General features: G+C 39.3%; 2 pseudogenes; one reads left to right on the plus strand and one right to left on the minus strand.

Moving 5' to 3' along the window:
* Positions 1–26,003: 26,003 nt before the first annotated feature.
* Positions 26,004–27,618, minus strand: LOC147579288 (integral membrane protein GPR137 pseudogene; annotated as a pseudogene).
* A 4,417-nt stretch (positions 27,619–32,035) lies between these two features.
* LOC112867333 (Golgi apparatus membrane protein TVP23 homolog B pseudogene) lies at positions 32,036–32,667 on the plus strand (annotated as a pseudogene).
* The last annotated feature ends 39,422 nt before the right edge of the window (positions 32,668–72,089 follow it).

Genomic DNA, 72,089 nt, shown 5'->3' on the forward strand with positions numbered 1-72,089 from the left:
AGAGTCTGGAATTGGCTTCAGATCCTCTGTCTCCCTCTTTCTCTCTGTCCCTCCCTGGCTCATGCACTGGATCTTTCTTTCTCTCTCAAAAATAAACACATTAAAAAAAATTTTTTTAAGTAAAAGTATCACAGCCAAGTATCACTGCCTCCTCCCTGATGAGGACAGAGAATAGAATTCAGAAAGCCTCAGCCAGATTTTCTTACAAAATTCTTTTGTTTCAAAAACCATAGTTGTATTTTTGTCTGTGTTAACTAATAGACTTATTATTGTTATTTATAAATAAATATAAATATTCAAAAAATATCTGTTTTAATGTCTAATATTTAATATATCATATTGGTAGATATCATCCCCCCAAATCAAGAGACTTCGAAGAATTTTGATAATGTTTAAAACTGTAAAAACAACAACAAAACCCAAACCAAAAAAAAAAAAAAAATGTAAAAGCTTTCTGAGACAAAAACTTTGAGAAGTGCTTTTGCAGGTGTTATTGTACCTCTTGTGGATAAACGAAATCTTGGCTCTACCTAGCCATAGTAGTACCATTGGTAATTGAAGTCAGGTATGAACGTGTGTGTGTGTGTGTGTGTGTGTGTGTGTGTGTGTGTGTGTCTTGTGCATGCCTGATATGCATGCATGTGAAGCAAATGTGGAAATTACTCACAGTATTAGTGTACAGTGCTTCATGTATTTTATGTTATGTCTTATCAAAGCCTTTGAGGTAAGCACTATTATTATCTGCATTTCGCAGATGGGAGATTAAGACATAAATAGGAAATGGGCACTCAATAATGAAAGTATAAACAATGAGACAATGCAACAGACATAACAGGCAGAGAGTCTATCTTCATATAGAAGCAAAATATATTGACTAGAAAAATTAAGGAAGGTGGAATGATTGAGACTGAGTAAATCTCAGGGTAAACAAAGCATCAAACACAATTACTCCCCTTATTTGGTTTTGAGAAATTGTTTCTCCCCATCCATTAGTAGAGATATTAATAGTTAATCTACCTCTCCCTATGTGTGTGAGGATCAAAACAAATGCAAACATTTATAGAAATTCTCTTCAAGCTGTGAAGTCCAGATGTAACAATTAAGTCATACTGTGTATGTTCAGAAAGCACCCTAATCGTGCATAAATAACAATGATTATTTGTTACTCAACTTAGAAGGCCTCTCTATTAGTTTGATAATTTCTTAAAGCCAAGTACACTGTTTTTTTAGTGTTTTGTTTTGTTTTGTTTTGTTTGTCTTTCCACCTTGGATTCTTGGTTCAGTTAGTTTGAAATTGTGATCTGTGTTAAGCTAATTGTTGGCATTGTGTTTGAATAGCATTGTTAATTATTGGCATTTTCATGAATACTACAACTATATTAGATGCTTTGTAATGAATAGAGAAAATCTAAATCATGGAATTTTACAGAAAACCAGGATACCTCTTGTGGAGTATCATGACAGGAAGACTCAAAAAAAAAACAAAAAAAAACCCTACTTTCTCTTGTAGTTTGTTGACTTGAGGATTATTTTATGAAATAGAATTGGCCAAAGTTTACTTTTCTTTTGTGTGTGGTGTGTTTATCAAGTCAAGCACCAAAAATCTGTGTACAAATTGAATGTCACCAAACCATCCTCAGGCTTAGACCAGGAGACATTCATCTTACCATGTCTGGCAGTAACCACAGTGGAGGTGACTCTGTTTATCGGTCTTGGCATTGAGCTGGCACCAGAGCTAGTCTGAAACCTGCTCAAGAGAACTCATGTAACTCTCAAAGCTGTTGCTAGGTGGGTTTAGCTTAGAAAATCAAGAAAATTGAAGCTTCTTGCATTTCTAACACTAGCTGTATGATCAAAGGCAAATAGCTTCAATCTCTGTTACTCTGTCAAATATGGTTAATAATAAAGTTTATTAAAGAAATACAATCTTTATTTCTGTAAAAAAAGGAGCATTTTGAAATTCTGGACGTGAACATTACAGAAATACTATGCATTAAAGTCATTAAGTAATTTGTCTCATTCCCATGAATGGATGTATTTAAGAAAAGAGGTCCACTGTGAAACCAGCCTTATTTTGTCTCTAACATTCAAAACTATCAAGAAGACAAAATTTGAAACAACCAGAAAATAAGAGAAAGCAATCCATGAAAAGTACTAAAGGTATGATATAAATCTGGAACTATAGGAATTTACAGGAAGAAAATCAATTAGGCTGGAAAAAACTGAACTCTAGCATTAAAAGAAGATAAAGAAAAGTTCTGAAACCTGACATAGTTACAATGCAAAAATGTAAAACATTTTGCTTAATTCTTTGTTTCCAGGTATCATGTCCTGCTGCTTATGTGTGCAAAAAGAAAGAGAACTTCTTTGCCCCCCACATTCTCTTCTGAAGTCAAGTTTATGCTCAGTGAGAGAGACAGAAATATTACTCAAATATTACCATTCACAGCACATGAACACTGAATATAACACATTATACCAAAACTTTATTCCTGAGAAAATATCTCAAAGTCCATGTGAGCCATATGCATCCAATGCCACCAGAAACTCGAGACTCTGAAATACAGAATTCTCTTCCATTAAAACAAATCCTTGTAGTTTCCTTCCTCTAAATACTGCCTGCCTGCCTGCCTTTCTTCCTTCCTTCCTTCGTTCCTTCCTTCCTTCCAAACATGGCCTCCTACAGTAAAATTGGAAACCGTGAACTCATTATTATTACAATCTTACTTGAATTTATGTATCTCTTACATAAATGAAAATGTAAATGAAAACACAGATGTGACTTCTTGATGTGGTATATATACACAATGGAGCATTACACAGCAATCAAAAAGAGTGAAACCTTGTCATTTGCAACAACATGTATGGAACTAGAGTGTATTGTGCTAAATGAAATTAGTCAGAGAAAGACAAATATCATATGACTTCACTCATTTGTAGAATTTAAGATACAAAACAGATGACCATAAGGGAAGGAAAGCAAAAATAATATAAAAACAGGGAGGGGGACAAAACATAAGGAGACTCTTTTTTAAAATTTTTTAATATTTATTTTTGAGAGAGATGGAGCATGAGAAGGGGAGGGGCAGAGGGAAAGGGAGACACAGAATCTGAAGTATGTTCCAGGCTCCGAGCTGTCAGCACAGAGCCCAATGCAAGGCTTGGACTCACAAACTGTGAGATCATGACCTGAGCCAAAGTCAGACACTCAACTGACTGAGCCACCCAGGCACCCCATAAGAGATTCTTAATACAGAAAACAAATTGAGGATTGCTGGAGGGGTTGTGGGTGGAGGGATGGGCTAAATGGGCAAGGGGCAGTAAGGAGGACACTTGCTGGGATGAGCACTGGATGTTATATGTAGGGGATGAATCACTGGATTCTATTCCTGAAATCATTACTGCACTATATGCTACCTAACTTGGATGTAAATTTTTTAAAAATTAAAAAAAACCTGTAAGGATTAAAAAGGTAATAGGATAATGTGAATACATTTATGGCATAAATTTGAAAGAAAAAAAAAAGAAGTAACTTTGAACTAAACACAAATGTACACAGTGATAAATAGTTTTAGATGATATTTTAGATATGAACATAAAAAGACACCTCATATGAGGCTGTTCTCCAGAATGGTGGAGGTAAAAATATTTCAAAGCAATATCTGACATGGAGGACTTTAATAATTCTGGGCACACACTTCCTTAAAACATAATTCACAATAATACCTAAGGGGTACATAAATAATAGCTACCTACTGAAAACCTAATGAACATTTGACTTTCTCTAAGTAGAGTAGTCAATTGTGGAATTTCTACTCAATCTCTGCTGCTTCATTTCAGAACTCCTGCAAGAAAAGCAAATACTTTTGCAATCCTCGGGCCTAGGAATGTGTGAACCTGGGATTTCTGCAGGCATTCCTAATGTCAGCCTTAGGTTGCATTCTCCATGTTCTACATAACCACTGTAGGTTCTAAGTATTATGTCTTACATCTTTAAACATGTGCTATACAAAACATTAAAGAATAGGTCTTGAAAGCATTATATGGTATTTATACAAGATGTCTTCCTCATAGAAAAAAATTTATAGTACGGTATATAATCACAATTACATGGAAATGAAGAGCATTTATGTAGATTTACTCTGGTCTTACTATTAAGGTAAAAGCTTTTCAATGGAGGCAGAGATCCTTAAAACAGTGATGTGCACTGCTGATCAGTTGATTCATTCGACCATCCAAGAAGCACTTATTGAGGGCTTACCTGATGCATTAATCATATGAATAAGACATGAGTTAATAAGATACGATCCCTTTTTCAACTCACAGTATAGTGGGAGTGGCAAACAACTTTAAAAGAGTGAGAGAAAGCGTAACAGATTCATGTTCAAAGCAATGTAGGATGACAGAGGAAGCAGGAGCCAACTAGGCCCACATGTCAGGAGGGACAGTGGTGCAGAGCCTTGCAAAAACAACAACAACAACAAAACCCAGTATTTAATTAACAGTAGACACTCATGAGGGACAGATAATGCAAGCAAATGAAGCAACACATGTAAATACATGGGGACATGAAAGAACAGTACATGTGGTTTAGGAGGCCTGGTACACAGAGCACGTACAGGCAAGTAACAGGGCAAGTAGCTGGGAAGAGAAGCAGAGTCAGATCATGCAAGCTGTGTTAAAGAAATCCAGATTGCTTCCCAAAGGCAACGGGAGTGACCTCATCAGATCTGTGGTTTAGAACTTGTGGAAGCATCAAGAATGATTTGGTTGGGCTAAGAGATTATTATAATTTGGAATATTATATATGCCACTTCCTTGATGGAAAAACAAGCAAAGGAGTTCTGAAGCTGACTTTAGTTAACAACTGTGGCAGATGGTGCTACTTGCCTATGTAGCATCTATTTTCCCTTTCATCACTACCTATAGAATTACAATATTCTTTGGGATGGCATGTGCTAAACTAAAAATGTTCATCCTTCAAAGACAGACTTGAAGCTAAAGCCATATGACCACAGTTCTGTCCAATAAGATGTAAGAGGAAGTCTAGTGGGAAGGGTAAAATCTGTTGTTTCCCTAATTCAAAAGGAAAATACACAGTGAACACAGGCTTTTCTGCTCAACCTCATCCCTTGCTTCTGCCTGAAACAGGAATATGATACCTAGAGATGGAGCAAGTATTTGTGAGCATCAGGATAAAGCCATACACAAAGGACGATAGCATGGAAATAAAAAGGAATCTGGGCCCTTGATGGTTCCTTCAAGCTACTGTACCATCCTGAGCTGCCTAACTCTTGATTTCTTTCAACATGTAAAAAAAAAAGTTCTATTTGGTAAAGCACTATAATCAGATTTCTATTATATATAGTTAAACATAATATTAACTGAGTCAGCAACAAAGGAAAATTTATGGGTAAGAGATAAAATAATCTGAAAACAACAAAACAAAAACAAACAAAAAACAAAACAAAACAAATAAAAAACACTAAACAGTAACAAAGCAAAGAGAATCTTTCTGAAGACAAAGAATGAATCAGAAAGACCCTCTAAGCTTTTTATTGAGGCTTATATCTCCAAAAGCCTCAATCTTTATCAATCTCATATATTGACTTTTTAAAAGTTTAAACCCATGTCCTAATTCCTCCTGTTACCTCACCTTTTTTTTTTCTTTAATTTCCTCGGATCAATGCAGGATTAAGAGTAAACCAGGCCTCGCAGTTATGGATGACCTCTGCTGCAACCTGAGAGCACAAGCAAACAGATATCCAGATTGTTTAGCAGGTCCCCATGGCATCCTAAGCAATCATTTTCCTCTTAAACTGCTAGCTAGAAAAATACCTATTAAAACAAGTATCATTAAAATATTTTGTGACAAATTACTTTTGGTAAAAAAAAAAAAAACACAGAAACCCATAGAACCATATTCGCTAGTTTGTTTTTCATAAAAGAACTGATTGAAACATCAGCATTATCCTGGTTTTAAAGAAAAACATCTCATCAATACATAAATTATATTTTAAAGTGTGCCAGACCTACCAAGTGAGGCTTTGGAACTCAAATATAATGGATAGGTCACATCTTTTCGGTCAACATCTACAGTTCCCATTGGCATTTCTGGGATTCCAGCCACAAAATGGAGGCTAACGTGTGGTTCTCAGTCATCCAGTTTCCCTGCACATAACAGGAACTGTTCTGATTCTATGTGGGTTCATGCTGACACACTGTGCTGTTCCAGCAAAGTAATTCTAAGCATTCACATCTGAAGCCGAGCTACATTACCACTCTGGCTGCCAGATGTTCTTGTGAGGAACTGTCTCCTCTGCAGCCCCATGAACCTTGATTAAAGTAGATGAAGAGCATTATATTTACTTTCTCATTCTAATATGGAACCGTGTTCTGGCCATTGATTACAACTAGCTTCTAGTTGGAAAAAATAACTGTCACTATATGGAAAGTTCTAAAAGCTCAATTGTGCAAACATGCAATACAATTTAGCTAATTGATGTTAACTAGTGATTGGTCAGCCTGACCTAAATGGACAAATACTTAGTGACATTACCTACATTTATTATGGTCCAAGAGTCAGTAGTATTACTTCTGAGAAGTTGGTTTTCTCTTGGATTAGGATGATAAATAATAAAAGAATCATTTCTATACAATATTGCCAAGTGGGAGACTGCATAGCACATTTTACCTCTACACAGCTGCATGCTGGTTTGATTGATCCCAGATGCTACCAAAAGACAAGGCAAAAAGCAAAACCACATAGCATGTTTAAACATATTTTTTGTTTATACCTGCATAATCAACTCAATGGTCAGAATACACATTTAAAAATAAGATTTACCATGAATACCATTAGTCAAGATCTATTAGAACTCAACATTTAGAATGATTAAATATGAAAAGCCTTATATTGAATCATGATGTTAGAGTTTTTGCAGATGGTATTAAAGGAGAGAATGGAGAGAGACAAAAAAGAATATATAACTATATGTGTGTGTATTTTTAATTTTATTTTTAATTTTTTAAATTTACATGCAAATTAGTTAGCATATAGTGAAACAATGATTTCAGGAGTAGATTCCTTAATGCCCCTTACCCATTTAGCCCATCCCCCCTCCAACAACCCCTCCAGTAACCCTCAGTTTGTTCTCCATATTTATGAGTCTCTTCTGTTTTGTCCCCTTCCCTCTTTTTATATTATTTTTGTTTCCCTTCCCTTATGTTCATCTGTTTTGTCTCTTAAAGTCCTTTTATGAGTGAAGTCATATGATTTTTATCTTTCTCTGATTAATTTCACTTAGCGTAATACCCTCCAGTTCCATCCATGTAGTTGCAAATGGCAAGATTTCATTCTTTTTGGTTGCCGAGTAATACTCCAGTGTGTGTATGTATGTATGTGTGTGTATGTATATATATATACATATATATATATATATATATATATATATACATACACACACACACACACACACACACACACACACCACATCTTTTTTATCCATTCATCCATCGATGGACATTTGGGCTCTTTCCATACTTTGGCTATTGCTGATAGTGCTGCTATAAACATGGGGGTGCATGTGTCCCTTCGAAACAGCACACCTGTATCTCCTGGGTAAATGCCTAGTAGTGCAATTGCTGGGTCGTAGGGTAGTTCTATTTTTAGTTTTTTGAGGAACCTCCATACTGTTTTCCAGAGTGGCTGCACCAGGTTGCATTCCCAATATTTTTTTTTAACACCAAAAGCTGTGCTATCTATCAAGCCTGGAAACTTCAGCAATTAGAAAGTTGTCGTTAGTATGGACTTAAAACTATATAATGAAATTGAGATGTTCTGTGGTAGACACAGGGTTTTTAGTGATATTTATTCTAGATCTGATGGGGAAGAAATATAAGTTTAGTGGGGGCAGAAACATCTTTTCACTCGATAATTTTATGGCAGGCAAAGCAAAAAGTTTCAATTCAAGTACCAGTTCCAACTTATTGCTAGTATTTATCTGGAACATTATATTAAGAAAACTTTGGAGATAGAGTTCAAGATCAAAAAGGAAGAATGCTATAATTGATTAGTAATATCTGCCATGGATAGGAATGGGTAGAACACAAAAAATGTACCATCCTACTTATAGTATGAGTTCTTGAAATCAACTCTAATTTAAATATAAAACTACAGTTCTTTTTCATTTACTAAAGCCAAATAAATGAAGTTTTTCTTTTTTTTCTCAACACCCCTTTGTTTTTTAATATAACTTATTGACAAAATTGGTTTCCATACAACACCCAGTGCTCATCCCAACAACATAAATACTCTAGATTTTTTTAATGTTTATCTTTTATTTTTGAGAGAGGGAGAGAGAGAGAGAGAGAGGCAGAGAGAGAGGGTGACATAGGATCTGAAGGGGTCTCTGCGCTGATAGCAGAGAGCTGGATGCAGGGCTTGAACTCACAAACTGTGAGATCACAACCTGAGCCAAATTTGGATGCTCAACTGACTGAGCCACCCAGGTACCCCTAGATTTTTTTTTACTATCTACTTTACCGCAGGTGCTGGAGCTTTTTTTCCCCCATACTATCACTTTCCAAACTATCTGATTTATTTATTACTCTGACAATTATCCATAGTATCTTCCCCCAATGTATTGCTCTACTTGAAGTAAGAAACAAACAAACAGAAGTTCATTTATCAATTAACTAGGACAGAAATACCTAAAATTTTTAAGAATAGAGAATGTATCCTATTAGTAGGAATAACACAAATTAGATAATCAGCCATTTTATCAAATGTAAACTTCACTATTCTAAGTATTAGGCAAAAGTAAAGCAGTTATTGTGTTGTATTTTTAAATGAGCATAATTTGGGGGCATTGGATGGCTCAGCGAGTTAAGCATGCAATTCTTGATTTCCGCTCAGGTCAGGACCTCACAGTTTGTGAGATAGAGCCCTGTGTTGGGCTCTGCACTGTCAGTGCAGAGCCTGCTTGGGATTCAATCTCTCCCTCTGTCCCTCCCCTGCTTGCTCTGTCTCTCTCTCAAAATAAATAAATAAACATTTAAAAAATAAAAATAAAAATAAATAAAATGAACATAATTTGGTCTCTGTCTTCAAAAAATTATGATTTAATAGAAAAGATCAAATATTCCACAGGAATACAGGACAATTTAACATGATTACACAGGACAATTTAACATGCACAAAAGTGATTACACAGGACAATTTAACATGCACAAAACAATGATGTACACAATTTGTGGCTATATCAGAAATTATTTAATTTGAGAAAAATCACTTTTTAAATTAAGGACCTGGCAGAAATACTCCAAAATCCTTCAGTGAAATAAACTAAATCAATGAATCAGGAATGGGATTATCCTAAAGCTGGACATTTACGTCTCATTGGAGGAAACCCAGAGGACTCTGAAAGTACTTCTCATCAAAGAAAACACGAAAGGAGCCTGGAGTTCATATAAACGATTCATCCTGCCATTCTGCTGTAATGGTTCTTCCTGTTCTTCCAGGCATCTGGACCCAAGGTATGCTCATCAACCAACATTCAAAAGAAAATAGTCATCAGCAAGATCTTCTAGATGACTATTACAAGTGGGAATAATGGAAATGTCCACAGTGAGCCAAGACTATGAATTTCAAGGAATTCACCAACAATTTACTGATGTCTACTGCATGCAAGGCAGATTATAAAGGAGAGGGAATACAAAGTTGATATAATTCCAACTTCTGTCCTCAATTTCCAGAATCTCAGGTCTCAAAGGGGAGGAAACAACTTGCCAAAAAATGATTGAAATAAATGTGAGCCTTTTCCTTCCCACTTTCCTTTTCTTCCTCTTCCCCAAAGCAGGCCAACTGCATAACATCATGGAAGGTAGAGGGGAGCTCATGAGAACTTTTAGCAGTGTGCTCACAGACACTTGAGGAAGTGAGAAATGGAAAAGGAGGGACCCAAGCAGAAGACAGATCCATCTCTATCAGAGGCAGTGTGCCTGCTGACATCTCAGGAGGCAGGGCACATGGAGTGGATGCCTACAGGTGAAGAGGGCAGGAGTATTTGGTAAACTGATTACATTGAAAAAATAAATTATTAAGAACAACAAGAGCCAGGTTTCTCATAGACAAAGGTACTTCATACCTAGAAGGAAGGAAGTCTAGAAGGAACCCTGAAGTGCTGCCTGGAAATAAAATATCCATATGAGCTCACATTTATATAGAGAGAAAGAGTATACATAGACTTCTATTCTATAGTTTTACGTACTAAGAGGGCTGAGAAGCAATGGTATCCCACTAGCAATGAACACACTGCAAGCCCAGATCTTAGAATCAGTACTTGCTGGAAATATAATGATTCCAGAATCCAAGCAGGAATATCTTTTTGGGACAGAAAGTGAAAAAGTTTCTCAAGAATAATGAGGACATGACAAAAAGTCATAAGAACCATCTTGAATAGGAGTCATGGTTGGAATATATTTGAATGACAACATGAAAAAGACAATAACAGATCACGAACCAGTGTTTGAGAGTCTATTAAATTTAAAAATAAATAGGTGTACCTAGGTGGCTCAGTTTGTTAAGCATCTTGATTTTGGCCCAAGTCATGATCTCATGGTTTGTAGGATCAAGCCCTGCATCAGGTTCTGTGCTGACAGCATGGAGTCTGCTTGGGATACTCTCTCTCCTTCTTTTTCTGCTCCTGTCCTGCTTGTGTGTACACTGTCTCTCTCAAAATAAATAAACATTTAAAAATTTTTTTAATTAAATGAGAAGAGAAATTTCTTCTTTATTGTGGAATGCCAACAAATAAATGTGGACAGTAGAGAAAAACGACATTTAGCAAGCATGATAATGGTTTGTGGTGTGGACAGTTGTCAATAGAGGCTTAAAGGTAATAGGAAAGGTTGCTGTGAAGAAAGGGCTAGAGAAATATGAATGTGACTTGTGGGTTAGACAATAGTGCTGTACCAATGACTTCTTTATTTGAAGGGTTTCATGGAGGTTATATAGGAAAGTGTCCATGTTTGGAGAAATAACACTGTCATATTTAGGGGTAATGTCTCCAACTTGCTTTCAAATACTTCAGAAAAAGACTAATGGTAATGGTGGTATTCTTTGAAAAGGGGGCAATGAAAAAAATATATTAAATGTTAACAGCTGGGGAATCTTATGAAGGGACACCTAAGAGGTCTTTCTGCTGTACTTTCAACTTTTCTGTAAGTTTGAAATTATTTCAAAATAAATTATTGAACTGATATTTAAAAAGTTAGTGTGATATGGGGCACCTGGGTAGCTCCACTGACTCTTGGTTTTGGCTCAGGTCATGATCTTGTGGTTCATGAGTTTGAGTCACACGGACTCTTTGCTGACAGTGCAGAGCCTGCTTGGGATTCTCTCTCTCCCTGCTTCTCTCTCTGCTCCTCCCCCCGTCTCAAAATAAATAAGTAAACTTGAAAAAAAGTTAGTGTGATAAAAACCATTGCAGAGAGGTATAGCAGGAACAAACAGCAGCCCACAAATCTGGGTAATGTAATTTTCTCCACCTTTCTCTTACTTACCTGAATTTCTATTTCAAGCTCTAGAGTGGCAAGAGTCACAGAAGCTTAATATATTTCAATTCAGTGACTCTTCCCACACTGTTTTCCAGGGGGTTGCACCTTAGGTACTGGGACACTAATAAAATCCAAGATATTGGAGAGAAAATTGAGAACATATAGCCTTTAATTTCACCAGCCTTGCAGGTATCTACCAAAACATTATGTCTCTATCCTGTTCCATGTAAGCATGTCATACAGATCCCTCAGGAAATATTCCTCATTCTCCTTCCACACAGCTCCTTCAGGTTTCCCACTTTCTTCACCCTAGCAACAACTTGGCATTACATAAGTTTCCCTCACTTCCCCTCTCCCTTCTGGAAAAGCCTATATACAACCCAGGGTAAAGTTTTGGGGATTCCTAAACTGACTGCCTGAAATTAACTAAATTACCACCTTAAGGAATGGAAACATAAATTATATATTTAACTGAAACATAAAAATTAAAAAACCTAATTTTCCTGCACACTTGAGTTTCTGAAAGCAGAAAATGGACGGATGGCAGAGGAGACAGTTCCTGCCTAGTTTTTGAATGTCAAAATCCTAGGTCCTTGAGAGAACACCAAGGAAGGACTCATGGCTTATATTAAACCATTTTGGGGGAGCCTGGGTGGCTCAGTCGGTTAAGTGTCCAACTTCGGCTCAGGTCATGATCTCATGGGGTGTGAGTTCAAGCTCCACATCAGGCTCTGTGCTGACAGCTCAGAGCCTGAAGCCTACTTCAATTCTGTGTCTCCCTCTCTCTGCCCCTCCTCTGTGCTCTCTCTCTCTCTCTCTCTCTCTCAAAAATAAATAAATATTAAAAAAATACAAAAAAAAAAAAAAAAACACTTCAAGGAAAGCATCATGAGTAATGGTGATAGTTATTCTCCTCAGCCTCATTCTCCAAGAGAAGAAAAGGATTATCTGGGCTGAGGAGAAGGAAAAGTGTCAGAAAAAAAAAAATGGTAGGAAATTGGTAGGATATAGAGAGAAGTCCTGTACCCTGTTTGCTGAGCTAATGCAGACAGGTAGCAATATCCCAGATATGCTTGTGGGTTCTAAATCCGGTAGAATGTAATGTCCCATTCTTCCAGCAAAATCTTGAGGTGGCAAAATGCAAAAAAGTAGTGGCTGCCTGGTATTTCTAGGCCGAAGGTTATCAACCTTGGTCAAACACTGAAATTGCCTGGGAACTATACTAATAACTCAGGTTCTAAGCCAGGGCAGGGTTATCAAATTCCAGGGCAAGAATTGGAATCACCTCGAAGGTGTTAAAAATATATATATATTCTCCAGATATTGGCAGCACTGAAGCTTCTCATGCGATCCTTACATTTCAGCCAAGGCCAAGAATGGCGGGTCTATACAGATGGAGCCCCGAGAAATCCCCCCAACATGCCTGTTGGCTGCCTGAGAAACAAAAAGTGTGCCCAACGTGGGCCCAATTTGTACAGCAGTAGTGGAGTGATCCCCTGACTCCAAAAAAAAACAAATGTCTGTATGAAAGCCCGTGTCAATGACTGATCAAGAACAAGATGGAGGGTAGACAGCTCAGAAGATGCCTCCGTGGCCAGATGACATCAAAGACAGAAAGCCCTTTCTTTCTTTCATACACACCCCTCTCCCTACAATACAGTCACAACACAAGGAGAAAGTAAGGAAGGCAGTGGGCCTTGCTGTTTGGCTGAGATTTGTTTTTACCACCTTCGTAGAACATGAACACAAAATAGAAAATTATATTTAAATACATAAAAATGTAAAAACCAAGTTTGTAGACTAATTGTTTTTTTCTTTTAAGGTGGTTAGGCAAGGTCATTTTTCATGGTGGAGGGGATCTGAAAAAGCACGAGAAGAGGGGTTAAAGTTTGGAATGCCAGCTGAGGTAATGAGCCTGGGAACTGACCAGCGATTATGAAAAGGATTATCGACCTGTGTTGCAGGGCCAACTGAGATTGGAAACTATAAGTTTGTAGTGGCATCAATTTACATAGTTGAGTGACTTTTCTCCACTGGTGCTGCCAGAGCCACATCACAGAAGCAGATGGGATTGCTCATATTGATCTAAAGGTGGGGGAGGGGGGGGGTTGTGAATAGGTATGGCTCCAGGGCAAATCAATGAAAGAAACTGAAAATCTCAAATGCTAGTTGAGAAGTTTAACTATTAACTCTCATTGAAAGACTAGCAGCCAAGCAGGTTTGAAGGTGGTGGAAAAGTGGTAGCAGAAGGATGTAAGCCAATGTGTTACTAAAATGGGAAATATACTCAAACCCCGTATTGCTATGGGGCAAGTATGGAAGTAGAGGATGGAGACAGGAAGAGAGAACACCAAAAAACCACAGTGTGAGAAGCTCATCAATCATCTGGAGAACAAATTATTCTACCAAACTAAAGGCAAAAATACTAATTGAAGGGCAAATAATGAATGAGGTTTCTGTGAAAAAGATAATCCTTTCTGAGAAAATAGAAGAGCAGCTATTGCCGTACATAAGTCATTTTTGGCCAACTTTTTAAGGGGACCGGAAGACTAATGATTCCTGTGATGTGAAAAGGAAAGATTTTTAAATCAACTAAAAGAGATTTTTTTTTAAGTCATAACCTAAGAATTCCAACACTAATTGAACTACTTAACATGTTCTACTTGGTAACAGTTAAGATATTGTCAGGACTGTTATCTGCTGTATTATTTTAGATGTGTCACAATGATAACTAATTTTAGTGTGAGAGCCAAAGGGGCAATTGCTTGCGTATTTATCAGCAAGCTCCATTTTAAACATCCTTTTCTTACCATGAAAAATCCACAGAATTGCCATTAAACCAACAGTTATATGTGTTGAGTCTGAGAACACAGCATACGTTTGCCAAAATAGTTACATGATAATGTTAAATTCAATGGGGCATTTATCATACGAGCTTTAAAAAAGAAGAAATGGCACAATGGTTTCCCCTAGTTTGCCCTGAGAAAATTCCTTTAAAAGGATCTGCTCATCAGATTCTGCAATTTATTTCAAATTGGAATTGCAGAAATGAGTAAGTAACCCACTGAAATGCCTGGAAGCACTAAATGAAATTCCAGGGAGTGATTGAAAGTGTTGATCCAGATGGTGGTCAGACAATGTTTGGGAACTCTGCTGTCAGCCTAATTGTGAGTGATGACTGAACTCAGAGAGTTTGCACATTTGAATCAGATAAGCATCCATAATGTTGGATCCTTTCAAAATTTGTTTCAATGTGCCTTCGTCATTATTCATCTCTTTTTTCACTTGTTTTAATTTCTGATTATTTCCATTGCTAAGAAGATATTCAAAGAATATATATGCAATGGTTTTTTAAGCTACTTTTAAATCTGTGATTTATTCCATCAGCAAGCTCTTAAAACTCAGTGTTGGACATATCACATACAAAAAATGCAGCCCGTAATTTTGTGTGTTTGTCTTTCCTGTCCCTCTTCTCTACCACTTTATTTTCTCTCTCTTCTCTCTCTCTCTCGTTCTCTTTTTTCTCAATACTCAATATCAAGACAGTACAAGGCCCTCTAAGATCATATAGTTTAGTGGGAAGGAAAAAACAAACACCTATAAATATAATTATTTCAAAATTGTAATAAGAGCTACAAAATCTTTCTTGGTACCAAATAATGACAGTGGGAGGATGGGAAAGATAAGGAGGCATGAATTTGCTTCAGAAATGGTGGTCACCAGGGGCACCTGGGTAGCTCAGTCCATTGAGTGTCTGACTTTGGCTCAGGTCATGACCTCATGGTTGGTGAGTTCAAGCCCCACATCAGGGTCTCTGCTGTCAGCACAGAGCGCGCTTGGGATTCTCTGTCCCCCTCTCTCTCTACTGTTCCCCTACTCATGCTCTCTGTCTCTCAAAAATAAATAAATGTTTAAAAACAAAAAGAAAGAAAAGGTTTTTGGAGAAGGTGACTTTGACAAGGCTGATTTCCAGAATAACAGTGTAAGCAAAGGAACCAACACTTGTGTGAGGCCCTAAGGAGAAAAGAACCCAGGGTGTTCCCAAAAGTGAGAGATTAGTGTACTAGAGCCCAGTGAGAGGAGAGAGACCAGAGATAAACCTGCAAAAGGGGGCTGCAGGAAATGAAAACTTTGAATTGTATCCTAAGTGCAGTGAGTAGTCACTGAAGGGTGAGAAGTGGGGAAAAACACAATCAGATCTGATTTGCAGTTCAAAAAAAAAAAAAAAAATCATCAGCTTGAGGTAGAGAGTGGATGGAAGAAAGAAGACTAGAAGCAGAGAGAACAATTAAGAATCAATTATACTCCAGGTAAGTGATACAAATGGCCTGAATGAGGCAGGTGACAATGGACACTTCCCGCTCCATTTCAACCTTGAGTATATCTCATTGTGTTTTTATATTAGCAAAACAGCCTTATATTTTGTCCCTCTTTTTTGCTCACAATTCTTTATCCATATAAAAAGACCTAAAGTAGGTAATATGATAATTATACATTGTTTTCATTTGTTTCCAAGTGGACTTTTTTCTGCCTGTCCTGAAAATGCCATCTTTATAGGCAGTATATATGAGAGATTGAAAAGAATGGTAAAAAGATAGGCACCATTTATCTTCAATGAACTAAAAGAGTCAAGTTATTTTGTATAGTGAGAGAATCATGATTTTAGTTCATGAGAAAATGTAGTGTATTTACACCCTTTCTTGTCTTGTGAACTAAATATCATTTTATACGAATAAGCAACATGGCTCCAAGTCCACAATATTATAAACTTGATCAAAATTTAAAAGTTAAACTAAGGGGCGCCTGGGTGGCGCAGTCGGTTAAGCGTCCGACTTCAGCCAGGTCACGATCTCGCGGTCCGTGAGTTCAAGCCCCGCGTCAGGCTCTGGGCTGATGGCTCTGAGCCTGGAGCCTGTTTCCGATTCTGTGTCTCCGTCTCTCTCTGCCCCTCCCCCATTCATGCTCTGTCTCTCTCTGTCCCCCAAAAAATAAATAAAAAAAGTTGAAAAAAAAAAATTAAAAAAAAAAAATAAATAAAAGTTAAACTAAGACTCGAAGTTGTTTCCCAAACTTTACTAAGCACTATTCCTCCACTATATCAGTGAAAATATCAATGCTGATATGCCCAAGTAGTTTTGAGCATTATGATAAAGTTTACTCTATCTCCCAATCAATTTGTTAAAGGAAGAAAATGAGCATACTTAGACATTTATAATTCTTTGTTGAATGGATGATTCTTTGGTAACATTAAGCATAAATGAAATTAATGCATGCAATATGACACAAACTAAAATTTTTCATTTCAAAGAAAAATCCCTTATTAATTTATTTGTTGGTTATGAAGGGCTTAGTCACATAGCTAGAATATTTCCTCATTGTAAAATGAGTAAAACAGATTCTTTATCCTAAATCATCTCTGCAGACAGGCCCAAACCATTCAATAATTCTCTCATACCCACAGTTGGCATTTGCTGTCTACCCTGATTCTGATCATTGCTAAAACCTTCCTGGAGAGTTAGTAATTTACAATATGAATGAGTGGGAATGTGAATAAGAAAGAAAAATATAGGTGAAGTGACAATAACTAGCTAATTTTTTTTTTTAATTTTTTTTTCAACGTTTTTATTTATTTATGGGACAGACAGAGACAGAGCATGAACGGGGGAGGGGCAGAGAGAGAGGGAGACACAGAATCGGAAACAGGCTCCAGGCTCCGAGCCATCAGCCCAGAGCCTGACGCGGGGCTCGAACTCACGGACCGTGAGATCGTGACCTGGCTGAAGTCGGACGCTTAACCGACTGCGCCACCCAGGCGCCCCTAGCTAATTTTTTATAAGGAGAAGAAACTATTATTTTTTCTAAGATGAAACAAAAGTAATTGTCTTTGGTTTTATTGAGTAGCAGGGGAAAGGGGCTGAAATCAATTTGGGCTAAAGGCCAATCAATAACACTCCAGCACTAAACACATGGCTCAAATCCATTTTATTAATCACCTCAGGGAGTAAATCCCTAATTCCAAATTCGGTCTCCAATCCCTTTCAATTCTTTGGTTTCTCCTAGCTGATCTGGGTAGCTATTCACCTCAGACTCCTACTTCCATTTTTGTTTTCTTTTTCTTTTCATGTGGCCATTCTTGTGATGAATATTTGAACATCAGCGCACTGCTTACATAACCTTAAGTGCCAAGCTTCTCTGAGGCTGTTGAGTCAGCCAAGCAGAACATGGAGGGGGAGAAGGAAGTGCTACCATGGTGATTTACGGAGAGGACTCACCCCTACATCAATGTTGCATAAATTAAATTCCATTCATCATCCTGGTGGTCTTTGTCAAAGCTATCTCTCCCTTTTGTAAACAGCAGCAGGGTCATGTAGTACTAGAATACTAGGGAAAGCAGAAGAGGAGGGGCAACATATGTATTTCCACAGGCACACAGAAAATCCTTCCCAGCGGCATTATTGAAGAAATGATAATTGCGCCAGAGACTTGCTCCAGAGTATGAGGAAATGTTTCACAGGAGAGTGAATGAGAGATGTGATGAACATACATGGCATTATTAAGCCATATAACATACATGGCTCCTGAAGTCAACATACTCATTACAGCCTTTCCTCAGATATAACCATATGACAATTTTACCCTCATCACTGTTCTCTTACCCAGCACTTCATCTGTCTTACTTAGTTCTCCCAATCTGTTCTGTCCAAGTTCTGGATCCTGTGGCTCCCTAACACATGGTCAATTACAATAATGCACTCCTACCATTACGTCACTAGGCAGCCACCCATAAAAGGAGTCAGGTGACTAATTGTTGGCAACAAAATATTAGAATGTCCTTGCTCTGTGCCAACCAGGAGATACCTCTGTGCCATTGATTTCCTTGGGTTTAGTATGGATTTATTTGTGTATCTTCAAACTGCGTCACTGGAAGCTGTGGGCTCTGGATCTGTAAGAGATTAGCGTTCCAGCCAGAGAGACAATCAATAATACGAGAAACTTCTGTTGCCTTAGTTTAGAGGGACAATATCTTGTTGTTTACTCAACATTATTTATGTTTCTCAGTTATTGAATTTGTGTTATGAATAGAGAAAGAGATTGAAACTGGTAAAAATAGCTCTAGATTAAATACCTAATTAGTGTACCCCAACTTCTAAAATGTTCTCTTTTCCTCACTAATTGGGCTTCACTAAATCATGATCTTGGATTAAACTTAATTAATTACAGGTTTTCGTAATTAATTTTCTTATTTTTACCACTCAAAATAAATGGAAAACAAGGGCTAAATCAAAGGGAAAATTCCCTTTCAAGTACCAATGTTTTATAATGAAACTAAGATATTTTAAATAATAGAAGAAATATTTAAGTCCCAGTGTTGAGTAACCATAATTCAGCACCAGGGCTAAGAAGTATTCTCTCGGTGCAAACAAAAAATGGCATTGACAGAGGAACTCTTGTATGTGGGCACCTACTATATGCTACTTTTTGAGCATAAAACACTACCATCAAGAATTTGATAACTCTACACTTCTGAGGATACAAAGAACAAACAAACACCTCAAAACCAACATGCCTAATACAAAACTTAAGATCTTCTCTTCAAACCAATTCCTTCTCCTATATGCTTCATCTCAGGGGTTGTACCATTATCTATCCAGGCCCATCCATAAACATAAAGAGCCATCTTTGACATCTCCCTTGCCCTCAGCCCACACATCCAATCCAACAGCGGCCTTGTTGATTTTGTCTCCTAAATACATTTGCAATGGTTTCACCTCAGGCTATGCTACATACATCTCTCCCATAAATAAATAGTTCACAATGGTCTCCTGTTTTTCCAGAATCCCTTTCCCTTTCCAGCCTACGATCTAGTCACCACAATATAGTCAGTATTTCAAAATACAAATCTCACACCATCCTTAAACCCTTTACTCACTAGCATCTGGGGCTCTAGGGTGAGAGGACAGACATAACTGCTCAGGTGAAAGAATCCATAAGCAATAGCAATGTCAACCAAGAATTCACCTTCAGCGAATCTTCACACACATTCTCCCCATGATCCAGCCGTGCCAAGTTTTTAACCTTTTCCAAAATATACTACGGTATTTGTGATTCTTTGGTTTTAAATGAACTTTACCTGAGAAACTCATACTTTTTCTTTAGAACTCTGTTCATCCCTTCCTGCCTCTTTTGGCCTTTTCTGGCTGTACCAAGGCTGGGTTATTTAATCCTTATCGCTAGCACTTTTAGGTTCTTAGGTTAAGACTTTTGCAATCATGCTATAATTAGCCTCATTTTTTTCCCCACAAAATATTGTTTAAATATATGGCTGAAGTCACCACTGGACTGTTAGCTGTTGATGGCTAAGTATTATTTATTCATTTTCTCAATTTTTCAACAGTTATTTTTGATGCATACTACTACATGCCAATACATGAAAGGCATACAGTTGACACTCAATGTGTTTGTCCTGAGGCATAGGAAAACATTTTTTTGGTGTTGATGTTCTTTGTCTTCTTTAGGAAAAAAAAGAAGGGGCCAAGAGTGTTTTTTTTTTTTTTTATCATCATTAGACTTTTGTTCTTGTTGTTTGTTTTATGTTATACAGCACCATTCCCAACACATATGAGGTGTCATGTAAATGTTTTCTGACTAAATGAATGAATCCCTGGAAAACCTTTCCCACATTTCTGCTAAGTAAATTCTGATTCATGTTTCCTGCTTGCAAGAAGCATTTCCAGCTTCCCAAGACAATTCTGTCAGCCCCTCCTTTATGCTCCAAGAGCAAATGTGAATACTCTTAGGAGAGTACTTGACTGCATTTTAAAATCTTTTTTGAGCATCTGTTTCTTTCTTCCTTTTTTTTTTTTTACCAAGGTGTGAGTTCTTGGCATTATGTGTCTTATTGACCCAGCATAACGAATAAATGAACGCATGAAGAGCTACAATGAAATACAACATCCGAAAGTGTACAAGAAAGGGCCATTAATTTTGAATTGAAGGATGGAAGGTTAGGTTTCGGGGAAAATGGTAGTGGGGTTGAAAGAGGAATAAGATGAATAAAATAAAATTTCAGGGTCCTATGAGAGATAGGGATAAGAAAAGGCAGTACAAATGAAGGCCAGCGTAACAAAGCAAGGCATAACTGTGCATGTGCAAGGAAGTGCCTGGAGTGGCTGGAGCACAGGAGAGTGGAGGATTTGCAGATGGTGCAGGGATAGTGCAAGAAAGGAGCTTGAAGGTAGGTTATGAAAGGCTAACGTGGTGCAAGGATGTGCCACGAACAGGATTTGAATGTCATTTGGAAATACAGGCTGCTGCAGGACATCAGAATATGATAAGGGCAGAGAGTGGTCATTGGATTTGGTGAATAGAAAAATGGGAGCTTTTAGAAGACTGTTTTCATTGGCTAATGGAGGAGAGAATTAAGAATGTATGTATTTTGCACCAAGTGGAAACAAAACAAGTGCAAAAACAGAGCATTCTGAGAATTTTCATAACAAAAGAGAATAAGGGGCAAGAATTCAAAGTTGATGAGAGAAGACTGAACATGTGTGTTGGTCTAGAAAAAGAAGTTAATTGGGGCGCCTGGGTGGCGCAGTCGGTTAAGCGTCCGACTTCAGCCAGGTCACGATCTCGCGGTCCGTGAGTTCGAGCCCCGCGTCAGGCTCTGGGCTGATGGCTCGGAGCCTGGAGCCTGTTTCCGATTCTGTGTCTCCCTCTCTCTCTGCCCCTCCCCCGTTCATGCTGTCTCTCTCTGTCCCAAAAATAAATAAAAACGTTGAAAAAAAAAAAAAGAAAAGAAAAAGAAGTTAATTAATGGGGGCAATATCAAACACCAGATGAAAAAAAAAATAGTACAGTTGAAAGTAAAACTTTGAAAGGAGGAAGGATCTTTCTCCTTAGGGATCAAGTTTATAAAAAGTGAGCGTGATATGCTTCTTTAAGGTATCTTTGTTAGAACGCATGTGGTAAGGGTAAATTGTAGCATCTAGAAGTATTTAATTGTATTTTATTTATCACTTAAATGGATAAAGACTATAGTATTTTAGAAGGGAAAAGAGCTAAGAGGTACTGGCTGATAGATGATCTCTAAGTGTTCACATAATTCTAAACTTCTTTGTCTATAGGTGTCTTCTAAATTATTTCTCTTGACCATTTTCAGTGTCAGGGGAGATGGGACGGCTGTTCTTTCTCATATGCTCTCATGGACGATGCTACTGGATGTCCTGGCTGTCACATCTCTAGGAATTTCTTCCATAGACAGAAAAATATCACAGTTAAATAACAGTAAACTAGTATTGATTTCTTGCTACTGTGTATTTTTCATTCTCCAAAATTCAATGGCCAGGCATACTATGTTGGAAAACTGTTAAATGAACTTGCCATACTTTAATTAAAACTTGATTTCAAGTCAATGGGCATTTCTTACTCCTTTAAGGAATCAGCAGACTGATAGCTCCCCCCCACAGATCACTTTGGTCCTCTTCAAATATTGTGACATACAAAAACAAAAAATAAAACCCTCATAAAATGTATTTGCAAAGCATTAAGCTAATTGAATTTCTCTTAATGCAGTAACAGAATTAAATTTTAAAAAAATCTTAGAAAACTTAATCAGGTACTTTACATTGTCTGCTGAATAACCACTGGCTATACTAATATCTTAAAAGAAAATTTCAGTAACTCTTTATAAATGCATGATGACCATTGAGTAATTTTTCTTTCCTTTTACTTTCCAAAATAAATTTATCACTGTTATGGTCTATAATAAAAATTGTCTAAAATAATATGCAGTGAGTTTTAACAACATACCAAGCTTAATTTGAATTATCTTTGGCTGTAGCTTTTCTTCATCTTAAATCATCCAAACTCTAATCATAATTCCTTTCTTGTTTATGGCTGTAGATACACAGTGTGTTAATGATCCATCCCATATGCTCGTTAAGGTGAGTTCAATTGTTCTTTGCCAGGAGTCTTTTTTTTTTTAATTTTTTAAAGTTTATTTATTATTTTTGAGAGAGACAGACAAACAGACAGACAGACAGAGCACAAGCCGTGGGAGAGGAGGCAGAGAGAGAGGGAGACACAGAATCCAAAGCAGGCTTCGAGTTCTGAGCTGTCAGCACAGAGTCCAACACAGGGCTCAAACTCACAAACCGTGAGATCATGACCTTAGCTGAAGCTGGATGCTTAACTGACTGAACCACCCAGGCACCCCAGTCTTTTTTTTTTTAACCTACATCATGCAAGAAAAATTAGGTTGACCTAATGTTTTTTGGAGCATAGGATCTTCACAGCCATATTTGCAACGTCTCCTTTTAAATGCTAGTGTTCTCCCCTCCTACTCTACTTTCTAATGTTTTAAGGGAGATGAATTGGGGGAAAAAAAAGGGGAGAAAAACCACCTAATGCTGCATAGGGTGCTGAGCTTGCTAGATTTTAATACCACGATGCCAGGCTTATCCCCTTTCTTGATTGATTAGAGCTTGACGGCATAGCATAAGCTGCAGCAATGTTAAAGGATTGCTGCTGTATCTCTTCCACATCATTTCAAAAAGTTTCCAATGATAATCTACTTGCCCTCCCACCCCACCAGTTTCTGTTGTTATTTGCAGGAGATAGGGCTTGGTTCTCAAGACATTCTGGTAGCCCAACAATTCTCTTAGTGAACAATGGGTTAAGAGGGAAAGGGCTGATAGCTAAATAAAAGCATCATCCATATTATTCTCATGGGCAGTAAGTTTCCAACTACCACTTAAATACATTCTTTAGGTAAAATAAAAGACTTTTCATGGGGTGCCTGGGTGGCTCAGTCAGTTAACTGTCTCCCACTTAATTTCAGCTCAGGTCATGATCTTACAGTTCACGAGATCAAGCCCCGTGTTGGGCTCTGCACTGACAGCACAGAGACTGATTGGGATTCTCTCTCCCTCTCTCTCTCTCTGCCCTGCCCCCACTTTGGGTGTGCATATATGCATTCTCTCTCTCTCCCTCTCTCTCTCTCAAAATAAATAAACGTTTTTTTAAAAAGACCTTTCTTTTTGTAAATTATGAAATCCAACTGCTAGCATAAAAGTATTTTTTAATTTAAACTGATTTATAGCACATTTGAAAGGTAATGCATACTAAGTCTCCAATAGAGTGGAAAAATATTTGAAGTAGTTCAAGAATTACGTCACTATATGATATAACAAGGACTCCATTTCAGAAAATAAATCTTGTGAGCCACCAGGTACCATCTCTAGTGGTTGTCTCAGTACACACAGGTACAATAAGGAACAAACTTTTTCTGCCAGGTAACAGTTTTTTTTCTTATTTTTGCGGAAGTAAAGGTGTTGTGGTAGTAAACATAGGAATGCTTATCTATATGAGATACAGTATAAAATGCAACACGGATACAAAATATCTGATCTGAGAAACAGATAGGAATAAGAATGTCTTCTATTATGAGTTAGGACCTTAACCGATTTACGTTCACCACATGAATCATTCAATGACATCAGAAACAAGTCAGTGCTATTCACACTCATTTCCATATACAGGTTACAGACTTCTACCTTCATGGAAGATTTTACTCAAGTATCTTAGTGGTTTTGCTTTTTTGACAAAGAGAATAAAGTAGGGTACATGTGTTTGCTCTTCTTTTGTAATTATGTTACTTTGAGAGAGTTTTTTTTTCTTTTTTAAACTCAATTATATGTGTAGTTTCAAAATGAAGAGTGATGACATTTTTTTCCTCTCAAAGAATTACCCCCAAATAATGAGGAGAATGAGAAACATAAAACCAATTCCATCTTCAGTGCAAAGGAGACATGAATAATAAAACTATTTATATAAAGATGGCTTAGCAAGGAAGAGTCAAGCCTAAGTGACTATAAAAGGTGGAAACTAATGAAAAGCCAAATGATTGTCCCTGCAGAACCTCAGAACAACAATGCAAGCGACAATTCAGAAGGTCTCAAAAATTAGATAGCATAGGAAGAAAAAGCAAATAGCATAAAGCAGGGTGATTTTTCAAAAATCCTTATAAGAAGCAGTTAGATCCGCAGGCAAAAATGTAAAATTTCTACAAGAAAAGCAAGAAACCAAAGGTTTGCTCTATGGACAACCCAATGATTAGGGCACCTACACTCGAGGCATAGAGAAGGGACTGTGGGAAGAGCCATTCCGGAAACAGGTGATTAGGTCTTCATACTGAACCACTGGATCACTCCCCCAACCCTTCCCACTATCTCCAGAATGGCTGCAGCTAGGCTGATGTCTCCAGGCAGGTGACTGCAAGATCCTCTTCTAGAGAAAATAAAGAGATAAAGACCTACAGCTACTAACATTTGGGATCCTCTAATGACAAAGCTAACTAGCCCTCTGACTACCCTCAGAATGAAGGCTACCAGTGCACAAGCCTACTCCTACCCAAAGACCCTCCAAGTAGCTTTTCAGCTCCTCATGAAAATTAATGGACAGCCTGGGATGACTGAATATTTGAGGGGCAAATTTAACATAAAATATAGTTAGGAAAATGAACAAACAGGAAATAAAATAGCAGGAAGAAATGGATAATCAAGGTAATAGGCAGCGCAGGTAATAATCATAACATGTCAGAGGAATCAAAGAAGCTACTGTATCAATGAGATAGGAGATGGACATGATTTTAAAGAGGAACATTTTGAAAAAGAGCTCTTAAAGTTCTAAAGTAGGATTTTTGCAATATAAAAATCAAAGATTTAGGTAATAATCTTGTGGAAATATTGTAAAGTAAAACAAAAAACCAATTAGATAGGTAATAGAAGAGAGAATATAATGAAGAAGATTACTTTAAGAGATATTTCATACAACTAATGGACTCACTCAGAAGGAGACCAGATAAAATGTTGCTGGTGAGAAATTATCAAAAAATAATACAAGAAAATTTTCTATAACCAAAGTACATGAATCTCTAGAATGAAAGTGTCACTACCAAGTGCCCAGTATAATAAATGGAAAAAGATTAACAACAAAACAAACTATTTTGTTTACTCCTTCAATTAATATACAATATCTAAATTTTGGCATTTAACTTTTGTTTTATTTTCTATTTTTGTTGCCATTTTATGTGTTTTCATGATATTTCTTGAACTTTTTAATGAAAAATTGAAGAAAGTATGACAGGATGTTTGCTGCTATGTTAACCAAAAAGAAAAAAAAAACGTTTATTGTTGAGAATCTATAGCACACAATTTACTACTTAATTGCACATTCTTGTTTTAGTTCACGACTATTAAATTTGTTTCTCAAAAGAGAAGGGCTAGCACAACATACACTGTCAAATAATTTTTAAAAAAATTTTTTAATGTTTTGTTTTGTTTTGTTTTGTTTTTTGAGGGGCACAGACACTGTTTATTGAGCCGCAGGTGCAGGAGAGGTAGCTGGCTCCAGTGTAGAAGCAGAGGCGGCAGGTCACGCCAAGGTGCTGTAGGGCATCTGGCAGCCAGGGCCATGCCCCCCATCCTAGGGGACAGCACAAGCTCACTACGACAAGAGTAGCAAAGAGCTGGCCAGGGGAAGAGGCAGCCACAGCCTCCCATGATCCTGGGCAAGAAGCGGCAGGTGAACTTGGCACAGGGGGTGTGGCAGGGCCTGGGATGGGAGGACTGGGGTCTGGGTGTTCTGGGGGGAGGACAAAAGGGGATCACGTCTGCGGGGTGGAGTAGAGACTGTGGTGGTGGCCACCTGGTCCCAGCACCTGGGAGAAGAGCAGATGAGTGGTCCATGTCTGGCTGCCCCCGCACCAGGCTGGCTCCCGCCCGATGGCGCCGTACCAGCTGCCGGAGCCTAGGCTGCCTGACATGCTGGTGCTCTCGCTCCGGCCACGCTCCCAGGAGCAGCCCTCATCCTCACAGTGCCCTGCCCGGTCGAAGAAGTCGGAAGGGGAGCCAAAGACCAGGTCCTGCGGGGGCCGGTGCACCCTGAAGAAGCTCACCAGCAGGGCGGTGGGCAGCAACTCCCACACACAGAGGATGAGGCCAAACACCAGGTAGCCTTTGTTCCCCAGGTCGTTCACCAGGTCCGCCTGGTCAGAGACATTGTACCAGTCGTAATCGAAGGCATCCAGCCGGCGCCAGGGGTCAAGGCCAGGGCTGCCAGGTTGTAGCAGGCCCGGCTGGCATAGAGCAGGACCATGGCGCCACCCATTGCAGCCGCCTGGCACACACGGGTCCCCTTGGCCTCCAGGTAGATGCTGGTGGAGGGCGCCCCGCCTGGCGACAAGGCAGAGGCAGGAAGCAAGAGACAGCGCGCAGATGACAAAGAGGCAGTCGCTCACCAGGACTCGCACCAGCAGGAGGGCCCAGGGCTGTGCCCGGCACCGGCGGGACAGCACAGCACAGCACAGCACAGCACAGCATACAGCACATTCACCAGCAGAAAGAGCAGCGAGGCCCCCGCGAAGGCCCCCCGGACGGTCAGCAAGCCTCGGCTCATCTCCGGCCGGCGCTTGGCCTTGGACTTGAACACAATGTGGGCGAAGTAGAGGTTCATAAGTGTCAGCGTGAAGAACTGTAGGCAGACAGGGCAGCAGTAGCGAAGCCAAAAGGGCAGGGGTCCCAGGCGGTTGGCTCGGGGGTGGGGGTGGGGGGGGTGTATCTCGGAAGTAGAAGGAGAAGAGGGTGGTGCGCAAGGCAGCCCAGAGCAAACAGAGTGCCAGGAACACCGTCTGATAGCTGAGACACTTGTGCCCATATAGAAGCACCAGCCAGAGTTGGGCATAGACAGAAAAGAAGAGTAGGGCGTACAGGGTGGTGTAGGCCGCAGTCAGCCCCAGGGTCACGGCGGGAGGCAGCGCAGGCACCAGCCGGGCGGCAGGCACCAGGCCAGACAGGTTACTCTCCATGTCCGGAAGGGAGGCCTGAATCCCAGAGAACAAGATGGAGGGGCTGGCAGGGGGCCAGGGAAATAAATATGGAGGGGTGGGAGTTGCAGGGTGCAGGGACAGAGACGGGGAGCTCAGGAGGAAAGAAGCTGCGACTGGCCAGGCCCTTCCTCCTCAACAGAGGGACCCTGCCCTTGCAGCGGGGCACAGGCAGCCTGGGGCCTGGGCCCCTCACTCTGGGGCGTGAAAGGACAGTCCCTCTCGAGGGCAGAGGCGGGAGGCGGGCAGGGTCTCCTCCCTGGGCCAGCCCCAGAGCGGGGTGAGGGGGTGCAGAGGCTGAAGGACAGGGGTCCCTGGCCTTGGTCGTTCGAATCGTCTTGGTAGGAGGGGAGAGCCGAGAGATACCCTTCGGCTGAGGGCAGTGGCCGTTGAGGGTGGGGCGCTCAACCCCCAGCTCTCCCCCTCCCCAAACTGGGGGTCTCTCTCCCCTCCAATAATACGGATTGGGGACGGCCTCTGCCTTCTGTCCTCGGAATTCCGACGCTGCCGCCACCCCACCCCCCTCTGCATCCACTCCCCAGCCTCGGGGGGGGGGGGGGGGGGGGGGGGGGGGAGACCGACGCCGGGTCCTCAGGACGCTGCCTGGGAAGCCGGCTCTGGTCGCTGGGACCCAGGGCTCCGGCTCCCCGGCTCCCGCTGCTCTGCCCCCTCCTGCGCCTGCAAATAAAATAATGTTTATTTATTTTTAAGAGAGAGACAGAGTGCAAGCAGTGAGGGACAGAGAGAGAGGGAGACACAGAATCCCGAAGAAGGCTCCAGGCTCTGAGCTGTCAGCACAGAGCCGGATGCAGGGATTGAACCCACAAACTGTGATATCATGACCTGAGTCAAAGTCAGATGCCCAACCAACTGAGCCACCCAGGGACCCCTCACTGTCAAGTAGTTTTTAACAAGAGCATCAAACTAATACAATGGGAAAATGAAAGTTGACATGCAAAAATTATTTCAAGATGGGCTCATAGAGCCAAAGGTAGAATCTAAAATTAAAACACTCTGGAAGAGGAATGCCTGGGTGGCTCAGTCGGTTGGGCCACAGACTCTTGATTTTGGCTCAGGTCATGAACTCACAGTCTGTAGGTTCAAGCTCCATGTAGCGCTCCATGCTGGCCATGCAGAGCCTGCTTGGGATTCTCTTTCTCCCTCTCGGTCTCTGTCCCCCCCCCCCCCCCCTTGTGTTGTCTCTCTCTGTCTCTCAAAATAAATAAATAAACTTAAAAATTATTTTTAAAAAAACTCTGGAAGAAATATAGGAGAATATCTTTCAACCTTGAGAGGGAAAGATTTCTTAGATAAGACAGAGAAAGCACTACCTATAAAAGAAAAAAATTGCTAAAATTTAGTTATCAAAACTGAAAATTTGTTTTCATCAAAAAAATACTATTAAGAAAATAGATTTTAAAAAAGAGAGGCAAAACAGAAAACAGACTCTGAACTACAGAGAAGAAACTGAAAGTTGCCAGAGGGGAGGTGGGCAGGGGGATGGGTGAAGTGAGTGATGGGGATTAAGGAGGGCACTGTGATGGGCACTGTGATGAGCACTGGGTACTGTACAAAAGTGATGAATCACCTGAAACTAATATTACACTGGATGTTAACTAACTGGAATTTAAATAAAATTTTGGAAAAAAAAAAGAAAATAGACTTATCACAGGGATCATTCCATAATGTATAAAATATTGAATCACGGGACACCTCAGTGTCTCAGTTAAGCGACTGACTCTTGACTTTGTCATGTTCTCATAGTTCATGAGTTTGAGCCCCACATCAAGCTCTATGCTGACTGCAGAGCCTGCTGGGGATTCTGTCTCTCTCTCTCTCTCTGCCCCTCCCCTGCTGGCTCTCTATCTCTCTCTCAAAATAAATAAAAACAAACTTAAAAAAAATATTGGATCACTATGATATACACCTGAAACGAATAGTATATTGTATGTAAACTATACTTGAGCAAAAACAAAACAAAACAACAAAAACATGATCTAAAAGGAGAGATACATTACTGGATAAAAAGACTCAATATGTTCAAGATAGGAATTCTTCCTAAACTATAGATCCAATGGCAATTAAAATTAAAATTCTGGGACACCTGGGTAGCTAGCTCAGTCTGATAAGCCTCTGACATGGCTCAGGCCATGATCTTGCATTCATGAATTTGAGCCCACACAGGGCTCCCTGCTGTCAGCATGGAGCTTTCTGTGAAACTTCTGTCTCCTTCTCTCTGCCCCTCCCATATGAGTGTGCTCTCTCAAAATAAACATTAAAAAAAGAATTTTAAAAAATAATAAAATAAAATAAAATAAAATAAAATAAAATAAAATAAAATAAAATAAAAATGCCAATGAAACTTGGAAAAAAAAAGAAGCAAGCCACAGATTGGGAGAAACATTCACAACTCATACAAATGACAAAAGATTTGAATTCAAAATACATTAATGACTTCTAAAATTCACAACAAAATGGTAGACAACCCAATTTAAAAATAGGCAAAAGTCATCTCATGAAGGAAGATAAACAAATGTCCAATAAGCATGTAAAAAAGTGCTCAACACTAGTAGTCATCAAGGAAATGTAAATTAAAACCACAATGACAACATCCATTAAAATGGCTAAAATGAAAAAGAGGGAATACAAATATCAATGAGGATGGGGAGCAACCAGTACTCCCATACATTGCTAGTGGAAGTTTAAATGATACAATCACACATTCACCCTCTGACACATCAGTTCCACTCATAGATATTTATTCAAGAGAAATGAAAACATATGCCCTCGGAAAGGCTTGTATAAAGAATGTTTACATCAGTTTTAGTCATAATAGCCCAAAACTGAAAACAGTTCAGTGTCCATCAGCAGGAGAACAGATAAACAAACTGTGGTATTTATGGTATATTTCTCAACAATAAAAAAGAACATGGGATGAATCGCAAAAAGATTATGTTGAGGAGAAGGAACCAGACACAAAAGAATTTGTGTTGTAGGATTCCAGTGAAAGAAAGTACTAGATTAGGTAAAACTAATCAAATTGCTTGGTGTGGTAGGAAGGGAGGCTTAATAAACAGAAAGGGGCATGAGTACCTCATTGGAGTGATAGAAACGGCCTATATCTTGATTAGGAATGTGGGTTGCACAGATATATTCTGTTTTTAAATACTGGTTGAACTGTACCTTTAAATGTATGCATTTCTCTCTATGGAGATGATATTTTAATAAATTCATGTAGACAAAACAGAAGAGCTAGGATTAGATGTTAGATTTATAAGACACTTTTCCTAGTAATTGTCATATTATTGGGTAACATAAGAATAGAGTCCAAATGACCTATTTCAAAAGCTCTGCCAAAGTAGATTTTAATATCCTGTATGAGAAGTTCCAGTTTAATGGTGTCCCCACTGCTTATGAGGAATTCTGTTGTACATGGAAGTCGACCTGGAAAATAGTCCCATCAGAAGGATGCACATATTGCAAACTGTCCTAAATTAATTTGCTTGTTTACAGCCATTAGGGTTTTGGGGGGTACATATCTGTAATCTCCAACGGTTACAGGTGAGAGCTATGGGTGCCTTTCCCCAGCCATCTCACCTCTGGGAGGTGTGTTATAATGAAAGCAGGTATTAGACTGAATCTGGTAACACATACCAACATCTATTAGCAAGCGACCATGAATACAATCATACAAACTGTTCTGTATGTTCAATGAAGTCCCAGCCCTCTGTCTTTTTTGGCACTTTGATAACAAGCACTTTGCATAGAGGTTTAGGTAGAAATAGGCTCTGGCAGAAGAAGTCAGCTATTATTCTGGTTGGATCAGGTAACAGAATCTTCCCAAAGATCTTGGGACGTGAGGTTGATGGAGTTTAGAATCAGAGTATAGGCAGCTCAGGCCTGATTCTTAGGTCCTGTTTGAGCGAGGCTGAGATGACTGTGTATGTCTAGCCAATCAACTTGTCTTGAATACCACTCATTTCATCAGTGAAAAAGAAAGCTATATGCTAACTTATAAATACTCTACAGCTGACCTCAGGTAAAAATAGTTGTAGCTTAGCAACCTGTGCATATTGGGGTCTAGTTAGAGCAGTGGTCCTCAACTATAACAATATGTTAGAATCACTTCTGGAGAGTTTTTAAATCCCAATGCCCAGACCACATGCCAGACCCATAACATCAGAGTTTTAGGGGGTGGGATGTAATCATCAGTGTTTTTCAAACCTCCCTAGGTGATTCCAATTTACAGATAAAGTCAAGGACCACTGGATTAGAACCTTCCAATCTGGTTTAATAGCAGTGTACATTCCTGAATAGGTATTTTAAATACTATTTAGCTAACTTTAAGAGATAGATAATATACTTTATATAGCACACTATGAATGTTTAAATATCTTTAAATAAATTATAACAATACAATAATATGAAACCTATCCCTTCTTTAGTGAACAAAGACAACAGAACTAGAAATATCAACTGGAAAAGAACTGTAATAGTTCCCAGGAAAGAAACCTGGCTATTTTTGAGTAGCGGATGCATTTAAATACAGATTATTAAGACTTCACCTTGAAAATTTGACCACTGAGGGCTGCCATGTTGCACCAGGGCAGTAATGATGACACTGAGGATGTTTCCCTGTTTGACACAGAAGAGGAGGAGACAACTGACAGATGAAAGAAAGAAAGGAAGGAAGGAAGGAAGGAAGGAAGGAAGGAAGGAAGGAAGTCCAGAATCAGACACACAGTCACACAGTGACATCATTTTTTTCATTTATTTTTTCAAGTCAGTGCAACTGTAGTCTATCTTCTCTATGTATTGTTCAGCAGCAGCTTTATCACCTGTTTGGTGACAATGATCTTGTTTTCATGTGACTTTTGGGCAGTCAAGAATGTCACAGTAAACTCATGGTTGGTCTACATTGGTAGAAGCACATCAATGAACATGGAAAAAGCCATTGGGTGTTTGAGTTCAGGAAGGCATCTTCACAAGAGTAAAATTGTTACTCCTGAGTCAAGAATCTTCTGGTTAGGACTTACTGCCTGTCCATTGCTGTGGGTGATATTCTGCAGAGTGAAATGGTTGGCAGTGGTTATCACGGGCGTGGTGCTACAAGGTGCCAACCTGTATGCACATCAGGTGCAGAGCAGGCAGCAGAAAGAATTTAACCATGTTATCTCAGAAAGCAGTTTTTAAGACATAACACTGGAGATGATCAGACTTCCTGAAGAGAGTGAGAGAAAGCTCCAGTGTTCTGTCACACTGCCAGCAAACTAAAGAGATTCTTGACCCTGAAAATTTTAGAACTCAGTACATGTTGCAAAGAGGAGTGCTGAGGTTGTTTTTCCAGTTTAAATTTTACTTTAAAAAGTGGAAAGGTGGGTCGCCTGGGTGACTCGGTCAGTTAAGCGTGGGACTTCAGCTCAGGTCATGACCTCACAGTCTGTGAGTTTGAGCCCCCCATTGGGCTCTGCTGACAGCTCAGAGCCTGGAGCCTGCTTTGGATTCTGTGTCTTCCTCACTTTCTACCCCCCACCCCCACCCCCTATTCACACTCTCTCCCTTTCTCTCTCTCTCAGAAATAAATCAACATTGGGGCGCCTGGGTGGCTCAGTCAGTTGGGCATCCAACTTCGGCTCAGGTCATGGTCTCGCGGTTTGTGAGTTCAAGCCCCGTATCAGGCTCTGTGCTGACAGCTCAGAGCCTGGAGCCTGCTTTGGATTCTGTGTCTTCCCCTCTCTCTGCCCCTCCCATGCTCATGCTCTGTCTCTCTCTGTCTCTCAATAATAAATAAACGTTAAAAAAAATTTTTTTTTAAAGAAAGAAATCAACATTAAAAAAAGTGAAAAGGTAGTTTTCATGTTAAGTTTTTATTTTCTTTCTAGCATTGGGACTTGAAAGTATGGTATTGTTAAAAACCTTGTCAAAATTGGTTCATGTCTATATATGTATGTACATAGTCATGTAATGTCCATATAACCCAAATTAATGAAAGTGCACTCATGTACATATGTAATGGAGAGCTTTGCGTTTTTTTTTTGTTTTGTTTTTTTTTTAATTTTTTTTTCAACGTTTATTTATTTTTGGGACAGAGAGAGACAGAGCATGAACGGGCGAGGGGCAGAGAAAGAGGGAGACACAGAATCGGAAACAGGCTCCAGACTCTGAGCCATCAGCCCAGAGCCCGACGCGGGGCTCGAACTCACGGACCGCGAGATCGTGACCTGGCTGAAGTCGGACGCTTAACCCACTGCGCCACCCAGGCGCCCCGAGCTTTGCGTTTTGATCCACAGAATACAGAATGTTCTTAGTCTGTCTTAGAACTCTAGGTGTATACATATTATTTCTGTAGATTATTGTCAGAAGAAAGTTTTGCTTCCGTGATTAAGAGTGAAAAGTTGGTTTATGCATAAGTTAGAAATAATTGTAATTTTACAGCTTAATATATTCTTTGTGATGAAACTTATTTTAGGTACTCACAGGTAAAAACCCAAATTGAGCCAGTGGTTAAATAGTTTGTTAATTTTGCTTATTTTTATTCGTAGTAAGTCATGTACTTAATGCCCAACTAATTTGGAATGGGATTTTCATAATTTATGTTTAGGGGATACCTAGAGATTGCTACTGTTCTATTTATTTTTTGAAAGGGATGGCCAGATCTTACTTTGGAACTTTCTGGAAGCTCTTCGGTGGTCCTTGGCCTAATGAAATCTATTTTTTATCACTAAAAGAGTATTATTCTTACGTCATAGTAAGAATAATCATTTAAATAGTTGGCATAATAAATGCCTAAAAGGCTTTTTATTTGATGAATCTTCCTTGCTATAATGGGGATATTGCAAACCATGCATTTGTATTAGTGGTATTTCTTAAAACAATATATGTAACAATCTACAAGCTCTTGTAGAAGGCTATAAATTCTGTTGTAGTTTCTATAAACTTCGTTGGAGTCTTTTAACCAACATATTATTTTGTGAATGTATTTATACACTGTTGAAAAATTTTTAAAGCTGTTTAATTGAATAAGTGTCTTTACTGAAGTGATAGCTTTGAAGGTGTGTAACTTTATATTTGTATAAAACTCTATTTATAAAGCAACAAAAGAAAAGAAAAAGAAAGAAAATTTTATCTTTAAGCAATTATATCCTAAGAATTTCCTGTAATATTAATATGTGCTCTGATTCAAGGACTGACTATGTCGACCAGACCATGTTGAAACTAAAGCAGCAAGGTACAAACAGGACAAAATAAGAAACACCTGGGTGACAAAAGAAAAAAAAGTGAAACCAGACTGATTTCACCAGTTTCTAATGATGAGAAATTACAAGATATTTTCAGGACATTATTGGAAGTTATTTTTATTTGTGGTACATCAAGAAGTTCCTATAAATTCCTGAATAAACTGCATATTTTCTTATGATTTGGTGAGTTTGGACATTTTCCTTTAGCCTTTTCTATTTTTAAAAAATGTTTATTTATTTTGAGATAGAGAGCACAAGCAGAGGAAGGCCAGAGGGAGAGGGAGAGTGAGAGAATCCCAAGCAGACTCCAAACTGAGTGTACAGCCCAATGCAGGGCTCCATCCTATGACTGCGAGATCACAACATGAACTGATACCAAGAGTTGGACACTTAACTGACTGAGCCACCCAGGTGCCCCAGCCTTTCTATCTTTTATAAAGCCTATTATATCACAGACGGGAAACAGACGTTTCCCAGTCCCAACCAGATGCATCTTAAAAGATTCTTTCTTAAAGAATGTGAGACCGGACCTTAACATTCCATAAATCTTCTTCCTACTCCACTTTCAGAGATACTGCTAAGACTTGTCAAGGTGGTATTCACTCTTATTGTAGTATTTCTATTAAATCTACTTTTTCTTAAGAGGTTATCTGGAGATATCTTGTTGAGTTCAACAGCAACATCATCAAGAATGCCTAATTAAGGCTAATTCCTGTTTTGGAATGCTATATGTCACATGAACTCAAATAAATGATAATGAAATATATTAATATAGAAACAAATTTTGCAATATAATATTCCAATCAAATATTACAAAAATATTTTGTGTCATCCCTTTTGTTAATCCAAAACACTGAGGAAACTTGAGGAAAAACAAAAACCCAGCCTACCCAAATCTTTCAAAATGTGGTTTAGATATTATTTCTGTGAAGTCTCTGATGAATCCTCTCAACCTCCCCATTATATTTTTTGTTTTTTTAATGTTTATTTATTTTGAGAGAGAGAGAGAGAGAGAGAGCGCGCGCATGTGTGCATGAGTGAGGGAGGGGCAGAGAGAGAGAGGAGAGAGAGAATCCCAAACAGCCTTTAAGCTCACTCAGTGCAGAGCCTGACAAGGGGCTCACTTTCACAACTGTGAGATAATGACCTGAGCCAAAATCAAGAGCCTAATGCTTGACTGAGCCACCCAGGTGCCCTGCAACCTTCCCATTATAATTAAATTATACTTCCTCTTGGCTATGCCTTTTATGTTTATCATATAGTATTTGTTTTCACTTCTTTCTCCACCTACAACACGATGACCCACTTGAGGGCAGGATCCATGGTGTATATGTCCTTGTTTCCCAAGGGCTTATAATCTCAGAGCCTACATTTAAAAAAATGTTGGGGCGCCTGGGTGGCGCAGTCGGTTAAGCGTCCGACTTCAGCCAGGTCACGATCTCGCGGTCCGTGAGTTCGAGCCCCACGTCGGGCTCTGGGCTGATGGCTCGGAGCCTGGAGCCTGTTTCTGATTCTGTGTCTCCCTCTTTCTCTGCCCCTCCCCCGTTCATGCTCTGTCTCTCTCTGTCCCAAAAATAAATAAACGTTGAAAAAAAAAAATTAAAAAAAAAAATGTAGTAAGTGGTTATGAATTATTTGACCAGATCATTCATCTAGGGATTATTTCATTTAATTGCAAACTCTACTTGTAAACTCTTATTAATTAATGACATCTGAGTTGCACAATAGTTTTCTATTAAGCTGGTGACACATAGTTATCAGTTGTTTGAGACAGAAACTCTAGCTAGAATAGGGGTGCTAAAATAAAAACTAGAAAGGTACCAAAGGCAAGAGTCCACTATTTTGAGCCATTCTCATTTAAGGTGAATGAGAATTCGGTAGAGGTTTTACGGTTTGCTCTCTAGAGAAATCTGAAGTGCTTGGTATACTATTTCAGAATAATTCGTGTTGGTATGCTTAAAAGATTTTAATTAAAAAAAAAAACCTGCTATAAAGGGCACCTGGGAGGCTCAGTTGGTTAAGCAACCAACTTTGGCTTAGGTCATGATCCGACGGTCTGTGAGTTGGAGCACCACATTGGGCTCTCCACTCAGCACAGAGCCTGCTTCGGATGTTCTGTATCCCTCTTTCTCTGCCCCTCCCCCCCTTGCTCTCTCTCTCTCTCTCTCTCTCTCTCTCTCTCAAAAATATATAAATATTTTAAAACATCCTGCTATAGAAGTTTCTGTCGTATATAGATTATTTTGTGTGTGTGTATGTGTGTATTTTTTTAATATGAAATTTATTGTCAAATTGGTTTCCATACAACACCCAGTGCTCATCCCAACAGGTGCCCTCCTCAATGCCAATCACCCACTTTCCCCTCCCTCCCACTCCCACCAACCCTCACTTTGTTCTCAGTTTTTAAGAGTCTCTTATGGTTTGGCTCCCTCTCTAACTTTTTTTCCTTCCTTCCTTCCCTCCCCTCCCCCGTGGTCTTCTGTTAAGTTTCTCAAGATTCACTTAAGAGTGAAAACATATGGTATCTTTCTCTGCATGACTTATTTCACTTAGCATAACACTCTCCAGTTCCATCCATGTTGCTACAAAAGGCCATATTTCATTCTTCCTCATTGCCACATAGTATTCCATTGTGTATATAAATCACAATTTCTTTATCCATTCATCAGTTGATGGACATTTAGGCTCTTTCCATAATTTGGCTATTGTTGAGAGTGCTGCTATAAACATTGGGGTACAAGTGCCCCTATGCATCAGCACTCCTGTATCCCTTGGGTAAATTCCAAGCAGTGCTGTTGCTGGGTCATAGTGTTTGAGGAACTTCCACACTGTTTTCCAGAGCAGCTGCACCAGTTTGCATTCCCACCAACAGGGCAAGAGGGTTCCCGTTTCTCCACATCATCTCTACCATCTATAGTCTCCTGATTTGTTCATTTTAGGCACTCTGACTGGCGTGAGGTGGTATCTGAGTGTGGTTTTGATTTGTATTTCCCTGATGAGGAGTGGCGTTGAGCATCTTTTCATGTGCCTGTTGGCCATCTGGATGTCTTCTTTAGAGAAGTGTCTATTCATGTTTTCTGCCCATTTCTTCACTGGATTATTATTTTTCAGGTGTGGAGTTTGGTGAGTTCTTTGTAGATTTTGGATACTAGCCCTTTGCCTGATATGTCATTTGCAAATATCTTTTACGATTCAGTCAGTTGCCTTTTAGTTTTGTTGATTGTTTCCTTGCAGTGCAGAAGATTTTTATCTTCATAAGGTCCCAATAGTTCATTTTTCCTTTTAATTCCCTTGCCTTTGGAGATGTGTCAAGTAAGAAATTGCTGTGGCTGAGGTCAGAGAGGTTTTTTCCTGCTTTCTCCTCTAGGGTTTTGATGGTTTTCTGTCTCACATTCAGGTCCTTTATCCATTTTGAGTTTATTTTTGTGAATGGTGTGAGAAAGTGCTCTAGTTTCAACCTTATGCATGTTGCTGTCCAGTTCTCCCAGCACCATTTGTTAAAGAGACTGTCTTTTTTCCATTGGATGTTCTTTCCTGCTTTGTCAAAGATTAGTTGGCCATACGTCTGTGGGTCTAGTTCTGGAGTCTCTATTGTATTCCATTAGTCTATGTGTCTGTTTTTGTGCCAAATCCATGCTGTCTTGATGATTACAGCTTTGTAGTAGAGGCTAAAGTCTGGGATTGTGATGGCTCCCGCCCTGGTCTTCTTCAATATTACTTTGGCTATTGGGGGTCTTCTGTGGTTCCATACAAATTTTAGGATTGTTTGTCCTATCTTCAAGAAGAATGCTGGTGCAATTTTGATTGGGATTCCATTGAATGTGTAGATTGCTTTGGGTAGTATTGACATTTATTCTTCCAATCCATGAGCATGGAATGTTTTTCCATTTCTTTGCATCTTCTTCAATTCCCTTCATGAGGTTTCTATAGTTTTCAGCATACAGATCTTTTACATCTTTGGTTAGGTTTATTTCTAGGTATTTTATGATTCTTGGTGCAATTGTGAATGGGATCAGTTTCTTTATTTGTCTTTCTGTTGCTTCATTATTAGTGTATGAGAATGCAACTGATTTCTGTACATTAATTTTGCATCCTGCGACTTTGCTGAATTCATGTATCAGTTCTAGCAGACTTTTGGTGGAGTCTATCAGGTTTTCCATTTATATTATCATGTCATCTGCAAAAAGTGAAAGCTTGACTTCATCTTTGCCAATTTTGATGCCTTTGATTTCCTTTTGTTGTCTGATGGCTGATGCTAGGACTTCCAACACTATGTTAAACAACAGCGGTGAGGGGCGCCTGGGTGGCGCAGCCGGTTGAGCGTCCAACTTCAGCCAGGTCACGATCTCGCGCTCCGTGAGTTCGAGCCCCGCGTCGGCCCCTAGGCTGATGGCTCAGAGCCTGGAGCCTGTTTCCGATTCTGTGTCTCCCTCTCTCTACCCCTCCCCCGTTCATGCTCTGTCTCTCTCTCTTCTAAAAATAAGTAAGCGTTAAAAAAAAAAAAAAAAAAAAAAAAAAAAAAAAAAAACAACAGCGGTGAGAGTGGACATCCCTGTTGTGTTCCTGATCTCAGGGACAAAGCTCTCAGTTTTTCCCCATTAAGGATGATATTAGCTGTGGGCTTTTCATAAATGGCTTTTATGATGTTTAAGTATGTTCCTTCTACCCCAACTTTCTCAAGGGTTTTTATTAAGAAAGGATGCTGAATTTTGTCAAATGCTTTTTCTGCATCGATTGACAGGATCATATGGTTCTTATCTTTTCTTTTATTAATGTGATGCATCACGTTGATTGATTTGCGAATGTTGAACCAGTCCTACAGCCCAGGAATGAATCAATCCCACTTGATCATGGTAAATAATTCTTTTTATATGCTGTTGAATTCGATTTGCTAGTATCTTGTTGAGAATTTTTGCATCCATATTCATCAGGGATATTGGCTGGTAGTTCTGTTTTTTTGCTGGGTCTGTGTCTGGTTTGGGAATCAAAGTAATGCTGGCTTCATAGAATGAGTCTGGAAGTTTCCCTTCCCTTTCTATTTTTTGGAACAGCTTGAGAAAGGTAGGTATTATCTCTACTTTAAATGTCTGGTAGAATTCCCCAGGGAAGCCATCTGGTCCTGGACTCTTATTTGTTGGGAGATTTTTGATAACTGATTCCATTTCTTCGCTGGTTATGGGTCTGTTCAACTTTTCTATTTCTTCCTGTTTGAGTGTTGGAAGTGAGTGGGTGCTTAGGAATTTGTCTATTTCTTCCAGGTTGTCCAGTTTGTTGGCATATAATTTTTCATAGTATTCCCTGATAATTGCTTATATTTCTGAGGGATTGGTTGTAATAATTCCATTTTCATTCATGATTTTATCTATTTGGGTCATCTCCCTTTTCTTTTTGAGAAGCCCAGATAGAGGTTTATCAATTTTGTGTTTTTGTTTTTGTTTTTGTTTTTTTTTCAAAAAACCAACTCTTGGTTTCATTGATCTGCTCTACAGTTTTTTTTTATTTTCCATATTGTTTATTTCTGCTCTGACCTTTATTATTTCTCTTCTTCTGCTGGGTTTGAGGTGTCTTTGCTGTTTTGCTTTTATTTCCTTTAGATGTGCTGTTAGATTTTATATTTGGGATTTTTCTTGTTTCTTGAGATAGGCTTGGATTGCAATGTATTTTCCTCTCAGGACTGCCTTTGCCACATCCCAAAACGTTTGGATGGTTGTATTTTCATTTTCATTTGTTTCCGTATATTTTTTAATTTCTTCTCTAATTGCCTGGTTGACCCATTCATTCTTTAGTAGGGTGTTCTTTAACCTCCATGCTTTTGGAAGTTTTCCAGACTTTTTCCTATGGTTGATTTCAAGATTTATAGCATTGTGGTCTGAAAGTGTGCATGGTATGATCTCAATTCTTTTATACTTATGAAGGGCTGTTTTGTGACCCAGTGTGTGATCTGTCTTGGAGAATGTTCCATGTGCACTCGAGAAGAAAGTATATTCTGTTGCTCTGGGATGCAGAGTTCTAAATATATCTGTCAAGTCCATCTGATCCAATGTATCATTCAGGGCCCTTGTTTCTTTATTGATCCTGTGTCTAGATGATCTATCTATTGTTGTAAGTGGAGTATTAAAATCCCCTGCAATTACCACATTCTTGTCAATAAGATTGCTTATTTTTGTGATTGTTTTCTGTATTTGGGGGCTCACGTACCTGGCACATAGACATTAATAATTGTTAGCTCTTCCTGATGGATAGACCCTGTAATTATCGTATAATGCCCTTCTTCATCTCTTGTTACAGCCTTTAAAGTCTAGTTTGTCTGATATAATTATGGCTACTCCAGCTTTCTTCTGACTTCTAGTAGCATGATAGATAGTGCTCCATCCCCTCACTTTCAATCTGAAGGTGTCCTCAGGTCTAAAATGAGTCTCTTGTAGACAGCAAATAGATGGGTCTTGGTTTTTTATCCATTCTGATACCCTATGTCTTTTGGTTGGAGCATTTAGTCCATTTACATTCAGTGTTATTATAGAAAGATGGGTTTAGAGTCATTGTGATGTCTGTAGTTTTCATGCTTGTAATGATGTCTCTGGTACTTTGTGGTCCTTGCAACATTTCACTCACAGAATCCCCCTTAGGATCTCTTGTAGGGCTGGTTTATTGGTGATGAATTCCTTCAGTTTTTGTTTGTTTGGGAAAACCTTTATATCTCCTTCTATTCTAAATGACAGACTTGCTGGATAAAGGATTCTTGGCTGCATATTTTTTCTGTTCATCACATTGAAGATTTCCTGCCATTTTTTTTCTGGCCTGACAAGTTTCAGTAGATAGGTCTACTACCATTCTTATGTGTCTACCTTTGTAAGTTAGGGCCTCTTTATCCCTAGCTGCTTTCAGAATTTTCTCTTTATCCTTGTATTTTGCCAGTTTCACTATGATATGTCATGCAGAAGATTGATTCAAGTTACATCTGAAGGGAGTTCTCTGTGCCTCTTGGATTTCAGTGACTTTTTCCTTCCCCAGATCAGGGAAGTTCTCAGCTATGATTTGTTCAGGTACACCTTCAGCCCCTTTCTCTCTCTCTTCTTCTTCTGGAATTCCTATGATATGGATATTGTTCCGTTTGATTGCATCACTTAGTTCTCTAATTCTCCCCTCATACTCCTGGATTTTTTTATCTCTATTTTTCTCAGCTTCCTCTTTTTTCATAATTTTATCTTCTAATTCACCTATTCTCTCCTCTGCCTCTTCAATCTGTGCTATGGCCACCTCCATTTTATTTTGCACCTTATTTATAGCATTTTTTAGCTCCTCCTGACTGTTTCTTAGACCCTTGATCTCTGTAGCAATAGATTCTCTGCTGTCATCTATGCTTTTTTCAAGCCCAGCAATTTTATGACTATTATTCTAAATTCTTGTTTCATTACATTGCTTAAATTGGTTTTGATCAATTCATTAGCTGTTGCTACTTCCTGGAGTTTCTTTCAAGGAGAATTCTTCCATTTTGTCATTTTGGTAGTCCCTGCAGTAGCTCCAAACTGCAGGGCACTTCCCCTGTGCTGTCTGGAGTAACTTGTGTTGGTGGGCAGGGCCACAGTCAGACCCAATGTCTGCCCTCAGCTCACTACTGGGGCCACAATCAGACTGGTGTGTACCTTATCTTCCCCTCTTCCAGGGTCAGGACTCACTGTGGAGTGGTGTGGCCCCTGTCTGGGCACTTGCACACTGCCAGGCTTATGGTGCTGCTTCAATGGGATCTGGCATATTAGCCAGGGTGCATCCACAAGGTGCACAGGGGCAGGAGGGGTAGGCTTAGCTTGCTTTGCCATCAGTGGTCCCCTGAGGGAGGGGCCCTGTGGCACCAGGAAGGAGGCAGACCCGTCGGAGGGATGGATCCACAGAACACAGCATTGGGCGTTTGCTCAGTGCAAGCAAGTTCGGTGACAAGAACTGGTTCTCTTTGGAATTTCAGCTAGGGGATGGGAGAGGGAGATGGAACTTGCCAGAGCCTTTGTTCCCCCCACCGAGCTGAGCTCTGTCTTCTGGGGCTAAACAACTCTGCCTCCTGGCATCCTCTCGCCCTCCCCGCTCTCCAAGAGCAGAGCTGTTGACTTTTAACATTCCAGATGTTAAGTCCCGCTGGCTGTCAGAACTCACGGAGTCCGGTCCCTCCACTTTTGCAAGCCAGACTTTGGGGGCTCTGCCTTGCCTGGCAGGCTGCCCCTCCACCACCCGGCTCCCTCCTGCCAGTCCATGCATCATGCATCGCCTCTCCTCCCTTCCTACCCTCTTCCATGGGCTCTTGTCTACGCTTGGCTCCGGAGAGTCTGTTCTGCTAGTCTTCTGGTGGTTTTCTGGGTTATTTAGGCCAATGTGGGTGGAATCTAAGCAATCAGCAGGATGAAGTGAGCCCAGCGTCCTCCTATGCCACCATCTTCCCAGGTTCAATCTCTATCTTATATAGATTCTATCTTAAGTAGATTTAAAATAGCAGGATGTATCTTGTGTGTTTTCTTATAAAGAAAAATATCTGAGCTTTTTCAGGGACATATTCTAGCCATTACATTCTCTATTCTAAAAGATAGGAAGTTATTGGGGCATCTGGGTGGCTCAGTCGGTTGAGCATCAGATACTCGATTTCAACTCAGGTCATGATCCCAGGGTTGTGAGATCCAGCCCCACGTTGGGAGCCTGCTTGAGATTCTCTCTCTCTCTCTCTCTCTCTCTCTCTCTCTCTCTCTGTCCCTCTGACCCTTTGCCCCTCCGCCTCCCTGCCCCTCTGCCCCTCTCCCCTTTACACTGTGTAAAATAAAAATTTTTCTAAATATCGGAAATTATTTTAAATGTTGCATTCTTCACCAAAAGGAGCAACTTGTTTTCTCCTTTTGAAGGCATGTGGAAAGCTAAGTGACATACTCAGTCACTAAGAAAATGAATGTCATAGTTGACATAAGTCAAGATTTAATCTAACAAGCCCTCCTACACCCTCAATTAGCAAGTGGCTGCATGGTATAGGAGGAAGGTATTAGCTTTAATACCCCAAATTCTGAGATCAAATTAGAAATTTACAACTCATCTGGGCAAAAACGGGCCAGTATTTCATGTCTCTGGATCTCCATTTCTTCTTTTGTTAAATGGGGATAATCGTATCATTTTTATAGAATTCAGAACTGTGAGTTCAAAGAAAAACTCTGTGTGAGCATAATTTAGGCAATGTTTTGATTTGCCAGGAGAGTGCAGCCAATAACATGAGACCACAGATGGCTAGCACCCTAGCAGGAGACCACAGAGCCTCTTCAATAGCCACAAGTAGTCCAGATGTTGGTTTTACATCTCTTCTGAAAGAAGGCAAAGTGATTTTCTCTATCTAGTTTTCACAAATGAAGTAGGGAGAAATGTTAGCCGTGTGACTTTAATGAGTATCACATGAACAAGTTTGGAAATGTTGCTGAAGGAAAGGTTACATTTAGAAAGGGCACAAAACCAAATGAGATAATGGTACAGTTGTTGCCTGGTACACAATTGAGGACATCACCTTGGGGGCTGGGAAATACAACAGGGGTGCAGTAACTATGGTTTCCTACATGCCCTAGCCATCACCCAGAACATGCTGGTGAGCCTGCTTTAACTTGAAAATTGGTTCTTCTCCCGAACAAAAACACACAAACCCACACAAAGCATGCAGAGGGAATGCCTGGTATATCTTAGAGGTACTTGTTTTGCTGTTGTTAGGCAGTGAGCAGTTCAGCCAATGCTTAAAATGCACAGTCACCCACACTTAACACATTTTCTGTTGCCAGAAGTGCGACTGATAAACAGTTACAAACTCTCACAGATAATACTTCCAGAACTCCCTTCTGTTTAAGCCTGTTGCCCATGGAAATATTCCAAGCAAAACAAATGATAAGAACTTCAGGACAACCTCTGTGGGGGTCTCATTTCCCAATCACATGATTAAACTCCCATCTCATTGCCATTTGGCTGCCCTAGGTTTTTCTAAACCTTGGTTCACTTACTCCATTGTATTCTGTATATGGCATTATGGCAAATGTCATCTGCTCTAAGTACCACACTGGATGATAACTTATTGTATGCATTTCTGCCTTCACTCTAGCTCCTGGAGCGTGGATACAGTACACTAGCAGTATCATTTTTGTATCTCCGTTGCTTAAACAGGACCTGGCATCTGATAGGGCCTCAATAAATGTTTACTGACTATCTTAAGAATGCCTTCATCATCACACGCATTTGTTTGTAATGAGGTTCCCGCCTCATTGTTTTCAGTGTATGTAATAATACCTACATTTTTGAGTGTCTGGCAGGACATTTTAGCTCTGTGAATTAACCAAACCCTTTGAGTTACTTATCACCCATTCACTCATTTATTTTCACCAAGCTCCAAATCTACTTTCTCAATTTCAATAAATATTTATCTTCAACTGCCTGAAAATACGATGTAACATTTTATGTGTTTGAAAATTATACAGTCACTGCCATCTGTAATGGCTCTATCCAATCAAAATATAATGACAGCCACAAGTGAAAGCAAATGTGGACTCTTTTTTTTTTTTTTAATTAAAAAAAATGGTCTTTTTTTTTAAAAGATGGTCTTAATGATGGTGTCACTCTGTCCACTGAACATATGCTCTGGAAGGTCCTCAAAATCCCTTCCAAAAGAGTTTAAAGTGTCCTTAAGAGTAAATGTGTAGTTTTAATATTTCTAGCAGCTATATTTAAAAAGTAAATAGAAATAGGTAAAATTTTGAATATATTTTTAAACTACACATATCAAAAATATTATCAACATGCTCAAAATAAAAATTAATGAGATATTTTACACTCTTTTTTTCTTATCAACTTTCCAAAATTTGGAACGTGCTTTAGGCTTCCAGTATATTCAGTTTAATAAGCAAAATTCCAAGTGCTCAGTGGTCACATGTGGCTAGTGGCCATCATATTGGACAGCATATACCTATAAAACCATAAGAGAGAGAGATGTACAGAGAATTTTGATATAAAACAGACTAGAATGAAGTTGATATTAAGTTGAAACAATAAAATGTGGGGGCCAAAGGAGGACTCAATGCTAAGAGAAGGGAGAGAAAGAAGTAGGCTCCTTTGGACCTGCTCTAACTCTCTTTCCTTTACTAAACCATGCATCTTGTCATCTTACTGGCCACTTCCTCCTTCATCCAATGACTGCACATCCATGGATCTGTGAGAGCAGTTCTGTTTTTATAGAACTATATATCAATAAATGGCATATTTAGGTGAGCATGAGGCTGTGTATAAGTAAATGTGACTCTATGCAGCTTATATAAACACTGTGATTAGAATATATGGGAAAGGCAAAGGCAAAATAAAAGGAATGGGCTATGATTGCCAGAGTATATAATGGTGTACTCTTTTCCTAGTCAAGTACCAAAGTGCAGGCAACAAAAAAGATAAAGACATGAACCTAGTCAAAAAGGAAGCCAACTTTTTGTTTTCCTCTCACACAGGGAAAAGAATTAGTAGAAATTAATGACAGTGCTTTCACATCATCTGTTATACAAATATTTCAATTGTTGACTATCAGGAATACGTATGAATTTAGAATGTAGAATTCAGAACTACAAGGACTCATGAAAATATTCCCCTGCTTGACAAAGGTTTTCCTGATGTTCCTACTATTTTCTATCTGGTACAGATTAATGAGAAGAGAAACCAAAGAAAATAAACAGAATGCCTACAGAAGGATCAGATGTAAATTAAATGACAAAACACTGGAAAAGAATGCATCAAAGCAACACTGAACATACACATGAAGCATTACCCTGGGAAGAATTCATTCACAAGACAGCTGAGACAAGAGCCACATTTTGGAGGTCAAGGATTTGATTTGAGTGAGAAGAGGGAAAAGGGAGTGAGAAGGAGGAACTCAAGAATGAAACATAATACATCCCAACCAGCCTTAAAAGAGTGGAATGGGAAATAAAATAAGTAGCTTTACACAAAATTAACCAAGAGAAGAGTAAATGGCAATGAGGGAAAAAGGACATAGAAGTGAGGAGCCTGGACTCTTGAAATTTTATAGACTCATCCTAAATCTACTGGCCAGTATTTTCACCATCTGGACTCTCTCAGTCTCAATTTCCTCATCTGAAACATGGGACTCATAATAGCACCTACTCAGTGGATATTAAATGAGTTCATCCATATAATGTGCTTAGCACAAAGCCTAGCACATAATTCACACACAATGCATTTTTAGTTGTAATTATTAGATGCTTTCGGGGCACACCTTTTACAATTTGATAACAAGGGCAATTGAGTAGTACTGGGGAGTATCTGATAAGTTACCTATAATGAAACTAAAAAATCTTATTTTTATTGTCATCTGATGAAAGAGACTATAAACGAGGAGTGCAACTTAGAATGTGGTGGCTATCTATGTGAGAGGTTGGTAGAATCTGGGCCAAAACTGTGCCTAAATAAAAAGAAAGTGGTGGAGGCAAGGTATGTATTCCATTAATAATCTCAGAACTTATAATGAACAAGGTATGAGAAGAACAAAGAGAAAACTGTATCCCTAGCCTAGCACAAAACACTCACCACTTGTGTCACTTTTGGAAAGTTCCTTCATCGCTCCAAGCTTCAGTTCCCTCACCTTTAAAATGAAAATTATATTGGGGCGCCTGGGTGGCTCAGTCGGTTAAGCGGCCGACTTCAGCTCAGGTCATGATCTCGCAGTCCGTGAGTTCGAGCCCCGCGTCGGGCTCTGTGCTGACAGCTCAGAGCCTGGAGCCCATTTCAGATTCTGTGTCTCCCTCTCTCTGACCCTCCCCCATTCATGCTCTGTCTCTCTCTGTCTCAAAAATAAATAAACATTAAAATAAATTTTTTAATGAAAATTATATTAATACAAACTACATAGGGATGTTTTAAAAACTGAGTTATTATTTGTCAAGTACTTAGAATAGTAACTGGTGTATGGAAATGCTATGTGAGTATGTGTTCTGTGAAACTGAAAACAACCACAAATTTTTAAATTTATTTTGAAAGAGACAGACCAAGTGAGCAGGGGAGGGGCAGAGACAGAGGGAGACAGAGGATCCTAGGCAGGCTCCAGGCTGTAAGCACTGAGCCCAAGGTGGGGCTTGAACTCAGGAACTGTAAGTTCATGACCTGAACCGAAATCAAGAGTCAGACGCTTAACTGACGGAGCCACCCAGGCACCCCAAATACAATTTTTTAAAGCTTTTAAGCACTGACTTATATTCTTCCATACATTACATTTGATATCATCTAAAAAGCAACACTATGAGGCAGTCCTGCTGCCATTTTAGCAATGGGAAGAGAGTCTTGGAGGCATGGTCGGAGTCACACAGACAGGAAGTGTTCAAGCCAAAAGCCACACCCAGGCATTCACCCCAGACCTGGGCTCTTCCCACTGCCACCAGTGCCTCCAGGGCTGTGAGCATGAAAACCTGAAAATAGTAACGTAATGACAATACTGAGAAGTTGGAAAGGGCGAGTGGTATATTGATTTGTCATTAGGATTCCCTTTACTCAGAGTTTTAGAATCTAACTCAGAAAATCATTAGAAGTGTGAAAACAAATGAAGACCACCCAAATGAGAACAAGCAAAAGCTATCTCTCAGAGCTTCCTATAGCAAGGGAGTCATCCATCATCACTTGTGTTTTGGCAAAGACCCAAAGGCAGTCAGAGGAGTAGGAAAGCTTTTTAATAGAAAAAAGAGACTTTCATATATGCCCTAATAGGAGGACGTTGGCATGGGAAAGTTGTAAGTATTCTACGTGATTAGTTAGGGGTACATAGTGAGCTTTCTCCAGTTGGTCCTAAGTTGGAAGAGGAGATAAAATTTAGGGAGGTTGTCAGTTACTAATCAAGTCCCAGCTGTTGGGACTTGTTGATTATTATAGGAGTTATTATTGCTTAATACAGGGGTCTGACTTCTTACAAATCTGACTTACAGATAGCAGGCTTCCTTCCTGAGCTCATCATTATAGATAATGTCTTCATTTCTTGGGCTGGTTGCTTCAGGCTGTGAACTAGAGTTCAATTTTTTATACACGGCCTGGCCATTGTCTGTTTGCATATTCAGTCTCTCAGAAGTCATCTAGTGCAAATCCCAACACAAATATTTAATCCCTGGCCATTGTACAGCATAATGGAGAACTCCAAAATATAAGATGACCTATTCCATTCTGAGACAACTTTCAATGTTTCCATTTGTTTAGCCATCAATAATTATAAACATGTGCCTATTGCTAATTCCTACTACTTGGCTCTAGTTCTGTGTTCTCAAGAATAATAAAACTCTCAGAGAGTACATACAACACCCTGATGACTTCCTCTCAGCAGATATACCTTGTATCAAAAGAAATACAGCCTTTGAATTCACATAGAACCATCTTGATATCACAGCCTAATCTTGCAATTTTTACATCTCAGGGACAGTCTTTTGTTCTGCTCACTTATATTTTATGGCAAATATACAACCTCCACAAGACTGAGCTAAATGTGAAAGTAGGTCCCGACAGTAGGATAAGATCCTTTTGCCTGTTTCTAATTTGAGAAAAATATCTCAGAAAAGCATTATTGGAATTTGCATCAGTCATTAAAATGTCATCCTAGATAGGTACATAGGATTAAATAAAATTTCAATTCACGAATCAGTATTTCTTAACTTTCCTTCGTAGTGGACACCCTGTTCCCTCCTTCTCCCCCATCCCCAAACATTAGTCACAGAAAACTCATTTGCTTTTCTTAATTTATTGCTTTTCTCTCTTCCTCCAATAGCTCAAATATGAAGAACTAAGACAGTGTCAGAGAAAGGCAGAAAGACAAATGGCTGTTTGAGCTGGTCCTTCTGGGCACTGGTGAAGGAAGAGGTGTTTTCTTAAAGTTTTTTTTTTTTTGTCTATTTAATTGGATGTTCTGGAGAAAGGGAACAATGAAAGTCAGAAGATAAACTCACAGGTTCTGCATCCACCAAGAGTAGCTATCCTCCTAATCTTCCCTGTAGAAACCACTCACTTTCTCTGGTCTGCCTCCTGTATTGGAAGACAGTTCTTTCTTAATAGAATACCGAAATTTCCCCTATGCATTCTTAACTTCTACTTCAACCTGAAACATTTAATTTTTTAATGTTTATTTATTTTGAGAGGAGGGAGGAGCAGAAAGAGAGAGAGAGAGAGAGAGGGAGAGAGAGAGAATCCAAGCAGTCTCCACGCTATCAGCTCAGAGCCTGACACAGGCTCTATCTCATGAACCATGAGATCATGACCTGAGCCAAAATCAAGTCAGTCGCTTAACCAGCTGAGCTGCCCAGGCATCCCCAACCTAAAGCATTTTGTTTAACATTCTTTCTGCCCATATTAGGTGGATTACAGAAATAAAATTGTCTTTTTTCAGGTATAAGAGAAAAGAAGACTACATAGTCAACGGCATTACCTTCTCCTATAAAATATTCACACACAAAAATCCCTATTTGTAAACAGTATCTCCACCAAGCCCCTGCACTATGTGTGTGACAACTACAAAATGTTGTAAGTCAGTGAACTTGGGTCAACGCAGAAGGACAAGGCAGATCTCAAGCAAATGAGATTCTCATCAGTTATTACCACAATGAGAAAAATGGAAGGCCTCATTATCCAGTAGATAAAAACTGTATGGAGCAAACTGTGTCATAAAGGAAAGTCTTAGAGCCTCTCCCTTCCTGTTAGAGAGAGTTCAGGTGTTTTTAGATTTGTTCAACAAATACATCAAAAATTAGTACTAATTGCTAAGGGACAAAACAATATGTAAGATAATGGATAGAAGTAACACATGAAACATGATTTTTCATTCCCTGTCCATAGCAAAGATAGCCAGATCTCTATTAAAGATGTATGTTCTTCTTTCCCAGTATTGAGTTGTTTTCAGAAAGGATTTGCCTAACCAGGGCCCTTTGTATTTAGATGGGGCCATGTGACTGGGCCTGACCAATACAGTGTGTGCCAAAATCAATCACTTCCATGCTGAAGTGGTTAAATAGCAAATATGTTTTCCCAGCACTCTCCATTTTCTGGCTGAAATTGTAGGACTCCAAGGTCTGGAGGGGGATGGAAAAGACATAGGATGAAATAAGCCTGAGTCACTGAATCACAGCATGTAAAGCCACCCAAAAACATTTGATTTGGACTTTGTGTGAGCAAGAAACACATTCCTATTGTACTAAATCCACTGAGATTTCAGGATTTTTCTATTACTGCAGCTAGTGTTATTTTAACCAATAAGGAAATCCATCCAATTATCCTTTCACAGATATCCTCAAACACTAAACTTTCTTTCCAAGTTCAGATAAATTAAACTTGTTCACTCACAACTCTCCAAAAAGAATGCTGAATTTCTGGTTCTCCTATCATTTACCTGAATGCCACTGTGAGCAACTTTGGTTTCCAAAAAATCAATTCTGATGAAAATTCATGAGGGACGTTTACCTCTGATCAACGCTTTACTCTGTAGAATCTCACCAGGGTCATAAAAGGAATCTCATAATCTTTGGGAACAGGCAGGGCCTCATAGAATTTTCAGTGAAAACCTAGGGTGAAAGCAACTAATACTGAAATTGGGCTTTAATGAAGAGCCAAACCCTGAAGGAATCCCATGTTTCTTATTTGCTGTTGTACTGCTGGCCCTTCCCCTTCCTTTAAGCTGCAGGAATACTGTCTCATGATCTCTCTCATCTTGTATTTCCACATTTCTATAAGGTCTTCCCTCTTTCCAAATCTCTCCATGTCCTTTAGTTGAATCCAACCTGTGCTGTTCCTACAGCAGTTACTGTAGGAGGAGGCAGAGAATAAAAGAGGAGCACTAATGAAGTGGAAGAATAGAGATGCCAGATTACATTAGGTCTTGGAGGCCATGGTGAGGCCTTTAGTCTTTACTCTCAGAAGAAAACAGAAACCACTGAAGCACATTAAGAATGAGGAGGGCATGATCTGTTTTGCTTTTTTAAAAGATTACTTTGGCTTCAGGGTAAAGAATAAATTAAAAAGGATCAATTAGAAGTCATGGCAACAATCCTGTCAAGAGAGGATGTGGCCTAAATCTGAGAGTGGCAAAAGGAATTGATAAACAGCAGGCTTGCGATAAGGACAGATTTGGGGAATGGAGCAATGTCAATGGAGATGCCTGGGTGATAACGGAGATGGGGACACTTCCTCAAGAACATTGATAGGAGAATACTTGCTCTATTGTTTTCATAATGTTTGTTTTGTTTTGTTTACATGTACTCCTTAAGCAATCCTTCTAAAGTGTACCCCCCCCCCACACACACACACACAGTGCTACCTGACAGCTGTTGATCAACCACCTATAGGACTGCACTGTTACTCCTTCTCTTCTAGGGACTACCTGCTCCCCAACAGATCCTCATGAAGCTCCAGATTCCCAAGTTTTCTTTAATTCTATTGTCAGTGGTCAGAAACACCACCATATACAGCTTAGGTCTGAGATTCTCCACCTGCTAATACCTCCACTCACACATTTTCCTTATAGTTATTCCTACCAAGCAAGCTTATCCACTGCCACCTCCTGAGCTGCCCCCATCTGTGCCACGAAGGCCTTGATCCTTCACCCTTCAGATGATCCTTCCCTGACATTCTCCTGGAGGAAGGGTTTTCACTACTTCTCTCCTTCCACATCCTTAGGCTCCATGGGTGATTCTTCCCAGCTCCAACACCCCACCAACTGCAGGGGCCACAGAAATTCAGCCCATGTTCTCTTTCTCAAAAGGACCAAAATCTATTCATGCTCACCATGTTGGAGCATCCTTCCATCCTCTGTTCTTGATCCCTAAGTAGCCTACTTCCTCCATGTCAATGGTGCAGACTCAGCCCCTCCCACTTCTTCTCTGGAATCTCCACTACATAACAGATGTTAACTGAAGGAGAGAGAGAAAGTAACATTTTCGCCCCTTTGGAAGTTTGCCTCAAATCAATCAATTTGCTTGCCTTATTTAACATTCAAGCTTTGTGCATATGCTAATAAATCATTAAAATTCATGTGGATCCTAACATTTTTGAGTTCTCTTTCTTTCTCCCTATTTCATAATTTCCACCCAGTTCTATAAATTACAATGTTGCTAGTGAGAATAATCACCAGCAGAAATATGCATTGTACACTGGACTAAATAGAGGAATCTCAAGACAAAAATCTCTATCATTTGTTATACACTTTTTGGCCTTGAGTAGTTCACAATTCTGTTACTCTTTTGCCAGATGGAATACTGATTAATTTCAGAATGCTATTATGCGCAGTTGAACACAATAATAAAATATGCCTTCCAAAATGCCCAGAAAAATTAACAAATCATGAAGAAGTTAGGGTCTTGGGAATTCATAAGAACCAAGTTCCCCTCTACATATGATTCCTTAAAGATTTAGCTCCTACTTGTATACTTCAAATGTCAAGGAACTCAGTAACTGTAAGGTAGATAGTCCCAGTGTTGTCCTTTTGGGGGAAAGTTTCTTTTACTGAAATAATATGAAATTTCCTATTACTTCCACCTCTAGGTTCTTCAGAACAGTGAAAAATAAATTCATCTCCATTCCTAAATAATAGCTTCAACTGTTTGTACATAGTTTAGTCTTCATTAAGTCTATTCTTCTTTGGACCAAGCATGTGCAGTGACCCAAACTCTCCCTCAGAGGCCAGGTCTTACCAATCCCTCTCTCAGCTGCGCTGGTCTACACCCTGGAAGGCCTCCTACATCCTCTCTCTCCATCTCACCCTGATGGACTCTAGATTCAGAATGCCCCTGTGGCACTCAGGTCCTAGCACAGGACAGGAGACACCAGGAAGCCGAGGGTCTCATACAACCATTCTTGACCTAAGTTCATTTCTCTTAGTTTTAATTTGTTAGTGTCATTTGGCTACTCTGAAACTTGTGGTTCACTAAAACCCGAAGGTATTTTTCAACATTTATCTGTAAAGTTAAAACTCTCCACTATATTCCTGTTAACTTTAGACTAACTGATGGACTTTGTATTTATTCTTGTTACATTACAAAATATTGATTCCTGCCTAGTACGAATTTTGTGTGCTTATTTTGCCATTTGAGATGTCAGCCATCCTCTCCAGCTCTCAGCCATCCTCTCCATTAACCAAGTCAAAAATCAAAATACTAAACAGGACAGGGTGAAGGGCAAAATGCTGTGACAAAATCTAAGCACTTAAATATATGAGATAAAAATGCTAGATCTCATTTAAATTATGCATCAAAAATTAAAATTCCAAATATATTTTATGAAGTGAATCTTGAGGTGAATTTACTCCCTGTGTCTAAGAGGATAAAAGTATAATAGGATTAGCAATATCCACAATTGCCAACCTGAGAAAATCACTTTTTAAAAAACCTTACTGACTACAGGAAAGCTGAAGGACAAGGGGTATGCTGACATCCTTATGGAAAGCATTTATTGTGCTGTGCAAGGAAATTTAAGATCCATTATTCTGTAATTCTTCCCATCAGATAGGCTTACTTAGGCCTTCTCTTGCCTAGATGCCCACGCTAATAATATGTAACTAAGTTTGATATTAGTCTGCTAACAATATCAATTGGTCCATAATTTTAAATACACACAAAGACTTCTAGTCACACCTCTCAATTCAGTGATCTCAAAGAACCTTCAAAAGAGCGATACAAAAATCAACTAGCAAAAGAAAACTAATCTGCATAAGCAATTTGTCTTTGGTTATATGTTTTGCAGATAAATATGTATATGCATTTAGCCTTGAGAGATATATATAGAATTGTTTAACTGTGATGCTTTTAGCAGTAAAATCCATGACCTAATTGCTATAAATTCATTACTAAAGCTTTTTCCTTTCTCACGCCAGGCTAAAGTATAAACCTTGCACCATTACAAATTCTAACTGCAGCCAAATACATCCAATTATAATCAGTTGCACTAAACCCTCACTTTGCATTAGGCATAATTAACCGTGTGATAAATAATCAGTATAATAACGTTTAATGTGCTGTGATAGCATTTCTGAACTACTCATGAGGATTCTAGAAAATAGAATATACTTCAATTCTAACTGCTAATGTGTTTAACCATTTCATGCCCGTGCCTTATTAGAGAAATTTTAGTATACCCACCCCAAAATTAAGGCTCTCCTAATGTATGTGGTAATAAAAAAAATTCTCTTTCATCAGAATATTATCTACTGTAATAAATTTTAATAGTAAATTACAAATATAGCCACTTCCTAATTTTTTAAGAATTTCCAGAGTGGCCAAGGTTTTTCTTGGCATACTAGAAGGTATAAATTAATTAGGAAAAAAACTTTAATTCATGCATTCACCTTTCAAAATAAATCTCAAACCTGGTTTATTTCAAGAATAATAATAATAATAAATAGGAAGAAGGAGGAGGAGGAGGAAGAAGAGAGGGAGAGGAAGGAAAAGTGGAAGGAGAAAGGAGAGGAAGAGAAGGAAGATCTCTGCTAGATCATTGTAAAGGACGCTATATGTGTCTATTACACGGAAGAATATTTTTATTCTAGCACATAACATTTTTTTTAACTCACCAACTTTTACTATAATTCATGTATTTCACAGAAACAGGAATGCAGCAAACAGTAATATAACAAAATCTTTTTAAACTGAAGGTTTGTGAGGCGCCTGGGTGGCTCAGTTGGTTAAGCGTTGGACTCCTGATTTGGGCTCAGTTCGATCACGGTTTATGAGATCGAGCCCTGGGTCTGGCTCTACACTGACAGTGTGGAGCCTGCTTGGGATTCTCTCTCTACTCTCTCTCAGCCCTGCCCCTGCTCATTGGCTCTTTCTCTCTCTCAAAATAAATAAACATTAAAAAATTAAAAATAAAAGTAAACTGCAGGTTTGTGCATGTTGCTCTCTTTACATCGGGAACAGGCTCTCCCTATATCCGCACAGCAGCTGCCCTGGGCGGAGGCCTCCCTGCAGCTCAGCCCCAGGCACACCTGGCACCACTCACGGGGCATCAGGGGCCGCAGCTCTCCTTGCAGCAGGTGCATTAGCACTCACTGTATTTACAGTTCTGGCGCAGGTGCAGGAACCACCTGCGGAGCAGGAGCAGTTGGGGCCCATTTCAAGCTGAGGTGAGGGCAGAGGTCCAAAGCGGGTGACACAGGGAGACACTGGTGCGGGCTGGAGGCGTGGTCTAGCACATAACATCTTCTATTATCACCATTAACAATGTCCTATTTCCATGACAGCAAGGTCAATTAGGAATAATATCAAATAGAATTTTTAATTCAATGCTCTTTATTTAATTTTAGGCTAATTTCACTCATGTCATTAAATCACAAAATAATAATAGTACCTATTACAATTCTATGTTTCTATTTTTCTAGAAACCCTATACCAATAAACTTTATGGAACTGCTAAAACTAACTGGTTGTGCTGAAATTTGTTGGGCATTGTAATAGCGCTTAAAAAAATAGATCCTAAACTAAGACTTAAGACTTTTTTTCTCCCCTGGGTGTAAACTATCATGATAATATTTGCCCTAGTGAGTTGTGACCTATCTATTCATTACAAACACGGTATATGTTACATTTAATTATTTACCTGTTTCTCCCTCTTTGTCTGAAAACTTTTCACTGGTAATCTCTCTGGCTCAGTTTACTACTTCCATCTTTAAAGACTACTCTTAATTAACCAGAATTGCTCTTTTATGTTATCTCTCCAAACATTTTGTGTTCAATAACCCAAACTTGGTGAAGAAGATACTCTCAGGATTGTTTTCACTTCATGTCTGCAACATTTGCAAAGATTTTTACAGGAGAGTTAGGAGACCCTCTTACTTGTCTTTAATCGGCTGTTACACAGGTAACCACATAATGCAAAAGAGTTGCCCTTCAAAAGAGAAACCCAATTTACCAGAGCGCGGTCAATGTAGGATTCTACTAGAAGAGCTGATAAAGTCATTCATTCACATCCCCTCACCATTATAAATAAATGTGGATGGAATTTTGGATGAATAAATATGAAATAATAGAGTGACCTCAACAAGCTTCTCATGAAGTTTAGTCTGTACCCTTGTAGTGATTGCACATGTTCAAATGGACTCACCTACTCGTCCACAAAGAATAAATTAGGAGTCATCAAGAAGTTTCTTTCTCCTCTACATACAATGAAGGAGAGTATGGATCTAGCCAAAGTATCCTATTCTTATTCTCATTTTATTACCATTTATAAATGATATTAGCTGATATGAAAATCAAGAAAATAAATAATTAAGGAAGCTACATGAAGGTACTATTAAAAATTTTTTACTCTCAAAGAAATAGCATATAACTTGAACTCACAAGAATACTAAAATCAGAAGGGGATGAGAATGGATATGAAATATTCTGTGAGAAGATTCCTCCTCTAATGTCTTTACAACAGTTCTCCAAACATTCATTTCTGCCAGACGCACGAACGACCTATGCCAGAGACACAGACTTGAATGATACATGGTCTCTTGCTTTCACAAGATTCATGTATTAATTAGGGAAACAAGCTAAATAGAAAATAATTACAGGACAGTGTGATAATTGCTAGAGATGTGCCATGGAGGAAGTGATGGTTAGAACACAAGAAACAACAGTCAGATTAAAAGTGGAGTAAGGTGTTCTACACTGAGGGAAAAGCATATGCAAACACACAACAGTGAGTGTCTGATAGCCTGATCCACCTAGGAGAACAGCAGATCGTACGACCAGATTGCTGCAAGTCTGTGACCACATGATAGGAGATATTGTCCAGGGAAGGGCTATGGACAAGGTTACAGGTGTGCAGACCCTCTGCTGACCTCCAAATAGTGATCTCACTATTTCTTTTCTGTCCATCATTCCACTCGTACTCTCCCTTCTCTCCTAATTTACCCAGCTTAGATACTGTAAGCCACTATTAGAATCACTGCTTATGAACACCCTCCAGTGCCTTGCCCCTTTCTTCCTGTGCTGTGTTTCCACAGCAAAACCCAAACCCTGGTTCTCCCCAATCTTACACCTTCTCCGTGGCTGCACCAGAGCAGCTGAATCTCAGCCAGAGGAAAATAACACAAACACGCATGATCTTAGCGATAATAACCACGCAGACTCACCTCGCTTTGCGTCTCAACTGTAACTCTCAGCAATACATTTTCTTTTTCCAGATTAGTTTGCTCTTCTCCTCAACAACCTATTTCACACCTTCCTTCTTTCCAAACAACAATCAGCACTTCCTTACCTATCTCCCTTATTTCGGTGACAAAATAAAATCAACCAAAAGGGAATTACGCCATTTCCCGCCTCCCATTTATACCAGCTTACGTACATGTGTGTCTATAATCAGTCTGCTCTCTCATAAAAATGGATAAATAATAACTTCCCCTCTTTTTTTTTTTTTAATTTTTTTTTTTCAACGTTTATTTATTTTTGGGACAGAGAGAGACAGAGCATGAACGGGGGAGGGGCAGAGAGAGAGGGAGACACAGAATCGGAAACAGGCTCCAGGCTCTGAGCCATCAGCCCAGAGCCCGACGCGGGGCTCGAACTCACGGACCGCGAGATCGTGACCTGGCTGAAGTCGGACGCTTAACCGACTGCGCCACCCAGGCGCCCCAATAACTTCCCCTCTTGAGAGCCAACCCTTCCACTTGCTCTCTGGACACATCCTCTTCTGCCCACACTAGCTAAATCACCAGCTTGTGAAACCATCCTCCTCCACTCTCTCCTAGATTAATTTTTCCTTTTTACTAACTCCTTCCCATCTGAGTTTAAACATGCTATCATATGTCCGTCTTTAAATCTCCCCTTTAAACCCATGCCCCACCCAGATGCTATATTATCTTATCATAAGCCAGTATTTCTATAATCTATATTCCTTATCATAGCAAAATCCCTGGAGTGTGTTATTTCTCTGTGCACTCTCCATTTCCTTCCCTCTCGTTCTTTCCTGACCCACTTGAAACAGTCTTTCATCTTCGTCACTCTACTGAAGCTGCTCTTGTCCAGGTCTCCAACCATCTCCATTTGCCAAAAGAAAAATAATAATTCTCAATCCTTATCATATTCCACCTCTTTAAATAAGGGGGGAACACCTGGGTGGTTCAGTCGGTTAAGTGTCTGACTCTTGGTTTCAGCTCAGGTCATGATCTCACAGTTGAGGAGTTCAAGCCTCACATCGGGCTCTGTGCTGACAGCATGGAGCCTGCTTAGGATTCTTTCTCCCTCTCTCTCTCTCTGCCCCTCCTCAGCTTGCTCTCTTTCTGTCACTCATATATATATATATGTATATACACACACATATATACATACATGTATATATGTACATATATACATACATGTATATGTACATACGTATACATATATATATGAATAGCCTTGGTGCCTCAAGGCTATGTAATTGACCTTCTGTAATTACACACTTTCCCTAGATATTTCATCTGGCCCCAGAATTTTGAATACTATTGATAAATTTGATCTCCATCTATATTCATTATCTATTGCTGTGTGACAAATTACCCCCAAATTTAGAAACTTAAAGCAACATACATTTAATTATCTCAGTTTCTGTGAACCAGGAGTCTGGGGACAGGTTAGCAGAGTGCCTCTGGCTCAAGGTCTCTCTTGGAATTGCAGTGATCTGAAGACTTAACTGGGGCTGAAGGATTTGCTCCCAAACTCACACACATAGCTGTTGGCAGGCCTTGCTCCCTCACCTCATGGGCCCCACCTTAGGGCTGCCTCACAATGTGGCAGCTGATTTTCCCCAGGCTAAAAATTCTGAGACAGAGCTAGAGAGAGTGCCCTAGACAGAAGCTATAGTCTTTATAGAAGTCAACCTCAGAAGTCACATCCTATTACTTCTGCCATATTCTGTTCATTAAAGCAAGTCAGTGAGCGCAACCCATATTCCAGGGGTGGTGATTCCTCAAGAGTGCGAATGTCAGAATGTCAGCAATGGAGGCCAGTTCAGGGCTGTCTACCATTCCACATTCTCTCCCCAAACCTCAAGATTCAAAAGTGTCTTGAGCTTGAGACTTGTGAGGATCCATGTATAGGAGTTTTCTCATCATATCCTCTGACCATGATGCTGTCTCTGCTCAATAACACTGGGTAGTAGCAGGGGTAGAGTAATAGCAAATGTTCTTAACTCTGTGCTTACCCTCATCTACTGCTGGCACCCAGGATTGTCACTCCCACCCTCTGCAGGATCAACACTCCTCTGGTGGTATCTGCATGTATGTCTTCTGAGGGGTTTCAAGACCTTTGCTCGGCAGCACTTAAGCAGACCTTTGCAATTGATGTCCCTGCCTCTAGTCAATGTGGTAATGCCATGCTCCCCCAGGTCAGGCTTAAGCCATAATGGATGAGGGACAGAGGTTCCTTGTGTGAATAGAATCACCCTTCTCACTGCAGTTGGAGGCTCCTTGCCTCTTCTCCCCAATTCTGGCAACACAGTGATGTGGTCAGTGTCAAAAGAGATCACATTCTACAGTGGAATCACTTGAGATCTCTAGTCTTTTAGCAAATTTCAAGTATACAATATTGTTAACTATAGTCACCATGCCGCACATTAGGTCTCCAGAAATTATTCATCTTATAACTGAAAGTTTGTACCCTTTGACCAACATCTCCCAATTTCCCCCAGTCCCCAGCTGGTGGTAACCACCATTGTACTCTGTTATTATGAGTCTTATATATATCAAAACATCTGTTGTATATCTTAAATATATGTAATTTTTGTCAATCATATGTCCATAAAGATGGAAGCAAATAAAATCTTTAAAAAGAGAGAGAGAGAGATCACATTCTAGGAATACAATGGTTATAACCTGAAGAGTTCAAGAGAAGATAGAGTTGGAAAACAGTGTATTTTACATTTACACTATAAAATTCTGAAAAATAAATTTAACATGACTAGAAAATGAATGATTGTTGACATTTTACTGCATTCTCTGGATAAGGCTTGCATTTGTGGTTATCATCAACAAAGCACAGTAACAACTTTAATAGAGTCGTTGGAACCCAGTATTCACAGAGGATGATACAGAAACATAAGCAATGATGTAACCAGCACTAAATAAATGATATGAGGGAACTGCAGGCAAAGGCAAGAAGACATATTTTGTTTTACTACAAGCAGGATCCCAAGAGCCATGGCACTTTGAACAATAACAATGTTGCTATCTTTTTCTCATGGTAAATGTAGTAGGTTGAATAGTGTGCCTCAAAATTCACATCCATCCAGAACCTCAGAATGTGACTTTATTAGGAAATAGGGTCTTCAGAGATATAATTAATTATGTTAATATATGGCCACACTGATTTAGGGCAGGCTCTATGTCTAGTGATTGATGTCCTTTTAAGAAGAGGAGAGGACAAACAGAGATACACCAAAAAAGAGAAAGAAAGAGAGAAAGAGAGAGAGAAAGGAAAGGAAAGGAGGAAGGAAGGGAGAGAGAAAAGAAGGAAGGGGAGAGGGAGAAGGTGAGGGGGGATGGAGGGAGGGAGAAAAGAAAAAGAAAGAAAGAAAGAAAGAAAGAAAGAAAGAAAGAAAGAAAGAAAGAAAGAAAGAAAGAAAGAAAGAAAGAAAAGACAGACAGACCACATACACATGGAAGTAGAGATTGAAGTGACGCATCTACTACAAGTCAAGGAACACCAAGGACTTCTAGGAGCTGCCGGAAGCTAGGAAGGAAAGAGTGTTCTCTAGAGCCTTCAAGGAGCATGGTCCTGCCAACATCTTGATTTCAGGCTTCTAGCCTCCAGAACGGTGAGAGATACATGTCTGTTGTATTAAACCACCCAGTTGTGGTAATTAGTTCTAGCAGCCATAAGAACGTAACACAGGAGATAGAAAATTAGCCATGTTTGACAATAAAGAAATTAAAGCGATGGTTCTTGAACCTGAACAAGAAGAGGTGGTGCCTAAACACTATAGAAGAATCTACACATCCACTTAGTGGACAATAAACAAGGAAATATACCTCTTCTCTACTCTTTATTCTAAATCCTCATTAGTAAGTCATTATAACTCTTATGGACCCATGAATTTATAATAAATTTTTTAACCAGGTAGTTGCTACAGACAGGACCACACAAAAATACTGGTCCAGGTCCCTACATATCCTAGATGTGGCCCTGCTACTGTTTACCTATATATTATTCTTGGTTCCTTCCCCTTTTTTAACTCGTACTATATGTGCTGGTTTGCCTGAGACAGTGCCATCTTCTACCGGTCCTGGTGTAATTATTAAAAGTGCCCCTTTTATGCTCAAAACAATCCCACTTTGATTGATAAAATTACATGTCTTTCCAAATATACCATCAGGGAGTCTTATGTGTCTTACATTAAAAACAAAACAAAACAAAACAAAACAAAACTCCACTCTCCACCATCTTTCAATGGGCTTTTATAAGACCAGCCAAACTGTTCTCCCTGTTCCTATTCTTATCCCCCCACTCTCCCCCCCACACACACTCCCACATAATTCATTCTCCTAAAAGCTGTCAGGGTGATCTTCTTAAAGTGATAATCAATATATGCCATTCTGCTAAATAAGTAAAAATAAACAGAACAAAGCTCAACGATTGCTTCCTATCACACACAGAATGAAGTCAAAAGCCTGGAATACTTGACCCCCAATTTGTCTCATGACCCCCTCCTCCTCCCTGTTCAGGTATACACTCAGACACCACATCCTCAGAATGCCCTTCCCTGACTGCCCCATCTTCACTGTTCCCTTCCAACCCTGTCACTCTTTTGTTCCAAGTTTTCTGTTTTCTTTATAACACTTAACACTACTAAAGTTATGCTATATCCTGTATGATGATTTTATTTTCATCTAGTCTGTCCCCCTCAATTAAAATGCAAGCTTAGGGGCACCTGGGTGGCTCAGTTAGTTAAGCTATGACTCTTGATTTTGGCTCAGGTCATAATCTCATGGTTCATGAGATGGAGCCCCACGCTGGGCTCCAGGCTAACAGTGTGGAGCCTGCTTAGGATTCCTTTCTCCCTCTCTCTCTTTCTGTTCCTCCTCGACTCATAAGCACGCTCTCTCTCTCTCTCCCTCTCTCTCTCTCTCTCTCAAAATAAATAAATAAATGTTAAAAAAAAATAGAATGTAGGCTTAATGAGGGCAGGGACTTTATCTTTTTCACCACTGCAATTGCCAGAAGAATGCTGGGAACACCACACTCAATAAATATTTACTACAGGTTAAAGTAACTGTTTAATCGTGTCTCACAAAAGATACATATTTACAGAGCTATGGAAACTAAGTTGAAAAGCAGTTAATTACAATGGCTATGGTGAAATGCAACCTGTACATGGGTTCTAGATTAATGTTCCTCAAACACGAGCATACTTCTATCACTCCACTATTCCAAAATCTTTAATATCTTTATATTTCAGAATAAATTCCAAACTTACTAGCAGAGTATTCAGAGTTACGTTCAGTCTGTCCCTACTTAATTCTCCACAACTTTACGTTTTCATCTCTGATGTGTGGACTGCACTTATAAAATTTCAGCTTCATTCTCATATTTTGTTATCTATTGAGAAGGTCTTCTTCCATACCAAGCCTTCCTTGCAAACCTCTTTCCACATATATAACTCTGATTGTCTTTTGAGGAGGGGGTCAAGTGTTCTACTGCTCTACTGTGTGTTCTCAGATATTTCCAGATCTTCCTTGGGCTTCTCCTCCCTGCAAGTGTGGTTTCTTACCATGTGCATCATTCATCTGGTGTTTGGCAATTGTTTCAGTGAACTGTTACTTTTTACATTACACAGGATTCCTGCTGAATTAAGTATAAATAGTTGGAAAACATAAATACTTACATTCTTTGTGTCAGTCACAGAATTGAGACTATAGTCAATACCCGATAAGTTATTACTGATTAACTCATAAGTAGATACATACACCATATGTAAATGGTGCTCTCTCTGACTCAAATTATCCTGGAGAATAAGCTCAATGTACTGAGAGGTGGTTTTTTTTCTTTTTTTTTTCAATATATGAAGTTTATTGTCAAATTGGTTTCCATACAACACCCAGTGCTCATCCCAAAAGGTGTCCTCCTCAATACCCATCACCCACCCTCCCCTCCCTCCCACCCCCCATCAACCCTCAGTTTGTTCTCAGTTTTTAAGAGTCTCTTATGCTTTGGCTCTCTCCCACTCTAACCTCTTTTTTTTTTCCTTCCCCTCCCCCATGGGTTTCTGTTAAGTTTCTCAGGATCCACATAAGAGTGAAACCATATGGTATCTGTCTTTTTCTGTATGGCTTATTTCACTTAGCATCACACTCTCCAGTTCCATCCACGTTGCTACAAAAGGCCATATTTCATTCTTTCTCATTGACATGTAGTACTCCATTGTGTATATAAACCACAATTTCTTTATCCATTCATCAGTTGATGGACATTTAGGCTCTGTCCATAATTTGGCTATTGTTGAGAGTGCTGCTATGAACATTGGGGTACAAGTGCCCCTATGCATCAGTACTCCTGTATCCCTTGGGTAAATTCCTAGCAGTGCTATTGCTGGGTCATAGGGTAGGTCTATTTTTAATTTTTTGAGGCACCTCCACACTGTTTTCCAGAGTGGCTGCACCAATTTGCATTCCCACCAACAGGGCAAGAGGGTTCCCGTTTCTCCACATCCTCTCCAGCATCTATAGTCTCCGGATTTGTTCATTTTGGCCACTCTGACTGGCGTGAGGTGATATCTGAGTGTGGTTTTGATTTGTATTTCCCTGATGAGGAGCGACGTTGAGCATCTTTTCATGTGCCTGTTGGCCATCCGGATGTCTTCTTTAGAGAAGTGTCTATTCATATTTTCTGCCCATTTCTTCACTGGGTTATTTGTTTTTCGGGTGTGGAGTTTGGTGAGCTCTTTATAGATTTTGGATACTAGCCCTTTGTCTGATATGTCATTTGCAAATATCTTTTCCCATTCCATTGGTTGCCTTTTAGTTTTGTTGGTTGTTTCCTTTGCAGTGCAGAAGCTTTTTATCTTCATAAGGTCCCAGTAGTTCATTTTTGCTTTTAATTCCCTTGCCTTTGGGGATGTGTCAAGTAAGAGATTGCTACAGCTTGAGGTCAGAGAGGTCTTTTCCTGCTTTCTCCTCTAGGGTTTTGATGGTTTCCTGTCTCACATTCAGGTCCTTTATCCATTTTGAGTTTATTTTTGTGAATGGTGTGAGAAAGTGGTCTAGTTTCAACCTTCTGCATGTTGCTGTCCAGTTCTCCCAGCACCATTTGTTAAAGAGACTGTCTTTTTTCCATTGGATGTTCTTTCCTGCTTTGTCAAAGATTAGTTGGCCATACGTCTGTGGGTCTAGTTCTGGGGTTTCTATTCTATTCCATTGGTCTGTGTGTCTGTTTTTGTGCCAAATCCATGCTGTCTTGATGATTACAGCTTTGTAGTAGAGGCTAAAGTCTGGGATTGTGATGCCTCCTCCTTTGGTCTTCTTCTTCAAAATTACTTTGGCTATTCGGGGCCTTTTGTGGTTCCATATGAATTTTAGGATTGCTTGTTCTAGTTTCAAGAAGAATGCTGGTGCAATTTTGATTGGGATTGCATTGAATGTGTAGATAGCTTATCTTTAATTTTTAAAGTAAGTTTAAAACATCAAGATGTTGGTCTGCAGCCAACTAAAAAACATTCTTTGACTCTGCATGCTTGTCGAACTCTGATGACGGCGTGGAGTACTGCTTTGAATTTTCGGGTCGCATTTCCATACCAAGAGCTCCTGTAATGGCTCTCCAGTCCTGTGAGAAACTTCTCCAGAAGGAGAGCAGATGTGGCATTCATATGTTTTCCTGATGTTCATTTTCTTGGACTTCATTTCATTTAATCTTTTAACTCTTTTTTAAAGGGGAATAGTGTTCTTGGCTTAAAATATTAGTTTTATTTCTGTATAAGTTTGCACAAGGCATTAACATACATTATGGTATGTAATCATATCATAAAATATGATAACAAAATCAGGTAAATTCATCAGTCACCCTATAGTGATTGTGTTCAACATGGTGTTACACATATAAAGTGCCTACAATTTTAAAATCCATCACAACCTTGATCAAGGAGAGGTAAGAATATTACTGAAGAGCACTGTTTAATATCCTATAAAAGAGCCTCTGGAATTATTCTGCTTTTACTAAATAACTCTATGGGTTATTTAAAAGTGAGCACAATTCAGGGGCACCTGGGTGGCTCAGTCAGTTAAGCATCCGACCTCAGCTCAAGTCACGATCTCGCAGTCCATGAGTTCGAGCCCCATGTCGGGCTCTGTGCTGACAGCTCAGAGGCTGGAGCCTGCTTCAGATTCTGTGTCTCCCTCTCTCTCTCTCTCTGCCCCTCCCCTGCTCACTCTCTCTCTCTCTCTCTCAAAAAATGAATAAACCTAAAAAAATATTTTTTTAAGTGAACACAGTTCAAACTTTACCTCTTTTGTAAAGACATTTTATTAATCTTTGCATCCTTAGGACCTAGCACTGTATCCTCAAAACAGTCAGATGATCACTTTTCTTTTTTATTTGAATTATTCAGTTTCCCCCTCTCTAGCCCATAAACCAGTTTTCATTTCTTTTTCCCAAAGTACATTGTGCTGATCTCCATCAGAACTGTCTGCAGACTCTAGACCAAAGCTACTAAGTCAGTTTCTGAAGATGGAATCCACAACTCTGAATTTTTAATAAGCTTCCTGAATAATCCTCATCCACATGAAATTTTGAGACCCAGTCCCCTCCCCCCACAACACACACACATACACATCACACAACAAACACATTTCTTACCCAGAGAAAATACACTGAGCAGATGTTACAAAGTAGGATTTTTCTATTGGTCTTTTTATCAGTTTACTAAAAGGAATGACTGTTCACCCAGGGGAACTATTTACTAGACTAGGTGGACAATGAAAACTGGTAACACCTTTATAAAAACCTGCTTTGCATTTGCCATTTATTGACAAGTATGTCTTATGAGGAATCAGGACCCCTCATGTTCTCTTAACCCTCCCACATTCCCATGGAAATGTAACATATTTGAGCCACATGAGTCCTTCAATCTTCAAGAGCCCTACCATTTGGAGATGATTGAAAATACACAAAGAAGAAAATTCTAGAATGTCAAATATTTTAAAGTTGCAGGTATTAATAAAATATCAAATATCACATTTTAACCAAATACATGTATTAAATGCATTAAAGGGCAAAGACCTTCATATTATGAAGAAATTTCTGAAGTACAGTTGTGCTTGTTGCTGCTCTTTTTTTTTCATAGCTTTCCTTATAGACTTTTTTCCTCTAGTGCTAGAATGGGCCGTGTAAAAGCTGGTTAAAAAGGCCTATTTCCAGTAAGTAATTTTCATGTGGACAGATGTTGTGCTAGTGTTCTCTGTTTGCTTTGCTGTCAGTCATTAAAGTATCTGGAATTGCTAGAAGGCTAATCAGCAATTTTTTGACAAATGCTAAGTAATTAAATGATTATAGCTCTAGCTAACTTTTCAAAAAAAATTAATGAAATCCCTGTCAAGTAGATGAACTCGGGCAACTCTCTTTGTTAACCGCCCAGAAGTGTTTCTAATAATGAGAAAGCTTTTGCAGGGACAGGAGCTCTTAAGGACGAAATGTAGCATGCACTACCACGTGCCTCTATATTGGAAAATAGAAAACATCTAGTACAGTAAAAGAAGTACGCTACCGAAGACTTGGGGCCAGAGAGAAATCAGTAGGCTATCTGATCAATTTTTTCTGAGGAAAAAAAAGTCCTTTGTATTCCAAACCTGCACCCGTGTTTGTCCCTTTGTGCTCTTTGAGCTGGTTTTCCAGAGATTGTGATCAGTTTGTTTTAATCCATCCACACTCTCTCATTGGTTTCCCATCCCTGTCAGTACAGGGTTCTATGAGCCACTGTCAAGATACCAGAAGTGAGTTTGAGCATAAAGCAATGACTGCTTGCATTTCACACCATCATCATCATCACCATCATCCATTTCGAATACGGAAAGTAGCAACAGCAGTAAACACATAGTTGAAAAATACAGTTTTTGTTACTGAATAACTGCAATAACAACAAAAAATACTGATCTCATCCTCATTTCAACTTTATGAGATAGGTGATGTCATTACGTCCATTTTATTTATTTATTTTTAAAGTTTATTTATTTTTCAAAGAGACAGAGTGCGTGTGCATGTGTGAGTGAGCGGGGGAGGAGCAGAGAGAGAGGGAGACACAGAATCAGAAGCAGGCTCCAGCCTCTGAGCTGTCAGCACAGAGCCGGAACTGGGGCTCCAACTCATGAACCTCCAGATCGTAACCTGAGCCAAGTCGGACGCTTAACCAACTGAGCCACCCGGCGCCCCTGATTATCTCCATTTTAAAGACGAAATCTAAAGCACAGAAAAGATACATGTGTTGCTCAAGGACATATAGGACCTGGTAAGTATCAGAACCAGGATTCAAAACAGGCAGGCTCCTTTCAGAGCACACTCTTCACCACGGAGTTATGTTGCTATCAAGAAAAACGAAACAGTTCATGTGGGCATGAATTCAACACTTCATTATCAGAGCTCCAAACAACTGATCTTACCAGTCATAAGTAAATCTTGCATAACAATTTAGATGCATAAAATTGAAATGAATAAATAAATAAATAAATACATAAAATTAAAGTGAATCATTTTTATCTAGCATAAAATATGTCCTGGAGAAAATAGGTATACATTGTCATCAGTATAATTTAAAACATTAATGTAAGAGAAATACTAAATGAGTATTATATTAGAATTAGCTCTAATGCAGTAAAAGTTTGGAGATTTGGGACCAACTTTACACTTGAGGACTTTAGCCTTTTTTCTGTCCTTTTTTTCTGTTACTCTACCTCTTTTTGGTAAGTACTAAGGATACAATTTGAGCATATTAATTAGTGTGAATAGAATTTTTAAGGTATAAAAATATATTTGTACTAGTTTAAATTAGACAAAATGTATTATTTTTAAAATGTTACATACACACATACATAAATTAATCCCTATATATTGCTGAAAACAATGACAGAAAAGATTGTTAACTATAAATGTTAAATATACGTTGGGGGGTAAAATAAAGTTGAAGAGTGGAAAAGCAAACTTATGAATTACACTAAGTAAGCATTAATCTGTCAGACAGGGAAATCAGAAGAGAGAAGATGATGATAAAGGTCACGGTGGATAAATAAGGAAGATGTGTCTGCCATCCTAGGGGGACAGCCCCAGAGTTGGAGCTAATAATCCAGTCTTCTGGCTAATGATTGTGGTCACAACTACACCCCAATTCACATGCAAAACTTTGAACAAGCCTTTCCAAAGTGAAGGAGCTTCACAGAGATCATCTACTGTGAAGGTCCTTAGGTATATTCCTTTTTGGAGCAGCTATTTACTCTACTATTAGGCTCTACAGATTAATGGTTAAAAGCACAGACTCTGATACTAGAATGCCTGGTTCGAAATCCCAGGTCCCCGTTCAGTAACAGTGCAAGTGGTAAGTCATTAAACGCTCAGTGTCACTTTACTTTCCTCGTCTGTAAAATGGAAAGCTTACAACTGCCTACTTCAGAGAATGGTGGTGACAGAGATAATGCAGGGATAGGCCTAAGCAGAGTGTGTGGCACATGGTAAGATTTTTTTAAAAAAATGTTACCCCTTAGCTATTGCTATGAACCCAAAGAGCTGGAATTTTACTATCATTTGAGGGCTGTCCTTTCTTAAATCTGCAGAAGTAAGCCAAAAGGTAAAGAAGACATTATACACCTTTTTTTTTCTCTTTTGTATTCTGAGTACAGAAAGTAAGATGAAAAGTAATAAATACCATTTTTAAAAGTTTTCAGTCCCTAAAGAACTCTGTGTCAAAACAATCTACATTAAGGAAAGTTAAGAAACTTTAATTAGGATTTTGAAATCCCCTTTATAAAAATGCCACTGTTACTCATTTGGTGTTAGCAGATATTTACGAAAGGCATAAAAGGCCCCAGGCACTATTAGGGCACAAATACAGGAAAAAACACGTCTTTCTCCTTAAGATACTCAAAATTGAATGAGGACACAGACCCAGTAACAACTGCAATAGCCCAAAATAATTGTTACACTGGAGGATTTCACAAAGTATAATTGAATTCCAGATAAAGAATTTTTTCAGAAAAATTAAGCAAGGCTCACACTAGTAGGTGCTTTCCAGGCAGTCAGGAGAATTTCAGAGACAACAAGAATTTTCAAAGCACAGAGGTTGAAACTATAAATGTAAGAACTATAAACATGATTGGAGTAAAAGAGTGTATCGGAGGAGAGATGGAATGTGAGCCCAAACAGACAACATCCGGAATCTGATCACAAAGGGGTTTCATACCATAAACAGGAGTACAGAAAGAATGGATATCAGATGTATGTGTGAGAAAGCTATTTTTTTTTAACTTTATTTATTTATTTTGAGACAGAGACAGAGCATGTGAGTAGGGAAGGAGGAGAAAGAGGGAGAGAGAGAGAATCCCAAGCAGGCTGTACACTGTCAACACAGAGCCCAACATGGGGCTTGAACCCACAAACAATGAGATCATGACCTGAGCTGAAATCAAGAGTCCGACGCTTAACTGACTGAGCCACCCAGGCACCCCAAGGAAGCTAATTTTAATGACATAATGATTGACTGAAGTGTGTGGACAGAAGATTCAGGGATATTGAAGAGAAGACTATGTGAAAGTCCAAGTATCTACTCAAGGACAGAAACCATAGAGGTGGAGAAGAGGCTTAAGAAAAGTATGTAAGAGAATGACTACATTGGATCTGCTGACTGATAGATATTAGAAATGAGAAGGGGTGCTTAGAAACAGCTCCATGATGAGGAATGCAAGAAGGAACTGTGTGCATGAGTCTGGGTTCAATGAAAAGATGGAATTCGCGCACTAATTTGAACAGAGAAAGGTGACGATGCAGAATTACTAACTAAAACAGGGGCTAGCCTATGAAACAAAAAAGAACTTTCAAGGCTACAGACATGGCAGATATAGGGAGCAGCCTCTACCTCTTTTCTGTCCAGGTGAAACATCTGAGAAAGCAGCAAGTCTGGAAGAGGCCCCTGTCTTCCACCAAGGTCAAATTCCAGAAACTGATGAATAGCCATGGCCCAATGATGACCAAGTATTTTGCCGAGATGTCACCCCAGCAGAACACACTGGGACTCCAATCTCTGAGGTTTTGGAGGAAGCTGGCTGTGGGGAGACGTCACACGGTTGAATTCACTAGAAAGCTACCCCTGGGTGGTTGAAGAAAGCTGCCCATGGGGAAGTCTTGATGGAGCCTCTCATAGGGAAGGAGCTATGAAAGAAACACTCCTCCCCGCTGTAGGACACTTCAACAATCTGTTCTGACAAAGTTTAACATAAAGACAGCTGGCAAAGGAGAGATGTTTACAGGGTCCAACTTTATGATCACAGAGAAGGCAGTGAAGAGTGGATCTAGAGCTGAGAAGCAACAAATTGAAAACTGGTACATTATGTGCAAGAAGAAGGCGAATTCTATTACAGAAATTTTGAGTTTGAGGTATCTTTGGGAACACCCTTATTGGATAATGGTCTTTGAAATCTGAAGAGAGGTTTGAGTAGAGGTGCAGATTTTTAGAACTACCAACAGATATGTGGCAGATAGAGCCTTGAGCATGGATGAAATTGTCCAAAGAAAATGAGCTCTTTGAAGAGAAAAGATGCCAAGGACAAAGAGAAATAGTGCATACTAAACAGAGGCAGAGAAAAAAGAGCCCACAAAAGAAACCAGTAAATACATCACAGAACAGTAGACTTACGGTTAGAAATGTGAGGAGAGAGTGTTGAATAACCCAAAGTGTTAGGTAAAAGAAAAACCAGAAAATTTTCACTAGATTTGAAAATTAAAAGGTAAACTTAGTGAAAAAAAACTTTCAGTATAAGGTAGATAGTCAAAGCCAAATTGTATGGATCCAGGTGTGAACAAGTGAGGAAATAGAGACAGAAAACATATTTTGTCTTTAGGGTGGTAACTAAAAGAGGATCAAGTGTCAGTGGAAAGGCGTTTTGTTTGTTTGCTTGCTTGCTTTGCTTTGGTGGAGGGGAGGGACAGAGAGAGAAAAAAGTGGTGTGAAAGACATTTGAGCATGTGAAAGAAACCAATGAAAATTGAGACACAGGAAAGAGAGGAAATAATTGATGAAGTAAATACTGAAGGAGGCAGCATACAGATTAAGGAATCAGAATTACAGAGAAGTGGAGATATCTACTCCTCAGGAATGTTTATTTGCCAATTAGTAAACAGAAGTAGATGGTGGAATTTCCCCCCACCCTAAATTTATGGTATTACCCAACTCAGAAACAAAAGATTCATTGAATTTGGAGG

This window comes from Puma concolor, chromosome B4 (assembly GCF_028749965.1).
Source record: "Puma concolor isolate L17-30 chromosome B4, mPumCon1.1.hap2, whole genome shotgun sequence".
NCBI classification, from domain to species: domain Eukaryota; kingdom Metazoa; phylum Chordata; class Mammalia; order Carnivora; family Felidae; genus Puma; species Puma concolor.